At 39.8% G+C, this 72,089-nt stretch overlaps 1 protein-coding gene across 1 annotated transcript; it reads right to left on the bottom strand.

Annotated features, from left to right (window-relative positions):
* Positions 1–43,929: 43,929 nt before the first annotated feature.
* On the bottom strand, positions 43,930–70,354 carry GNAT3 (G protein subunit alpha transducin 3). Its single transcript, XM_059472253.1, has 8 exons — positions 70,237–70,354; positions 62,597–62,639; positions 58,402–58,543; positions 53,700–53,857; positions 49,807–49,935; positions 45,157–45,286; positions 44,807–44,960; positions 43,930–44,120 (listed from the first exon to the last, which is right to left on the bottom strand). The coding sequence occupies exons 1-8, from the start codon at positions 70,352–70,354 to the stop codon at positions 43,930–43,932; spliced, it is 1,065 nt and encodes a 354-aa protein (XP_059328236.1).
* Between the last annotated feature and the right edge of the window lie 1,735 nt (positions 70,355–72,089).

Raw genomic sequence — 72,089 nt, 5'->3', positions numbered from 1 at the left:
CTTGTATATCTCTCCTTTTCAGCCAGCTGTGAGTTTCTCAGCTGATTGAACTCTCACTGAGAGATAACTGCACATTGTTCCCATGATCAGCAAGGTCTCTCATCGACCAGCTTGTCTTACCAGAAAAGAAATCTGCAAATATTCACAGTAGATTTAGCTGAAGACACAGATCAGGCTTGAGCATAAAAAACAAATGAAAAGAGCGAACTTTTCTCTGTCTGTTGTCCCTGGACTGTCTGTGATGCCAGCCAGCTCTGCTGAATGAAAGCATGGCTTCAGAGCTTCCAGTAGTGATGAGCATTTCTGCTTTTACAATGCAACCATGAAATTCTTCACATACAGAGTCAAATGTGTCTGTCCTCTCACAGCCTGAGCTGGCTCTGTCAGCTGGCATCCTCTTGTGCAGGCCTGAGGAAGCAGAGTGTTTCTCTGTATCTGAACTGATAATTTTCTGTGGCTATTTTTAGAGACCCGAGGGTGGACTTTTGTTTTTTTTCCATTTCTTTCGCAAACGAAATTTCAGAGTGCCTCACTGAGTTTTGACTGCTTGTTTTATTCCTTATGTCTCTTCAGTTATCATTACTCCAGGGTGATTCACACAGCTTTCCAAATGCATATGTTTGGATGCCTATTGTGGGGAGCTTAGCAACTGCACCACGCTGAAAGCCCGGGCTGGCTGAGGCACGGCTGATGCTTAACCTTTACTTCTCTTTACAGGGAAAAGGTCACTGCTGTGAGCTCATGACTGAGCAATGTTCTGAAATGTTTGATTATCCTGCTTTGCACCTCTGCCTTCTTCCTCCCACATCTTCTCCTTTCCTGGCCATGGGGGACTTTTTTTTTGCTCTGTTACCTGTTGTCCTTTAAATGAGATTTTGCTGCACTGACGGTCATAGACCGAGACACCACAGGTGCATCAACAGAAGCCTTACTCTTGGACTAAAGTTCTTCATTTTAATTATGTGACAAGAAGTCACAGGCCAGACTTTCCTCTGTCACACCTCAAGTTACTCCATTATTTTAATTGAATTTTCAGGGGATAAACTGAATGGACAGTCTTGAAAACTCAGGACCTAAATTCCAAGTCACTTTGACAGAGTTTTAGCTTAGATTCAATGCATTCTACATTACTTCAGTCATATCCTTTATTCATAATTTTTTTTCCTTTATTCATAAAATTTCAGATAGAATATTTTATTTCTGGTGACTGGCTGACTGATGATTTCTAGAAAATTAAAAAGAAAAAAAAGGAAAGAAAGGAAGAATTGAGCTTTTAAAAACTATGTCTGCCGTCAGTGCATGCTTGTCAGCCTGCTCAAAAGTAAATAGTAATAGAGAATGGAAAAGTGCTTGTTAGATTTTAAGGGCAAGGAAAATCATGGAATGACAAACTGCAAAAAGCTACTTGTTTTTGAGAAAAAAAAAGGTGTTTTAGAGAACAAATTTCTACCGCCGTTTATATAGAGATAGAATAAAAGCTGTGTAATGGACCAAATGGAGAAGTTAGGCTCTGTTAAATGGGTAGCAATCGAAACACAGCCTCTATGTTTCCCTTGAGTTGCATGGCAAACATGAAACTTATTCATTCATTTTCAAGGAAAGCTTCACTAGAAACTGAATTAACAGCATGTATTCTTCAAGCAATTATATTCAGACATTGTCTACAGCAAAGCCTGGAGGCTTTTAGGACAGCATGCTCTTAAATCACCCAGGTGCTGGTGCTGGACCCTCCCTTGCGGGGTGCTTGGAGCTCCAAGCATGATGCCAGAGCTCCCATCTACTCTCATTCACTCCACATGGAAAGCTGCTGCATTTTGTTCATCTTTCTGTCTTTATCTTTCTTTATCTATCCACCTTTATCATCTACCTTAGATTATTTATTTGGCTATAATATCAGTGTGGCTAGGTTTACCCTCTTTGCCCATTAGCAGCTTGGTGGGGTATGAAACACACCACAGTGATAACAAGCTCACCCTGCATGGTCTTCAGGCTGGGATTGCTGCAGCTCAGGCTCTACAGCCTGCATGGAGCAGTCTCAGTCCTTCAACCACTTGTGAGAGCCTGAATCCCAAATCCAAAAGCCTTCCTTTCAAACCCTTTGCTTTCCTAAGCTGTGAGTGTATAAATTCAAGGCTCCACATCTGCAAGCCCGAAGGTCAGCACTGAGCCTGGGAGATTTGCTTCTGTGAACCAGACCCTCAAAGCACCCACCTCAACAGGCAAAAATTCCCCTCATGGAAGACCTTTCACCCTGCTGAAAGCACAAATGGAAAAAAATTGTGACAAGGTAAAGGAGGGTAATGACTTTTGGAAGATAACTGGATAAGAACCAATATCAGCCTCAAATTTACTGAATTATGTGGAAAAACATATCTTCATTTATAAAAGGTAAAGGGGTCTTTACAAACCTACTGTAAACACAGAAGAGTAAATAAAAATTAGACACTAGATATTAAAAATATTATTGTGCTTATGATGAATACATACAAATTATCATGGATACCAAGAAGTATCTTTTCATTTATTTGCTGAATAGACCACTGTGAATGACAGCAACTAAAATTTAAGCAGTAAATCCAGCAATGGCACATTAAGAATATTTTGGAGTCTTCTGCTTGAAAATGGAATTGTTGATTTTTTTTCTAATGAAAGTAGAAATCACAGACCTGCTGTTCCTGCTCTTAATTGCAGCCTGGAAGTTAAGAGGTACACTTGTGTGATGAAGGTGAATCCTTGCAATTAACAGCATTAAGTTCATTTTTAAATGAATCTAGCAAAATAAATCTGCCATTTTGCATATGGTAGCACATGTGATTGTTCAGCATGAGTACTGCCCTCACAAATCTTGGTATAGTTAATTCAATTCTTAGTATAGTAAACCCAAATGCCAAAAACATTAAATTGCCTGGATTAAAATAGCGAGACTTTTACATGTAAAAAATCCTGTTCTTTTTTTTTCTTCCTCCCATTTTAAGATGTCTGATCTTGAGCTCATTTTGTAGAAAACAAAGACCAAATTTCAAGTAAATATGAGTATGTCTTCTAATTAGTGCTTGATGGGAAAGGAGTTTTGATTTTGGATTTTGGGTTTTTTTTAGCTTCTGAATGAAGCAGACTCCTCATTTTTAGCTCCTGAATGAGTCTGCAGGCTCCACTTCCCAGTCCAGGTGTCCTGATGGCTGGATTGCCCATTGCACAGGAATAAAATTCTGCCTCTCTTCTTGCTGTCTCCCTCATTCTTCCTTTCCACTCATACTTGTTTTGTTCTATCCCTAATCACATGTTTCTGCAAACTATTCTTTCTACATGTATTGGGTGTCACAAGATTATTTCGTTTAACGTCATGAGACTTCAAGTTCTGCTTTTTTTTCCTACTCTTAATGGGCCTCTTAGAATTCACCCTGTTAAGTTGAACTCTGCTGAGTAAAATAGAAGGGTTCAGTATTGGTCAGACCTCAAATCTCAAGTGAAACTGGTGATGAAATGCAGCATTAAAAAAACAATTGCTCCTGTGAGGCTCTAGAACACCAGTGCTTGCAACCCCACACTGCTCCATCCCAGAAGAGTTTGAGACATGACTCCTTTCTTCTCCTGATCTGAGCCACTCATTTGAGCGGAATTGTTTGAATTAGATGAAGGATGGAGCTGAAGGCTTGTGCCTTCAGCATTCTGGTTTTTGTGCTGAACTGCAGCAACTAAGTCTCAGGTGCTAAATTTATTTATGTCCTGGAATGAGATGACAGTCCATCATGGTAAGACCCCCATGAAACTTTTGCTGTTTTGGGAAATGTTGGTTATTTATTAACTCATGTAATAGCCTTGTAAGGAGGAGTTAGCCAGTACAACTGGAAATAGCAGGAATTTTAGCACTCAGGGTTTGTCTGTATCAGAGAGTGATTTCTGAGAGCATCCCCATGCTTCCTGTGGCTCCATTGGCTCTGGAGCTAGGTGTCAGTCTCATCATTCCCTCTGGCCCTGCTGCCAGCTCCAGGGCACCTCCTCCCCAAGGGGACAGAGCTGCTGCTGTGGCCTCTGCAGCTCTGGGCTCTGTGGGCTGCCCCAGGCTGCCCAAACAGAGCAACTGTGGCCTTATTTACAACTATAGTGGAATTCCAGACTTGAGTTGGTGGTTTTAGTCAGGATTTTTTTCATTAGTAAAAGAACAATACCTCTCCTTTCTTCTGTAAATCCATTTGTGCAGCTCTGCTCCTGTTAGTGGATGTAAGCTGCTCTGTGTTACTCCTAGGCAGGGTCTGTTGAGGGCTTGAAAGGAAGTGGGATGTTTGCAAGACAGTGCCTCCACCTGGGTTTGAAATTACATCTTCCAATCTTTTAATTGATTTTCTGATTTTTCTTTTTGATTTTTAGTACTAGTATTTCCAAAATGTGGGAATAAACTCTCCTGCAGCAGGCTATAGAAAGTTTACTAATGGAAATATAGATGATACTGAAAAGATGATTCAGGATTTCCATTGGCAAATCTGATTACTTTTAGTTTGTCAGTATAAATCACACACCTTTTGATGTTGTAGTGTAAATAATTGTATTTATAAAATACAGTTGCAGGATGTGTTAAAAACCACACCAAACATGACAACAGCCCTTTTCCCCCATATAGTGCTACATGGCCCTGGTGGTGGATGGCTCAGTCATTAACCCAGAAAGCAGCTATTGATTAGATGTCACTATGTTTGTTACTGAAGGCCTCTGACATTAACTCAAGATTCCTTGCATGGCATTTGCTTAGTGCCTCTGTTTAGAATTTAGGACCACACATGGTTTGGTTGTTTGGAGTTTTTAAAATTGAGATCACTGCTAATAAAACCCCGTATTTGTCCTTGCTAAAATTTATTACCTTGTCTTTCCTTCATTTTGTTCTCTTATCTTGTATATTTGAGTTCCTCACTTCCAAAGTTTAGCCTTCAGTGTGAACAGTTCTGTTTATCTACATAACAGAATTAGTAACCAGATATATCAACAAAATAAACTTGTCTCGCAGGAGAAAAAAATCTCCCACTTTTTTAACCATCCAGGGAAGTATTTGCTGGATCCTGCATATATTCTGGATGAGATCTTATCCCAAAATGTTTTTGTACTACCCTGATGCTCCAAGAGCTCATTTAGAGCAAACATGCCATCCAGGAAACAACGGGAGAGCACTGTATTCTTGCCAAGCCTCAAATATTTGCTCTGAAACAGCTCTCATCAGCTGCTTGCAAAGCTGCAGAGGGACCAGGCACCAAAATGCTGCCCTGCAGGCTTGGCAACCAGATTAGGGGACTGCCATGCATTTTTCAGACACAGCCACAAATATTTGTTTTCTTGCTAGGGCAGTGGCTTGAGAGTAAATTCTTTCTGAATTCTTTAAAACCTCTTTTTTTACCTTTTGTGGTTAGATGATTTTTAAGGAAATAGATAAAAAAAAAAAAAAAAGGTGGCTTGAAATGTCCCAGAGTTGAGCAAGTGCAATAAATCTGGTGGAGTAAGGATTACCACCCCGAGACATGCAGCTGCCCCACAACCCCTGTGTGGGAGAGGAGATGCTGGACATAAATCTCCCTGAAAGGGAGGTGGAAATCTCTTTTCTACCACAGCATCCATCCTGCAGGGCACCCCAGAAGCAGCCACAAAAGGGCTCCTCATTCTTGGCATGTCTGGCAAATGGTGAGGTCAGCTCTTGGTAAGAATGTCCCAGCTCTGAGCTAAGCAATTTCTGTGTGGGGTGGTGTTTTTGTTACCATCAGCACAGCAAGCACAAACACTGGTTTCATGGAAATTTGATGATCCTGATAAAATTATTCAGTCCAGAAGATAAACAGCAGCACATTTGTGTTCATTTAATCTACCATTTTCTTTTCTTTTGACTATAAAAAATGTGACTTGAGGAAACCTCCACATAATGTTACAACTGATCTTGCAGCCTAACAACATATTTTGATCAAAAAATGAAAAATTTTGATTAGAAAAAGCCACATGATGCTCTGAGAGGCGGAGGCAGCTCATGACCGTGCTTTGTCTAAGGGATTAAACCCTCTCCACCATGGCTGCAGATCCTGGCACCTTGCTCTTCTGCAGCAGAAGAGGTCTGAACCTGTGGCACCAGAAATGTGAGTGGGCTGCACTGCCATCCCCACAAAGCACCACACCAGCATTTCTGAACTCTGAGAGTTTATAGCTTTTATTTGATTTTAAATTTAATGGAAAGCAGTTGCTTTTTAAAGAGAAATATTTTATTTAAAGAGCATATTTTGTATTTATTTTCACTGGTAGATTTTGGATGGGCAACAGTCTTAGTTACCCATAGATACTGAACTGCCAGTGGAGCTTTGTGGGAGTGAAGATATTGATGTTGCAATTCAGGTTATGCTCCAATGCTGGTAATCACACAGTGGGTATCAACACTCCTCGGCTATCTTATCTTTGAAGATTCCTCTGCAGCTGGTTTCAATGCGTGTGTGCTGGTGAAGAGCACAGTACCACATCTCTTAGCAAAAGGAGTTTGTTTTCTGGCAAAACAGCTATTCAATAAAGCATATTTTGAATGTAAAACACTTACATAATAATCAGGTTTCACTTTATTGTGGGATATTAAAGTTTTCTTGGACTGAGATAAAGTGGTCAATCTAGATGTAAGAATTTCGTTTAACCTGGTAGCTAAACAGAGAAAATTTCAAGTGCCAAATCCAGTTTGGACCTCCTGTTTTGCAAAGCCTCTGTCCTGAAGCTGTATTTCAAAGTAGATTTTGGCTGAGAGATGGTGGGTTTGTTGTTTTATTTTGTGGGGAAGGTGATGTTTCAGGCTATTTCTTTTTGCTGAAAGACTCTCAAGGTGAAATTCTACAGTAATAAGCAAATTAATAAAATCTATTTTTTTTCTCCTGTGAAATTTACTGATTGATTCAGCTCTCCTTTCAGTCCCATGACACATGAGGTAAATTGGAGGAGGCAGTAACTCTATTAGCAAATAAAAGATAGAGGGGATGGCCCCTTTAAATAAAGGATGGTTTACTACCTTAATAAGAGCCATGGTGTGATGCTTCTGCCCTTGAGCACTCTTTTCCTTCTTTGATGTCTTCTATCTATTTATAAAGTGCTCTGAGATTACAAGGATGAACCACTCCATATAAAGTACAAGGTCATTGTCTGTCTGCATTAAAAAAAAAGGCAAGACAATTTATGATTTAAGAAGAGGGAGAAAGAATTTTGCAAAGAAATCAGCTTGCCACATTTTGTTATAAGATCCAAGAAAAATTGATAAAGCTGACACACTTTTCCATTAAAGCCCAAACTACGTACATAGCTTCAGAAAGATTCATCTGGTTTTCTACTCAGAGCAAAAAAACCTGAAAAAATAAAAACCAAATCTTAACAATAAAAAAAATGCTGAAAGCTGAAATGGATGCAGAATTGTGGGTTCTGGGCTGTAATTACAGTCTAATTCAGGCAAACTGCAATTATACATAAATAATAAGTTGAAGTTACTCTGCCCTGTGGAGATGAAGTACTGAAACCAATCTCTGTTTAAGGGAAACTTGCTATGCCAATGTGGAATAAAACATGCTGAAACAACCATAAAAATTGCTTGGTCTGTGCAGCAGACTTTATTTTATTAAACATGTTGAAAGTGATACACCTACAAATATCTAACATAATGGTTCTTTTGGCTGGCATCATGGATTTTTAGTTTTAAGGAGCAAATCAAAACACAGAAGATAACTCCAGGATCTGTTCAATGCCATGTGACTTTTTGATGCTGTTTCCAAGGTTTGTGAATCCACACATGCAGGTAACCAGGGTGACCACCAAACCGCAGCTGAAATGCAAGGAGTAGATTTATTTCATTACATTATTAACAACATCAGGTGGCAGAGACACCTGGGGACACAGGCTGCTGGAGGCTCAGCTCATCCCTGTGCCCACAGGCACAAGGGGACACAGGATCCATCAGGTTCAGTTCACCTTAGCAATGTGTGGGTGTGAGTCCCTGCCTGCCCCACTGTACCACAGGGCTTCATGAATGTGCAGCTTATCACAAGGCTGTGCTTTTCTGCTTCTGAGCTTTTGATTTCTCTGTCTCTCTCTCCATCAGGAGGCCCAAGTGTGCCTGTTGACAGTGTGTTATCTCTACACAGGAATTCTACTTCTGAAAACATGGAGAGGATGAACAACTCTAGGCATAATAACTGGGGTTTCCCTACTCTGGTATTTTTAGCATTCTCAGCTGCAAGGTCACTTGGGTGAATTTAGCTCTTTCATATCCTTGTTCTTTCAACCCTTTCCTCCCAGCACAAGGGTTTGATTTGTGTTTCTAGGCTAGATATACCACTTCTTTGGTGCCCAGGTCCTCTTTGGCTGAGGAAAGCAGAGAGAGGATGAACAACTCTAAGCATAAAGACTGGGGTTTCCCCACTCTGGTATTTTCAGTATTCTCAGCTGCAAGGTCATTTGGGTGAATTTACCTCTTTGATATCCCTGTGCTTTCAACCCTTTCCTCCCAGCACAAGGGTTTGATTTGTGTTTCTAGGCTAGCACCTATGGTGCCCAGGTCCTCTTTGGCTGAGGAAATCTTTGGAGTTTAGGAATCCTGCTAGGGCTGGCAGGAGTCTTGACTTGGCTGAGTTTATGCAATGAGGCTCTTAATCCCTGTCCTGTGTCACTGAGCTTGCCAGGCTGGGTGCTCTGCAGTCCTCAAGGAGGGTCCCATGCTGAGGACCATCCCAGGCTGGGTTCCATCTGCCGGGAGGTCCATGGAGCTCCTCCTCCTCAGCTCAGTGGATCCACCAAGGCAAGTCCTTTGGAGCCCTTCAAAAGGGCTTCAAGCACATTGAACTGCACAGCCCCAGCTCAGCAGAGCTGCCAAGCCCATCCTTCTCTGCCCTGCTGAACCACAAGTGAGTTCAGCTGTCGTGTTCATTTGTACACAGAGCCCAGTGAGACTGTCACACTGCCTGCTGTGCCGGGTTAGAAGGAGAAGATTAAAAATGACACTCTTTTTTCTTGTGTCCCACAGATAAGAGGTTTTCCAGTTCCTCTATGCTCAGGAGTTTAGGAGCTGTTTGAGGCTGGCTGTTACGAACAAATCCAGTTAGCTGATTATCTGCTGAAACACCAACCTAACAAATACCAAAGATTTTGGGGGAAAAAAACCCCAGCTCCAAGCCCTTGTGTTGTCTTTCTTTGTATTTGAATTTAGCCATCACTCCTCTGGCTGACATATATATTACACCAAGTAGTAGAAATGAGTGAATTATATTGGACACGGGGTTAATTCATTCTTGCCTGACTCTGGGCCCTGCATGAGGGCAGCAGTTGCTCTGTACATGGCATATATTTGATATAGTGTGTGTCCTGCTATTGTGACTCTGTAAAGCTTCTGAGGATTAACAAAGAAAGGATGTAGAAATATACTGCCTGAAATGTCAAACACAAAAGTGAAATAAAAAGAAATATATAGAAAAAATGGGCACATTAGTACCTAAGCCTTTTGGGGAACCAGATAATGTAGGTTCAATTTCTGATTTCACTATCAGTTTTTTATGTGACCTTGGGCAAATCATTTAACTTCCCTCTCACTATTTCTCTTCTGTAAAACTGAAACCAACCTTTGTCAAAGGAAGGGGAAAGGGATAAGTATGATTTCAGCACAGAGATCATCTCATGTGGACAATGAGAATATGAATAAATTTCTTTGAAGATAATAATTTATATGTTCCTCCTGATCCAGTCATACAATATGCAGTGCTTAAATTTTCTCTCTTTTCTGTTGTCGATTTCTTATCTGAATAAAATAGATTGTACTGAAAATTAACTGCCCACACCTCCCCAAAGCCATTCACTCAAATGAAAGCAGGTATTTGACCTCTTGAAGCATAAAAAATAAACATTCTACTCAATTTCTTCCCCCACTGAACTGATAGAGATTTTCTTCGAAGAAATACTTTGGCAAAACATTCATTTGTTGTAAATCTTCAGAAACTGTGGCAGAAATTGGATCAGAACAGTGTCTTACACATTTCAACAGCAGCTATAAAGATATGTAGAAGATTAAGGTATATCTCTTGTTACCAGCAGACTTTTGCTAGACCTCCCTTGGGCTGACAGCACTTTTAAATATTTGCATGGCCTAGGATTTATATCCTAACTGTGTGCAAGTAAAAAATTACCCTAATTGGTATCAAAAAGTCTTAGTGAATGTATTATTTTGGAAATAATTTATTTTGTTTCATGCTGAACTGAAATAACACGTTCTGCCTTGAAGAGCTGCTTCTGTTCCACAGTTTACACCCTGTGAATAAATATTTAAATCACTCTTTCCTGTGAGCAAAGCTCAAAGGGGAAAGCTTGGCCACTCTTCACCGAAGCCAGGCGAGATGTGGTGCTGCATTCCAGCTCCTGAGGGCTCCCAAAGGGCTGAGCTTCATCCTGGCCCCACCACGCTGTGGTCAGGGGAAGGTTTTGTGCTTGGATTGCTCTGTAACCTCCTCGCTGTGTATTTCAGAAATACCAGGCATCTGACCTGCAAAACAAAGTGCCTTGAGGCAGAATCAAATTTATGATTAAAAAATAGGTGTTTTTGATGTCTTATAATGTGAGAGGAAAAAAGGCATGGGATTATATAAATAAAACTATCTAATATTGCACATACATAACGACATTGAACAGGGTTATTTACCTATTTCTGTCACTTCCCAACTTTTCTGTGCCTGACTTGGCATCTTTGGTTGTATCCTTTACTGGTCGTGAGTAATCTGGGCAGCACATGCTCGCTGAAAGAACAGATTTTAAAAACGCCATTATTCATGTTTTTATGAGCAAAACCTCCTCCTCAAACATCAGTATGCACAAAAATCACAGTCATCTGAGTGCTCATGGGAAAGGGGCTGGAGTGGTATGAAATGCAGAAGTTATGCTTTATCTCACCTTTCATAAACTCACCTATTCTATCTACAGCTTTTTATTTGTGAGTTTTAGATTTGTCTAAATACCTGCTAATTCAGAGAAACTACAGATCCACTGTTTTCCCAACACTAATAAAAAGATATTTTTGTGTGTTCATCACAATAAAAATGTACTCCAATATTTTTTTTAAACAATGGTTTGACAGCTCCTTTCTTTACAAGAGTTCTTTCTATTAAAAGTTGTCTTTCAATATGTCCCTGAATTTTTTAGCATTATGCACTGATGGGGTACAGGAATAAGGCTGAATTGAAGGACTTTATTCCAGGAAAATACAGAAGGTATTGTCTCCTTTCTGTCCTGGAACAGCTTTTTAAAATCCTTTCACTTTTAAGGGTCAAGCCCTGAGGAATACTTCAGGTAATATGCATTATGAATTGCACATGACATGCTGACCTATTTTTCAATACACTCTATTTATTAATAGACAAATCCCTTTTTTTTCTTTTTTCATGTAAAATTTGCATCCAGGCAAAGGATACACTCGGTGATCCAGGCCAATGAGTTATTCTGCCAGGTTCTGCCTTGTTAAATTTACACACACCACATCATCTTCTTGACCTCATCTACCTCTCAAGAACCAAGTGCCTGAAGCAAAGGATATTTAGTTTTAAAGTAGTTGGTTTTGCTTCATATGCTTAAGCCTTTTGAATAAATGTCTCTCTGTAAAAGGCTTGTGTCCCTGCAGTGACTCTTTGGTACATAGAAAACACCAGAAATTATTATACTCTGCTGGAACAGCAAGTGGGCAACCTTTGACAAACACATGAGGAGACAACAGATATATTAGTTACAAACATTCCTGTTCTTAACCTTTTGTTTCATTGCTCATAAAGAATAAATCAGCAACATTTTAAAGGAGTTAATGTGCATGAATGGCATAGACACAATGGTTTCCTGAAGGCCGTGAGTCTAAATATAGAGGTGGGTGCTGGCAGAGGTCTGTTCCCCGTGGAATGCAGATGATCCACTAAATTCCTTGGAGAAATGCATTGAACCTTTTGGTCAGAGAGGGTTTGGTTACCTGGACAAGGTGCTCAACACTGTTTCTGCTTGAAAAGGGACTGGTACAAATAAAGAGATAGGTGTGGAGCACTAAAATGCAAAATAAACGGCATACTTCAAAATAGTTCAGATAACACACAGCTTATGTCCCTATCTCAAAATATTACTTCAGTTTCTGCAGCAGCTGGAGGGCTAAAGGCTTCTAACTCCATCAGAAGGATTTAATCAGTCCAAGACAGGTGGGCATATGTATTAAAAAATAGGTACAGAAAAGGTGGTGTCTACAAATGTGGAATTTATCTCTATGAGAACACATGATGCTGATTCTGTGTGATACCAGTGCTACTGCTCAGCTCAAGGCAGAGACTGAGGCGTGATCCTCCCTACAGAACTGCTTACTAGATGTGTACAAAATCATGCAGATTCCTTCCTTCCTTCCTTCCTTCCTTCCTTCCTTCCTTCCTTCCTTCCTTCCTTCCTTCCTTCCTTCCTTCCTTCCTTCCTTCCTTCCTTCCTTCCTTCCTTCCTTCCTTCCTTCCTTCCTTCCTTCCTTCCTTCCTTCCTTCCTTCCTTCCTTCCTTCCTTCCTTCCTTCCTTCCTTCCTTCCTTCCTTCCTTCCTTCCTTCCTTCCTTCCTTCCTTCCTTCCTTCCTTCCTTCCTTCCTTCCTTCCTTCCTTCCTTCCTTCCTTCCTTCCTTCCTTCCTTCCTTCCTTCCTTCCTTCCTTCCTTCCTTCCTTCCTTCCTTCCTTCCTTCCTTCCTTCCTTCCTTCCTTCCTTCCTTCCTTCCTTCCTTCCTTCCTTCCTTCCTTCCTTCCTTCCTTCCTTCCTTCCTTCCTTCCTTCCTTCCTTCCTTCCTTCCTTCCTTCCTTCCTTCCTTCCTTCCTTCCTTCCTTCCTTCCTTCCTTCCTTCCTTCCTTCCTTCCTTCCTTCCTTCCTTCCTTCCTTCCTTCCTTCCTTCCTTCCTTCCTTCCTTCCTTCCTTCCTTCCTTCCTCCCTTCCTCCCTCCCTCCCTCCCTCCCTCCCTCCCTCCCTCCCTCCCTCCCTCCCTCCCTCCCTCCCTCCCTTTCTCTCTTTCTCTCTTCCTCTCTTTTTTTTATTTCCCTCTGCCCCTCTCTCTAACTCTTTTTTCTCCCTGACCACACATTTTGATTTATATTCTGAGTGTCTAAGCCTTTCTCTACATTACTGAAAGCCAGTGAATTTCATTATTATAAAAGGAAAAATTAAATTACATAGAAAAACGAAGTTATACACCCTCCAATGTGAGTCACAGGAACCGAGGCTAAAAAACCAGTGTACCAGTTTGTCCCGTTTAAAGGAGAAATCTGGAACTGAAAGTGTGTGTGACTTTCTTCAGTGATTCCAATTTATATACATGGCTGACATTAGTTGTGGAACTAGAATTAAATTGTGTCACATTTTTGATAAGGTCTTTGAGGGCGAAAGAAAATTCCAGAATTTACTCATATTATTTTTTACTTAACCTTTTTTTTTTTAACTTCCTTAAGTATTAATACCTCTCTACTATTACTCCACGTTAATTATTCTAGTTTATTGCTGTTGCTCTTTCTGGTTCTTGTTGTCTGATGCTTATACATATTTTTTGTGGTTGAAATCTCATGGGTATGCCCTGCTTGCCTGAAATCAATAATAGAGAACCACTGGCTCAAGGCTTTTCTATTCCTACTCAGTCTGTGCATCATGTGGTTCTGCTGTGAAGAAGTTTCACTCAACAGTTGAGCTGGAGACACATTTCTGTAACAAAATACACCTTGACCACCTCCACACCCATCAGACAGCTATGGGAATAATCTGGGAGTAAGGTTTCTGTGGCTAAGAATTTTTGGGAAACATCAGGTTCTGCCACTGAGAGATGAGTGGATATGTTCAATGTGCTGCCAAAACCTCAGGGATGGATTTCACCAAAGGACACTTTGAGGGAATGTTGGGATCTCTGATCACTATTAGAAGCATGGCACTCATGCAAACAGCCTGGCTTTGGCCTCAGGCAGCATTGAGAGCGTTTGCCCTCAGGAGCTGTGTGCCTTTGGCAGTGCTCCTGCTCCATGCACACAAACACACTTTGCCAAGTCCCTGCCTTGCTGGCTGCCACCACCCACACACAGAGCAGCAGAGGTTGCCTCCTCTCTGGGCTGAGATGCTGAGTCAGGAGCAGGTTTCCCTCTCCTGCCCCCAAACCCATCCATGGTGCTGTGAACCATTGCTGGGACTTGCTTTCTATGGATGTTGGAGCACAGGAAACTCTTCTGAGAAAAGCGATGGTAAAAGTAACTCGACCTTTGTCCCTCCATCTGAGATGTTTGTCATCCACACTGTGATCCCTCAGGGGGACACACAAAAGTCATATTCCCCTCAGCCAGTCTCTGGAATGTCCTTATCCAGTTTGGTGGCCCTTCTTTGCTCCCTGTGTCTTCTCACACCAAGATATTTTTCTCTGAGAAATTACTGGGTCCAGGTAAAGTGGGAAGGTAGGTGTTGAGTGTCCCACTCATCAGCTTTGGGTTTCTTTAAGTCTGCTGTATTCTCAAACTCCACCTGCATTCTAGCACAAAATACTGGCTATATACTCTGGCATTTCTCAGCTGCACCCTCATCTAGTGCAGGCTAATTCACAGATTTGAGGAGAAGAGCAAACCACATGCACTCAAATCTAATTCAGTCTTTTTGCTATTTTCATAAAACCAGTGTGTGATTCATGGAATAGTAACTACATATTTTCTTTTGCAGCCACTCATTCTATGCTCACTTATGGAACTAATTTCCACCTAAGACTTGCTTCCATGGCAGTGAATTTTCTGGTTTCCCTGTCTGACCCTTCGTTTGTGGTCTCCCAACACCCACCCATTACAAAAAACAGCTTTACAAGCTCAAACACAAGCTCTCCATGAGCCAGCATCCACTCTTCCACAATGGAACAAAGAAATGGATATATGTTTATTACTGCATTGATGATCTGTCTTCAAGATTCTTTTACATTTAATTCTGCACAATTTAGTCTTTTATTGAAGCTCAGCTTCATTACATTTATCGCATTTCTTCTAAATATTATTTCTGTTGAAAGAAGGAAGAAAGTGATGAGATCATCTGTGTAAAAGTATGACACTCTGGGAGTGTCATTATTGCTTTGAGATTAAAAAATAACACAAAGAGAACCCACATGTTTCATATCCCTACAGGTATTTCATCATAGTTTCATTCCATGGGTCTCACAGTTCCCAACATCTGCCCTCCCAGGGATGACCAATTATGAACTTGTCAGTAATATAATGAATTTACTGCATTTCAAGAGCATGTCCAGAGACAAAAAATTTCTTGTTCCTTATGTAATTTTTAATTTTTCTAGAATAGCTTTTTCATGGGTTTTTTTCCAAATTTTTGACCTAAAGTTGGTTATTTTAATAGATGGGTGCCTTTATGAAGACATGACATTGTTAATTATGTAGTAAATATATTAAAAAGCAAGGTTGTTGAAAATGATAATGAGAAAATACTATTTATGTATTCTAAAGGCACAAAAGTTTGAATTAAATCTTACTTGAAAGTATTAATTAATGATTCTGCTGTTGCTAATATCTAGCCTACAAAGAGATATAATTTTATGCAGTGCACAGGAAGTGATTAAATTAAAGGTATAAAATATCGATGTCTCCAGGCCCTGAGCTGGTACAGTAGGTTAGAAATTAAACATGAAATGTTGAGACTGATAATTGTAACCCAGATAATTTTACAGAGAGTTTTTTGTCCTTCTCTACAGCATCTGTTTTTCATCCTGTTTTCTGGTGGCTGCCTCAAGAATGTAAACACAAGGTGAAGGTGGTCATGAGTCACTATGAGAGTGGGCTCTTGTCTTTTACAGAAAGACACTTCCCAAAAGGCAAACACCAGCAAGATCTCACAGCCTTGAATTCGTGAACTTTTAAGTAAATAGCAGGTAGTGACCAATTCAGCACTGACATGATACAGCAGTGGTGCTCTGGGGGATGTGACTGAAAAACACTCATGATGCAGAAGGTGTGTGGAGTAGGTTATGGTAATCACATTGACCTATCCTGTATAGCACACTGAGATGAAACTGTCACAATTCAAGGAAATCTGATTTCTTTCCCAGAACAGGGATCAGCTCTGCCCCCAGCACTCTCCCAAGCAGTGGCTGCTTTGGCTGGCATCGACTGAAATGAGGCTGGGAAGAAAAGGATGAGAGGGTTATTCTATCCACAGACATGTAACAGTAGACATTTAAATTACTAGGACTCTTCAGCTCCCTTCCAGAGTCCTTTTTTGGGTATTGGGAGGGTCTTTGTGGATGCAGAGGGAGTCAAGATATGATGTGAGGAACCAGGTTAATCAAGACTTACAGCTCATCTGTATTTCAAAGGCATCTATTGCCACTTTCATATTTAATGGAGTCCAGATTCTTGAAGATCAAGGTATTAGTGTTTTCCAGAATACAGGTTAAAGATTAGGTCTAATCTTGACTTGTAAAAGAACATATGGATAACACAAACTTCACATGCGCACTTGGCCTCTTTCAAAATAGGACATTTTAGGTGTTTACCTGCAATGTAGATGTGGTGTGTTTATGAAAACCAGATGTGGTATATGTGTATGTGATAAAACCTTCAGTTATGCATTTGTAGGCACCAGTGAAGGGTGAACACTTAGTCACTGACATCAACTGTATACTTTTGTAGCTTACTTGAGATTCAGAATTTCATGCTTGTGAGTCTCCACCAACTGAGAATCTTCCATGTTTCTATGATTCCATGACTTAGTAATGCCTGTGAGTAATGCTGAGCCTGTTGCACTGTATGTGCAAAAATATAGATGCTTGTACACACAAAATATCTGTTCCTTTACATGCTTTTTCAGTCTCATTTTCAAATTATGTCATATTGAAGAGTGCTGAGAAAGATGGCCAAAATTCTGTAATTACTGTTTGCACCTCATAGTTTTGTTACTGCGGCAACTGAGGACTTTTGCTATGGAAATGCTGTTTTCAGACTTTGAGATATTGGCAGTGCTGCACAGACTTATTTTGATTCTGAAATAATTTTAAGATGAAACTGGAATTAATGGGTATGCTTTGAGAGAGGCCTGAAATACCTTGATGTAAAAAGCTAGACTAACTAAAGCAGCAAATTAACAAAATGACAGTAAAATGAACTTCCAAACATTTCAACATAAATAAGTCTAACTGTCAGAAGGGAGAAAATCTGCATTGGTAATTTGCTGGACCAAGATTTCAAATGCAAATTGATGTCTTGAGACTGATGGCTCCTGAAGGACAATGTGGACATTGGAAGAAAATGCAGAGTACCTCCTACACCAAGACCTGCACTAATCTTTCATGATCCTCTGTTTTATGCTTCCTTCCCCCTTTTTTTTCCTTTGGTCTGATACTGATTTCTTATACATCACGATGTGTTAAGAACCAAATCTCAAAGCTCAGCTTCTCTCTGATGTGCTTTGATTGTGTGACGGAACAGGAGCAGCAGCTTCAGAGCATCAAACTGGAGCCCTGACCTGCTGGTATCACTGAGGTCCAGGCAGACCTCCTGCTGTCCCCCAGCTGCTGTTAGAGGCCTGACAGAGCAGAGCTGTGTGTGATCCTCCTGGGTCTTACTGCACTGCCAAACTCTTCCCCAGGATGCTGACTTTGGACCCACAGTGCGGCTCTCTGCTGATATTTGCCATTACTCCAATTGCTGTCTACAGTGGCTTCTCCCTCTCCTTTGGAGGAATGAAATATCCAGTACAGAGGAATGAACAGAGGTGAGGGCTTTCACATGTTTTCCCACATCCTTTTTTTATTATGTTCCCACAAAAAAATGTGTCTTGACTTTAAATGCAGATCAGTTCCTAAGCTCAAACTGAGCTAAGTCATAGGTATTTGAGGGGATAGGAGAAAATAAGGATCAATTTAATCTCAAATTGCTATGAAAAACAATATGATTAGTATCCTCTTACCTTGTTGTCTTCAGTACAGCTGCTTCCATCCCACCCTTGGAGTTCCTGCAAAACCCAAACCAGGAAAACAGGCACCTTTATGTCTGCCACCTGGCCTCTTTTATCTTTATTAGTCTGCTTCAAAAGTGATTCTTTCTCTCCATGAACTAAGCAGCCTTAATGACTGGCTCTATGCCTGGGATGCCTGCATTTAATGAGATGAGTTCCAGTGTTTCTGACATTTTTTGCCACGTAATGAAGACTCTCCTGATGGAACAGAGACACCACGTAATGAAGACTCTCCTGATGGAACAGAGACACCAGTACCTGTTTGTCACCCACACTGCTGTGAAGCATTGTGAGCAGGCAGTGGGAGGAAGCGATCACTCTCCATGCTATTTCTGGACCAAAAAGGCATGCCTTACTAGGAAAAGTGCACTGGGATTTTTATCTTTGTAAGGATGGATAGGGAGGGGGGAAAGTCAGCCAGAAATGCATAAACAGAGGATTTGTATCTCTGTCAGCAGCTCACCTTCTATGCTCATCAGAAAAACACACATGCAGAGAAGTCAAAATTGTAGAAGATTTAAAACACAGCATGAAAATAAACTGAATGGTAATTAGAATTTCTCAGAAACATGGTTTTCTTGTTGCCTCTTCTTCCCAATACCTGATGCTGTTCTCTGAAATACCAAATTACACAGTTTCTCACTAGGTTTTCTCTCATATTTGCTTGTTACTCATCAACAAAAATCCTGTTTCTGAGTGTAAGTAACAAGGCAAAACCAGGTTTCCTTGAGGCTTTTGTTTCACAGCTCACAAGCTGGTCCCAGCTGTGTGTGAATCATTTCCTCCTGGCTGGACACAACCCATCCATGGCTTTTTGAGGAAGGTTCTGAATTTGTCTGGGGAGGCAGATGGGAGAGAGCCTGCCACATACTTGCAGGCAGGGATTTTCCTGGGATTTAGTCAACCTGCCAAAAGGTTTTGTTTTGTCCAATGTAAAATTGCCTGAGAGACTGCAGAGAACTGCTGCATTATCTAACTGACATTAAGAGGAGTATTTTTCATGGAAGGCCAGAGAAGAATAACTCTCATGGTTTGTTTGATGGGGCAAATCCTTAATGTTAGTGGTCTTGGTTCCCAGCAGGCTCTGACCTGGTTGCCACAGCCAAAGGGAATGCTCCTGGCATACTGATGTGGTATTTTTAGGATCCCCTGTTGGAGGAGGAAAGAAATGATGAATCTGACTCCATGTTCTTAGAAGGCTGATTTATTATTTTGTGATCTATATTATATTAAAGAATGCTATATTAATATATACAAAGAATATAGAAAGGATGCAGACAGAAGGCTAAAAAGATAATAATGAAAAACTCGTGACTCCTTCCAGAGTCCTGACACTGCCTGACTGTCATTGGTCATTAAGTTAAAACAATTCACATGTTGGATAAACAATCTCCAACCACATTCCAAAGCAGCAAAACACAGAAGAGGCAAATCAGATAATTATTGTTTTCATTTTTCTCTGAGGTTTCTCAGCTTCCCAGGAGCAAAATCCTGGGCAAATGAATTTCTCCAAAAAATATGATGGTGACATAATGATATCAGTATGTTTTAATAATATTGCAATTTTCAGAGACTTTTCTTATTCCCAACATTTTTCAATCAGCCCCACATTCCAGTGGGCCCCACATTTCACTCGTGGGCCATTGTGAATCAAGTGAAGTTTTCATTCAGTGGAGAATGCCTCCTGGATTTCAAATAAGGGTTTCAAAAGCAAGAAGGTGAAATAGAAGATTGGAAAAGATGACATTTTACAAAAACCTTCACAATCTTTAGTGTCCAGAAAGCTGCACCAAAATCTAACTTGACAGAGAAATACATGACAGGCTGATTGATCAATAGCCTGAACATGCTTTTCCTGAAATTAATTCATCCAGACAGATTCTTCAGGGAATTCTCACTCTATGAAAGTTCCTGGGAGGTAAATTGGATTGATCAATCTTCAAATGCTAGTCTCATTAAAATGAGCTAGTTAAATTTGTCCTCTGTCTTGTAGTTGCTCTAATTGCCTAGAGACAGTGAATTGAATGCCATATCTGAGCATTGGTATGGTGCATGTCTGTGATGTAGATAATACAGAACAGATAGCATGGAAAACTCAGGGATTGGCACCCACATGCCAAGGCTAGAAGTACAGGGCTTAATTTAATAGGAATTGTGGCAGTAAATTAGTGACAGCAGGGATATTGTTCTGTTTCACATGCAGCAATTCCTGGCCTGCTACCAAAGGACAAATTATTATTCAGGAAGAAGCAACTGTTGTATTTCGTTATTCCTGATTCCCTCGGTGTGTAAATGCAAAAGAGGAGAATCCTGCAGCTCCCCCTGCTCTGACTCTTGCTCCAGGCTGGAGTCATTAACATGAGAAGGCAAGGGGAGCCATGAGGGAGCTCAGACACAGCCCCAAGATGTGCTCAGTGTGGAGACAGGCAGGAGGAGCTGTCTGAGCCAAAAGGTTTCTCAGATCAGAAGAACCAGACCACTAAAAGTGAAATCTAACCAGAACTGTGACTGCTTCTCCTAATCACAGGAAAACATGAGCTGAAGCAAGACAGATATTTATTTTCACTTCTGTGTATAAACCAGCCATAGGTAACCAGTCATGATGAAAGGAACTCGAGTCTCTGAATCTCAGAGGTAGTCCCCCACTTTAAATATTGTTTGGCTCTGGCTCTTAAGCTTTCCTGATGCACCAGTGAAGAATGAAGAATAAAACCTTGTCACATTCAAGTGCAAGCCTCAAGGAATGCCAAGATGAGCTTTCCCAAACCAGAAGAGCAGCATGAGGTGAGGGACTTGGCAGGGATTAGTGGCTGAAAATAAAACCACGAAAAGTGAGCTGTGATCAGCTCCTGTTGTACTTCAATTAGGCTTTTAATGGGAGAGAGTTGCTGGCTCTGTGTTGTTTTAGAACCTGGGAGTGCTAATCCTAGTGCTTTGTTCAGGGAACTCAAGTCACTCACAAAGGACTTAAAATATTGGGTTAGAAGATCTGTGGAGAATATTATTGTGTGGTGCATGTAAATTTGAAAGGGATGTTGTAATTTCAGGTAAATTCCCACTTTGCATTTCCCTAATGACTGAGCATAACCTGTGGATGAGAACTGAGCTGGAGAGCTTTAAACTGAGTGACTTCAAGCAAACTGGGATCCTCTCCCTCCTCTGGACAACCCTCTGGGGCTCACTCAAAAATGAGTATCCCACTGGATATTTTATTTCAGTGTTCCTTTGCAGGCTTTTCCTCAGTGTCTAGACTTGGCAGCCTGGAATTAAAGTTGAGGGATGGGAAGGACTCAGTGAGTGGAGCAGAGGAACCAAATTTAAACCATTAAGTCTTAAATTTACTTCCTGACAGCCATGGCCACATCAGAGGGCAGAAAGCAATGACTTCAGTCCTTTAACTTCCATGTGTTCTCACAGGGTGAGATCTGGTTATATACACGTTTCAGTGAGGGTGCAGTGAGCAAAGGTGAAGTGTTTGGTGTGATATCCAGACAGCAAACTTTGCAGACAGATGTGCAGTGGGGACAGCTGGCTTTAAAAATAATTGTGTCAACACCTGCTGTCATTTCTGTACCACTGCATGTGTAAGGCTTAGACCTACACTTGCCCCTTTTTTAAGCAGTGCCCCAAAGAGGAGACTGATGTGCACAAAGTGTTCACAGTGCCTACTTGCCAAAAGATATAGTCAAATCCTTTGTTATAATTTTTGTCTAATTTTTCTAAGAAAAAAAGAAGCCAAATTTAGTAATTATAATTCTTTTTGAGATTCTACTATGTTTGGACCCTGAATTTCAAAATGGGTAGGAAAGCAGTCATTGTTAGCCATATGAAGTGATATAAAAGGGAAATAAATAAAGATTTTCAGAAGCCTGAAGTTGAGCTTTATCACAAATTGAATTCCTTTGCAATTCATGTAAACCACACTCCTGACAAGGAAGAGCTATTTCCTCTCTGTTTTTACATATCAGTAACATTCAAACATCAAGCATTTTTCATTTTTCTTGTTCAGCTAACCACTAGAATGGAATATGCTGCTCAAGGAATTTGAAAGGATTCACAAAACCACCTGTAGATGTGCAGGAATACAGTCCCAAAATCCAAATGAACCGTTCCCACAGCAACCCCTGTTTGTATCATCTGTCACAACCCATTCAGGGATGCCTGAATCAAATCCTGGTAACAATTTTGGCGTTTTATATTACAGTGATTTAAAATCCTGATACTTTCTCACCAAGGTTAAAATCACACACTAAGTGGACTATTACCAGCCTGTTGCTGTGCTGAGGTGCATTTAAAAGATTGTATCTGTCTGTAGCAAGAATGTTGACAATTCCTTCTAATAGCATTTGCCTATTTATAACTGCTATGTTCTTTCTGAATACCTTCTGTCATGTTCATGTAATCAGAGATTTCCAAACAAAATGACTCATAAAGAGCCATAATTAATTGGAAGAAAGCCAGCTATCTAAAACAAACACTACCATTAGCATCTCTGGCAAGCCCAAAAATAGTCTCTAGAGATGTTACTGTCACAATGAAAAAACTTTCAAAATGGTATGAAAATGTATGCTACAAGTTAAAGGAATTATTCTGCCCAGTGCAAGACATTGAGACCTCATATTAATGAAATTTAAGATGGACATGAAGCTCTGGAGCAAGTCCAGAGGAAGCCATGAAGATGAGCAGAAGGCTGGAGCACCTGTTCAAGAAGAAAGGCTGAGACAATTGGGGCTGTTCAGCCTGGAGAAGAGAAGGCTCCAGGGAGACTTTAGAGAAGCTTCCAGTAACTAAAGGGGTCTATGAGGGAGCTGGAGCATCACAGGACAGGGGGGAATGGCTTTAAACTGGAAGAGAGGAGGTTTAGATTGGATATTAGAAGGAAATTCTTTACTATGAGATCGGCAAAGCACTGGAATGGGTTGCCCAGAGAAATTGTGTGTGCCCCATCCCTGGAATCTTCAATGCCAGGTTAGAAGGGGTTTGAGCAACCTGGTCCAGGGAAAGATGTTTCTGCCTGTGGCAGGGGTGTGGAATGAGATTATCTGTGGGGTCCCTTCCAACCCAAACCATTCAATAATTTTATGACTTTATCATTAGAATGCCATTTTGTGAAGCTCAGAGGGCTACAACACTGCTGTTAGCTGTGTCACAGCTGTCTCTGATTTAAGGACCAGATCACAGGCTACAATGCCCAAAGTTCAAATGGAACTCAAAATGCCACCTTAGCTCAGCTGGAAGCTTCAGCTTTGGAGTACAGCAAGAAGAAATGAGTTTTCACTTATCTACCATTTGCCATCATTTCTATGCATGTGGGAAGATGTGCAAACTCAGTACTCAATATTAGGGTGCAATGCAGAGCCTCTAATCAAGCCTTACCATATTTTCCTGTGGTCCATCTGAATTATGGGAAAGGGCATGCACCTTAGATAAGCATGTGAGTGTGTTAGTGGTATTAATTCAGGAAGAAAAAAAACCTTTCAGCAATCAAGAGAATATTTCATAGAAGAAACCCACAGGAAAACAGTACAGATCAATGAGATGGAGGGTGCTATTCAAGACTCCTTCAACTGAATCAAACATGATTCATCAGTAAATTCTCTAATCAATGATGATACCAAAAATGTACATAGTTCATTTTTTATTATAATGGGCCAAATTTCTACTTCATCAGCAAAAGCCATAAGCAGAAAGTTGTGGCTTCCTGGTCCTTTGCCCAGCTCTGGCTTGACACTGCTCCTAAGTGCATCTGCTGGCCAGAGGCTCCACTGGGAAATTCAGAGCTGTGGGTTAGCTAAGTGCAGTTTTCTGACCACATTTCCTCTCTGCCCCTCCTTGTGCCCAACAGTGACCCTGCCTTTAGAGGAGATAAGAGGGAGTGGCAAAACCTAGCTTAACCTATTATACACAGAAGTGAAAAAGTCATCTTCATGTGTTTCACTTGTAATTGCCTAAGGGCAAAAGACTTTCAGTCTTTTTTATAGTGTATTTTGTCAGTTTTGTAATAGAAACAATTAAATTTATATATAGTTAACAATTAAGTTAATATAAACAATTACTGTAACCCAATTTTGTAATATAAACAATTAAGACCCTTCCTATAACCCAGTCTCATAAAGAGATGTTTCATGACATGTTTTTTCTTTTCTAAAACTTTAACACTATTTTCTATATTGAATGCAATGCAGTGAAAGGAGAAGGAGCTTTATTTGCAGTGTGTATGATACTTATTAGAAATTTGAATTAAATTGATACTTTCTACTCTGCATGGTTGAGTCTAAAATTCCTCCCAAACTGTGTGCAGCGGAATTGAAGGCATGTTTAAGATACTGATGGAAAATCTATTACTTCTCTCCAGTTTTCTGGTATTCCAAAACAAATCAAGTTTTGTGGAAGATATGTAATGTCACTTAGCATGATGCAGAAAGAATGGGATATAACAGATTGGCTGAAGAAGAAAGGTAGCTGATTATGGGAAGACTGTGAAGTGAAACATCCTGTCCTCAGTGAATTAAAATTGCACAGGTCTGTGTTGCCCTATAGGTGTGCACATTCCTCCTCAAATACCAAAAGGAAGTGCTAGCAGCAGTCCAGGGTGATGCTGGAGGAGATTCACTAGAAAATCTGATTTTACCATTGCTGCCATTTTTTTACTGGGAAATGCAACCCAGCACCATGCATTTGAAGAAGATGCTGGTCTGAAATGTAAGCATGGCAACCATCAAGGGGTAAGACTGCTGGGGGAATGGGTTTGTAGATGAGTTGTGCTGATTAGCAGCCCTGTAAACAAAGGTTCATTAAAAGTCTGTTTTGTCTCTGAGTTACTGTGAAGCTCTCCTATAGAACTAAGGAATGGAGTAAAAATCAAAGGGGATTTTAAAATTTGCAGGACCTGTGTTTCATCTATTTCTGTACAGCTTTGAAGATACACTGTTTTGATAATACTGGCAATAAAAGCAACACAGCTTTACCTCTGTGAACTGCTCCAAGGGAAGAGCTATTCACTATATGCTCACTTTCTCTGCATGCAATAATTCATCAGCTGCAGACTCCTTGTTTTCCCAGTCAGCTTTAACCATTTCCTTGCCTGCCCCTGCATGCAATAACACCAAACCCCCTCAGTAAAACTGATGCTTGCTCTGCAGGCCCAAATAGGGTGTGTATGAATAATCTGTACACCGTGGCCCAATCCTTTCCAATAAAAAAAAAAAAAAAGCATTTCAGAGTAGGTAGGCAAGATTCCTGCGGCAGCTTCAAGAGTGTTTGACTAGCTAACCTGGGTGGATGTGAAAGTGTCAGTGTCCAGTAGAGCACACTAACTGCACCTACCTGACCTCCAAACTCCTCATTGCAATCCTGCACCATTGTCCCCCTCATATGATGGCATGAAAAGCCACATGAAGGTGACTGATTTGCTGAGATCCATTCCCAGCCTATACTGTGCTTCCTTCCTGGCAGGAAATTAAAAGTGGCTGAAATCACTGTTGGTTTCTATGAGAAGCTCTTAACTTCCATGTTGCAGAAGTTAGAAGAAGTACATTCCATTCACTTCCTGATTTTATCCTGGGTGATAATTCTGTCCTTTTTACCCTGTTCTGCTTTGGAAACCACATATTTAGTGGCAGTGCCATGTCTAGTTCACTGATATGATGGCATTGGAGCTCCCTCCCAGTGAACATAGCTCAATTAGTTTTGCACTGAGCAGGGACCCTCTGGAGGAGTTACTACTAGGATGTTGTCAGATGAAAGCGGAGGGATCTGTCAATTTTCCTTGTGTTAGCACAGAGAGACGGGCACATGGAGACTGAGAACTCATTATCTTGCTTATCATAAATCTAAGATGCATCTCTCTCTCTCTCTTTTTCTCTTTCCTGAAACCTAAGAAGACAAACTGCAACTCACCCAAAAGCATAACTTATTTTAATTTTTAGAAATTTGGGATGTATCTTTGTAAGGAATCTTTCAGAGGGAACTGCAGGTCAACATCTCTGTCCAAGGGGTACATGATATTGCTGGGAAATGTAATAGAATGAGGACACATCTGTGGACTGAGCAATATTTCCCACTAGCACAAACAATGAAACTCCTGTGATGTATTTTACAGTTACTATCCATCTTCATTACCTTGTGTTGTTTAGGGATGCTCAGGATGACTCTCTTGCAACTCTTGCAACTCACTGGTATCTCCTGCCAGGGTGAAAAACCTCACTGTGTCTGAAAAGATTCCTTTTCCAGTGAGAAATTGTGCTGAAGTGAGTTGTCTTGCCAACACAAGAAATGTTACAGGACATGTGATGAGTTAATTTTGCTCTGCTCTAGAGGGTTTTGCTCAGTCAATGAAAACATTTAGACTGTGACCTTCCTCTGTAGCATATCTTGGTGTTTTGATTTCAGCCTACTGATAAGAATAAAGGGTCTCCATACTTCTATAAGGAGATGGGAAGTAAGAAACTGTTTAAACCCTGCTCTTACCAATAGGAATCGTAAAGAGTGAGAATCTGATTCTTCTTATCTCAACTGAACCCCTTTGCATCTGGACTACAGCAAAGTGCAATAATCAGGATCTGATGTCATCTTTTCCCCTTGCTGAAACTGGTGAAGAATGATAAAGCAGCTGCATTCCTGCCCTGAATGAGGGATTCAGCTCTTCAGATGGCCCTTTACACACTGGTGCACCTTGCTCCTAAAAGTGCCTGTGCCACAGCTTGAAATTTTGGCTGTGACTGAAAACTACGCATTAATGAGCCTTTGATAAAAACTGTCACACAGATCCTGCTATTGGTATTCAAAGAGCCAAAACCATATCAGGAACTATTTAATGGCAGTAGCTCTTCAATTATTAGGAGAAAATGTTAAATACACTGGGTAAAACTCATGTGGTAGGAAGTCACAGTCATGAAAGGCTTTTTTCAAGAGTAGAATATAATAAAGATGTAAGACCTAAGTGAAATGTTGCTGGAACTATGATCTCTGATCTCTGTCTCCTGTGGCATCATTCACATCATTGTAGTTATTCTAGTCAAGTGTGCTTTGTTTCATTTTTTTCTTTTCATCTACAAAGGAAAAAAAAAAAAAAACCAAGCAAAAACCTCAGTCCTGTAATGAGAAATGAAGTATGCAAGCCCTTGTACTCTGAGATCCAAATGTATCAGACTGCAAAGTGAATTCACCTTTAGAAAACCAATTTAAATTCAAATTAAGGTTATATCTTATGAATTTAATATGCAATAGTAGTATTGTTTTCTATTGAAGTCTACTAATCACTCTGTGAAGAGTGAAAACAGAACTTTCCAAATGAAAGTGGTCATAAAAGAGAGAATGCTATTCCACTTTTTTTTTTTTTTAACAGAGATCTGTTTAGAACTTAGTTAAATATTTATATTAGCCTTACTTAAGTCTTTTATTCTCTTCTCCCTTTTCTTTTTTCCTTTTCTTCTTTTCTTTTTGTTGTTTAGAAATAATGAATAATGTGAACAGGCAGACATTCCCTTGTAGGTACTCTACAATTCACTCATGAACACTGGATTCTAATAAATGTTCCACAGCAGAAAACACAGTCCATAAAACTATTGTTTGTCTTATAAAATCATGCAACAAGCAGATATTTGCATATAAAAATACTTTTTTTCCATTTTTTCAGATACAGTAATTAGTTTGATGCATACACTAATGAAAAATTTAATTTATATATGTGTGTATGTGTGTGTGTGTGTGTGTGTATGGATATATATTTACACACACACACGTTAATGAGAAACATGATAGTCATAACCCATCAGACAGATATGGCAGGTATCAATTTGCATTAGACTTTGCTCCTAGTGCTTTCTTGACTCAGCATTAGATCAATTCCTTGCCCAGAAACATTTTGTCTTGTCTCACTGAGCAGGGGAGTGGCACGAGGGATCAGCATCGCCATGGAGCAGCAGAGGTTTCACCAGCACAGCAGAGGAGCCTCAGGCACGGAACTTTTCAAACCTGAAATTAGCAGCTGAAGCCTCATTCGGTGATTTTTGGCCTGTCGGAAGGACAGCAGAGTCAGCGATTCCTGTGGGATATCTGCTCTGGGAAGGGCTGGACTCAGCAAGGCTGGCGCCATTGACTGGAGCAGGCTTCACGCTGGGAACAGAACGCTGCTCTGGGCCATACCAGCTCTCTCTAAATTAGAAGCTTGACTCCAATACTGATTTTAACCTTGAGAGAAGGTCAGAGAAGAGACATAAAGGACAACAGCAGGACTAGCATAGCCCATGGCATGCTTTCTTCCAGTCTTTCATATTTGGAGGTGTCCCTAATGAGGAAGATCACAAAGGAGATTGGATCCTCTCCCAGACTTTGATTGAGGTTATCCTTTAAAAATAATTTTAAAAAAATACTTAAGGATTTTTTTTTTTTCAGAAAAACACAGAAATATTTTGACTTGTAAGGTATATTCTTCTATGCAGTTTCAGTTGACAGAGTTTCCTCAACCATAAAACAGGCAGAAGCCAGTTTCAAATCTGGAAAGTGTGAATAGAAAGAACTTGCTGAAGAGTGTGACCTAATTAGCCATGCTAGAGGGGAATTTCATTAGGTGAAGGGTATTCATCATAACAGCCCAGAATACAGCTGACCTCCTTCTCCCTTGTGTCCCTCCCACACGACCTCAGGGATGTCTGTGTGACTTTTGTGTGACTTTTGATCTCTGAAACACCTGTGGGCAGTGGGCAGTGTGTGCCGACGTTTTTTACATCATTGAAATGCTCCACTGTTTATTTTCAATTAAAGTTTTGCCACTTTTGAGAGTGCTTCTGAGGACGCAAGCTCTCTTTTTTCCATTCTTATAAAACAGGCAGAGCAGCAGTTTTCACTTTGCTGTCTGTGACCTGTACTTTTGTGTGTGAATGTGTTTGCTTGTGCAGTTTGGAGCTCATGGAAAATACAAATGTGAAAAAATTCTATTATTATGTACTTTCTCTAGTTCACTCTGTTCCATTGGTAGTGAGTATCACACTCTATACAAAAGTTGCTTTGGAAATAATACTTCCAAAGAATTCTGACACAGAATTATGACACTTCTACATGCTAAAGATAACAATAATCACCTAACAGAGGATTTATGTTTTTAAGTGCCCTAAAATGAAGTAAGGCCAGTTCACTTTTTCTGTTTCCATTGTTAATTTCTGAAGCTCCAAATAGACTAAGAAAAAACAAACATACAAAAAATCCCTTTACTCACAAAAGAGCTTTCAAAGTTTTTGAGGAAAGCAAATAATAATTCATAGGAAGTTCTTGATGTTTACAGAAACCATTGAAACTTCAGGATGACTGAAACTCTGATAGCTGATAGCTCTGATAGAAATGGAAAAACAGAGGTTAAACCTTGAGTTCTGCAGAAGTTTGGAAAGCATTTGGTTGCTAGGATATCACATATTTTTTAATTTACTGTAGAAAAATTCTTAGAAAGATTTCAGATAATTTTGTATTAATTTTTTTTAATTTACAAAGTAGTTTTTATTATTTGCCTGCTTTTGTTGATTTGTAATTATAGTGTCAGCTGCTTTCTGTCTTGCAAATAGAAAGTTAAGCCTTTTAACTATGCTTCTAACACATCAGAGATTATGTCTGCAAATGCATGTTCATCTATGTGGGCCATCCCATGAAAACCAGTGGGAAATATATAAATATTATTCAAAGTTTGTCACTCATTTCAGCTTTCCTTAGAAATTTATTTCTCTCACCCCCTTTTTATACTAAGGGCTAAGAACAATCTATCAGCAAATTCAGTGCAAATCCAAAATAAATCTCCCAAATCCACTGGAATCATGTGGGATTTACACCAGAGTGCTCAGGAAATGGCAGCACTCTGCCAATGCCCATGGGGTATTGCAGGGCTGCAGAGAGCTCAGGGAAAATCCAGGAGAGAAGGTGGGCAGTCAGGTCCTGGGATGGGTGTGTGCCTCCAGCACAGCCCTGGGGCTGCTCCTGGTGAGAAAAGGCAGCAGGCTGTGCTCACAGCATCCTCTGACCAAGGAAAATACTGCAGCAGCAAATTTCCCTGCTAAACTGCATGAAAATAGAACCATCAATAAACTTGAAATATTACGATGCAACATCGGCTTCACATTCTTTCTCCAGTCTGGCTGTAAAGTGACATCAGCAATGAACTCAGACTTTATGGCTGTTCCTTTGTCACCATGCCCAGATACCCCTCCCAGGCACTGCTTTATGCAGCACAAACTGGATCCCCAGCATGATGGGTGACAGCTCATGATGGGTGACTATCTGACAAGTGATTCAGATAGCAGCGTGAGATTGAGGAGAGGAAAAACAGGATCACAGCCTAAACATTTCTGCCCCAAGAAAGAATCCAGCAAATAGTAACAGAGAGAAAAAAATTGCAGTGATCTAATATTCCTATTATGTTATGATTATCTGCAGAGCTCGAGCTCTGCAGTCTTTCCCTCTTTCTCTTGCTCTAATCTATGTGGGCATTTCTATTATGCCTGTCAGCACAGAGTCGGAATGTCTTCTAAGCAAGAAGTAACTCTTTTCCCTCCCATCAACAAAACATGGGCTTTATCTCAGCTAGCATGAAGTCTTCTAAAAATGTCAGTGTGCCAAGAAGGAAAGCATGGGAATTTATCGTGGATGCAACACCTCATTCTCCAGTCTGCTTTCTGCTCTATTTATGCTTTGCTCTGAGTCTCTGTGTGACGATGGGAGCGAGCTGATGTCTGTGGTATTTATAGGGTATTTATATAAGGAATGGTTCTTTAAGTATAGCAGCAAGGTTAAGTGTGATGTAGCAACTCAAGAAGTGCTTTTGACAGCTGAGTGCCCCCTCCCAGAAAAGCGCTGTCTGCTTAATTTTTATTGCCAGTGTTGCTTAAATGAGATACTTAGCAATACTGCTTGCAGCACTAGGTCTGTCATGCACAGAAAGACAGACACTGACCAGAAGTAACAAAATAATCACAAGTCCTTGTGCAACAGATGCTTTAGTCACATTTTATATGACATAAAACTCATTTTAAAAACCTTCACAAGAAGTTGTGCTGCCTTGACAGTGCTTTAATTTCAGTTTTACCTCAGTCAGCCCCTGCTCTGCTGCTGGCCAGAGTAACAGGGCCCTCTTACCTCCATTCACATTTCAAAATGAATGAAGCTACCAACGATGTTTTGTTTGCATCTTCACTGAATGGAGAGAGAGACAGAGAAGTAACATGTAAAGGCCCTTATAATTCCAAGAAAATATATTTTATGCCCATACTTCATATTAGTAATTCAAACTGTCATACTGTATACTTTAAGAACAAGACAGGAAGGAGCTTGTTCACTTTGTGAGTTTTTCTTTTTCTCAGAATAGTCCTTTGAAACCTTATTTGCATTGAAAATAGTTATTGAAAAGCTGAGTGTCATGTCAGGGTTCCTATTCTACTCAGAGGATGTAATTTTGCTTTGAAAATCGGTCTCTCATCTTGAATGAGCAAATAAGCATCCTGGTGGATGCCAATTAGATGAACTTTTGTATCCCGAGTAGAACTGCTGAGAGCAATTTTGATGGACTGAATTTGCATCTGAATATGCTTTCAACTGGATCTAAAACACATTCTAAAATCAGATTGATCTCTCCAGAGCTCTTTCAATGGAAAAGATTCCAGTAATGTAATTTTATTTGGAAAAATTCAGAGAAAGACATTTGGATTTCTGTTTAGTTCCTAAGAGTTTTTCTTTTAACTACCCAAATAACATATCTTGAAAAGTCAGTATGAAAGTATTTCAGCTTTTCTGAAAGTAAACATTGAGAATACTTACAGCCTTTTGTTTCTGTGCTTTTGAGACTTATCTTCAAGGAAAAATCTGTAGCACTGATTCCTATCAGAAAAAACTCGAACACTGAAATCCTGAAATTCTTTTGAAAAACAACTTCCATTCTCAGACTTAATCTGTAGAGGGAGAAGCATTGATTGCTTAAAATGTTTCCAGCTGCAATAGTCTAAATCAGGAACTTAAAAATATTTTTGATAGATGCTGCCTTTGCTAATGGCAGCACTGGGTATAATCACTGACAGAAATAGCACTGATTACTGGTATCAGGGAAAAGCACTTCCAGCTCTGACTGTCTGTCTATCCTTCAAAACCAGTTTCCATAACATTATGATTTATGCTGTGATCCCAGGACTGCTGAGATTTGTACCAGGGTTTTTGGGCACTGGGGTGTCTGCTGACCTGGACTTTCATTGTCTCCCTACATCTGAGGCTGATGTTAAGAGAATTCTAAGCAGATTCAGGGAAACTATTTTTGGGAGAAGCTGTGCATCAGCATCCTGCCATGAGCAGGCAGGATTGGTGTTCACTTTTAAAATCTGTTCCTCTGCATCCTAAATACCCCAGGCTATAGTAAGAGTGCAGAATTACTTCATCTTGCCTTCAGACAAATGATATGCCAGTCTTTTGCAGTAAAAATACTTTTTTTCTCAGCTCCATGGAGCTACAGATTGGTGCTATTGATGTACTGCTGTCATTCTTGTTCATCTGGACTCACAAAAAAATCTCCAGCATTTTTTTCTGAAGCAGCTATCAGGGAAGATGAAAGGAGCTGTATTGCCTCTGAAACCTCTTGTGAATTGTTGATTCTGCTTGGATTTAAAAGATCAGCTTCAGCAGTGATGGGCATTGCAACATAAGGACAGGTAGTGACCAGTGCTCTGTGGAAAGGGATCACACCAATGGAACAAAGGTTATCCAAGACATCACTACTATGTTGTTCCTTAGGTCTAAAGTCCTGTGTCAGAGTGAGGCATTAATGACAGCAATTGCTAAAGGAAAAACATCTTAGTGAACATAGGGATAGCTTCCTGTTCTTAAAAGTAACAATGGTAAAATTGCTGTGCTTCACTGAAACAGGCAGAATGAGCAGGAGATGCTTCTCTTCCCTTCAGGAGTCTCCTCTGTGTCAAAGTAATTTTTCCAAGGAATTTCCAACATGACTAACCTTACCCCAGTGCTGGACCTGAGGGAAGCTCTGATATTTGGTGGCTACTTTTGTTTCGTGTGTCAAAATAAACACAACTGAGTCAGTCCTTTAAAATTAGCAGCCAGAGGCCAAGGTGGAGGAGTCATTGTGTGCAAGCCTTCTCCTGGGCTGCTGAGATCAGCTGAAGGGCTGCTCTGCAAGCTGCACCCTCCTGAGAGTGGCCAGCAGAGGAGGAAGGAGAAATGTCCTTCCTAGGTTTTTGCTTTTCCTTTTGAAGGGAGATATTTCTCCATTCACCACCTTTACCATTCCCCTGTGTTCTGTGCTGTGAGCTGTCTCTCTGCAGCCAAAAGAAGGCTGAATTTATCAGATGCTCTGTCTGGTACTCTGATTCAGCCACTAAGCCTGTACTGTGATGAATGCTGCTGTGGGCAGACAATGTAATGGCAGGGAGCTTTTGAAGAGCCTGCAAGGGAGGGAGGAGGGAGAACAGTGTCATCTTGACATCCCAAAAGCCCATCAGTTTCCAGGAATAAAGATCCCCACCCTTGCAGACAAAGCCCTGGCCTGTGCTGCTTTCTGAGAGCCCCACGTCCCTCACAGTGGTTACATAAAGGCCTGATGCACACAAAGGCAGGCCTGTGTTTATAGTGGCACACAGACAAACTCATAAACAATACCCCTCCCAACAGCACAAGTTCATACAGAATCCCAGTCTTGAGTGAGCTGGAAGATAAACATGAATCTGTGTTTTTCTTTGAAATAGAAAATTCTACAGCAAATGATGGCTTTATCACTTTAAATGCCTGCTTCACAATTTTGGGGGATAGAGTTTGAATCCTTATTATAGGCTACTAGAAGCACAAGAAACACTTTGCTACAGCTAAGAAAAGCTTTCAGATGATTATGAGTTTAAAGCTTCAAGTTGTATGTGCTGCTGGGTTAGCAGCCTCCTAACTGTGCTGTAATTTTTGTAGCTGCAGAAAATGGCATGTTGCACTTGAATTGTTTGGGAGAAAATATATATTGCATACAGATGGAGAGATTGGGAATTCTTACCCCCAGGAGAGTTCTGTGGAATTGAATATATCAAAAGCGACCTTTAAACTTTTCATATGCTCATATAAAGATGATGCATATGTGCACACGTGCACATTTTGGCACATTGCTGCTCTGACTTATGGCCAGTGACAGAGCTTCATCTTGTGGGCCAAGATTGCTTCTGCCATTTCTTTTACAGAGAGACCTGGCTGAACATCTTCACCTCCCTTGTAGTCAGCTGGCCTGAAGAGAGGTCAAAGTTGGGGCTACATAATTTCCAGGGACTATAATTAGTGCCAGGTATAGCCAACTATAATCAGATGATTCTAGTCAGCAAAATTATCCAGGTCATCTTGTCCCTGTGAAAAATGGGAAAAAAAGAAATCCTTTCCAGGAGGTCCAAAAGCCTTTGGGTTGTTTGTGACAAGGTGTGAGTGAAAATATTATCCCAGTGCTATACTTGAGCTTCTTTTTCTGGTGGTCAGCTGGTGTTGGTGACCCGGCCCTCTCCTCAGACAGCAAAAAGGGTTACTGGAAAATATTCACATAGATCCTTGGAAAAAAAATGAACTGGAGATGTGAATCAGTCTCACTGAGGGCTGCAAACTTCTCTGGGAGAAATTCTGTAGGTAAGTTCAGCCCTCAGTATGTGGAAATGTTTTCTTCTCATTGAACAAAATTGCCAAGGTACAAAAAGTTTCCCTGCAAATCATTTTCCTCAGAGGAAGAAAGTGAAGCTGAGGAACCTGGGGAGGAAAAACTCGATGTTAGCAATACAGAATCTGACCTATTTATGAGGAACCTTCTGTTTCAGCCTGCCAGATTGAACAGTCATTATTAATCCCATTTCACAGAGCTGATTAAATTAAAATTTTCTTTTGTATTGTACATTAATATATACCACTGAAAACTTGAGGAGGTAGAAGCTAAACAGGGAAACTAACAAGAAGAATCACATAGCTTACTCTATAAACTAGAAAAATCTGGCTTGTGGCAGCTTCAACCTGAGCAGGAAAGATCCACATGCTAATAAACAATCCAGAGAGAGGGAGAAGGAGAGAGAGAACAGGCTGAACCTTCTACAAGATTCCAGGTGGCAGCTTTTTCTTGGCTAACATTTTTTCACTCATGACAACTCTCTCTCAATTCCAGTTGCAAGCAGCTGCTTCCCTAGAATGGGCTGCAGCTTTCCCAACTTTCCTGTCTTGGCCTCACGTCTGTCAGAATCTGACATAAAAACTTGCACTGAAAATGTGAATGCAAGCCTTGTTTGTTTTTTGTTGTCTATGAAAATATTCCTGCAATAATCTTTAAAGATACCATACATTCTTTTGCCTCAGAAATGTGTTCTCTGTAATACCTTTTTTTCAATATAAAAAGTGTTTTCAACATTGTCTTATGACCACTCAGGGTTCAGCTTTTACACTTCTTTTTGATTGTATATATAAAATCCAAGATATGTTTCTCTGCCATTAGGTGGATGTTATTTGATTTTGGCATTCAGTTAATGGAGATGGAAACATTGAGGTACATTCAGACTCAGGAAATTTTGCCTATTTTCACAAAGTCTATCATATACCATTCTTTATGAAGAATGCAACATTTCAGATTCCAGTTCTATCAGGTGCTAAATACTCCCAGCAAAGTGCTCCAGTCCTTCCACAGAGGACCTACATAGCAAGGTCTTTTTTGGCATCAGATTCTCCTTCAAAGAGGTGTCTGGATTCCCACTTATGTTTAGAAAAGTTGATCTCTGCAGCAAAACCCTCTCTGCAGGATTTCCTATTGACTGCCCTGAGCTCCTTCTGCTGCATGCTGACTCTCGGTAGCTCATGCTCCCTTGCTGAACTTTCCCCTCTCACTTTGTAGGGAATTTTAACTCTCTATTCAGGGGAGTAATTTTTGCTTCAAAAGCTGCTTGTCTGTGTCTAAATCCCTTTGCTGTGTAAACTGCAGCATTCCCCAGCACCCAGATCTGGGTGTCTGCCTGAACTACTGGATATGAGAGCCCCCACCTTATTTAATGTTCCTAAAAACCAATTCATGGAAAAGCAAAGGCTAGCCCTGAATATGCCATACTTTAAAATCAATGAGTCTCTTTGCATTTTGCTTTCTACTTCTTACTTCTCCTCAATGCATCTGTTGGATCTGTACCAGCAGACAGAACCACGACTTGCACTACAGGATGAAATGGCTTTAAATGGCAACGTGGCACTAGTACAGCAATAACATCTCAGCAGCAGACAGTGTGAGATTAATGTCACCATTAGCCAGTGGATGTTTGATATCTTAACCTCAAGGATTCATTGGGCTTGTAAATCTGTAGGAGCTCAGCTGGGCTCTCGGTTGTTACAGATCACAGGAATAATGCAAACAGGCATCTGCTGGGGCCTCGTGGATCTGCAAAGTCTGTGTTTGCTTGAGCAGTCTTCATAAAAAGTAGAAATCTTGTTATAATATAAACATGAATGTATATGTATATAAACATTGTTTTATGCAAGAAAATTCAATAAACCTAAATTCAGTAAACAGAAGTTAAAAGCAACTGCATGTTAAATATTTAAAGGAGAAAGCAGCAGCTCCTTCATATTTGTGAGCTCAGGGATGGCAAGCAAATATTTTGGGCATAATTCCTCACTGTTCTTGTCAACCTAAACAAAAACATAAAGGAGAACAGCAAAATACCTCTACCTGTGCAGCTCCTGAGCTGGGGGAACTGAGGCATGGCAAGCAGACCTTATCCTGAGAGTTTTCTGGGTGCCATTTGTCACTGGTGCCCAGAGACCCCACTGTGTCCCCAGATCAAACACAACCCACACATCTGGCAGGGCTGAGCCCTTAACGATGGGGCTACTGCTGCTCTCTGCTGCTGCGGAGTCAGGCTTAGGAAAACTCTGCTGAACCAAACCAACTCTGAGAAAACAAATGCTGCTGCCTCGAGCTGTGCAAAGAGTGGGCATTCCCCATCAGGTAGGTCCTGACATTTTCAGCCTTTATTTTTCTTTCTGGTTTTAATAGATGCTGGTATATCTTCACACCTGACAAGGGAAATATTTGGGATCTATCACAATATTCTATTTCAAAAAACCAAGGGTTTAATTCTGAACTTTGAAACTTTTCTGTTATAATGTGCAAAACAAAACAAAACAAAATGAACAAACAAAGAAACAAACACCCAACCAAAAAACCCCCCAAAAATCCCAAAAAACAAAACAAAACCAAAACCAAAAACAAAGCCAAAGAAAAACCCCACAACTGTTTTGAAAGGGAGAAAATTATTTAGTCTGAAAACATATATGTCCTTAATTTAATCCCCTTTCCTCTAAGGGAAAAGGGCCTTTCCTCTGGCCACTTTCACCTTTTTCCCATAGCTACTATTCTCTGAAGCCCCAAAACTGTTTTGCAAGTATTTTCTCTACCTCATGTGCCTTTTCAGAGGGGCATTAATTTAGAAATTCAAATTACTTGTAGTATGAAAAACACCAGCTGAGAAAGAGCGCTGATAAACAAATGAGAGTTTGTTTATTACAAAGAAGACATCTAAAGTATGTTATAAACATCTAGATATCATTTTACTTTCATGAAAGTTCTACTTGCTGTCTCTATTTACCTAATGGCTTCCTTTTCTTTCTGATGGAAGTACATTAAAGTAATGATGTCTTAAGTTTCAGCTTTCATATTTTCCAGATTCTGTCCTGCATTAATATGTAACTCTGAACTTCATATAAAGTGTTAGCAAGTTCTCTTCACAGTTTAGTTAGACAAAACCATCTTTTTCCAGCCTGAGAACCAAGGACACCATTGTAGCTTTAGGCCCAAGAAGTATAAACAACAGCAAACTGGGGAGAGCAATCTGGGAGGATGTGACTTCATAACCTGAAACTGTAATTGGACAATTGACCCCAAAATGTAAGTGGACCAAAACTTACAAAAGTGCGAAAACTCATGAGTTGGGGCTCATCTTGGGTAAAGCCACAGCTGGGCTCTTGCATTGCCCAAGGTGTATCCACTGAAGGCCTTTTAATAAATATTTTATTCCTTTAACTCTGTCTAGCCTCTGTTGCAGAGTTCTGATGCTCTTTAGGCATCAGTCTCTTCCCTTGTTCAATTTACATGGGACCAATAATGACCCTGTTGAATAATGTGTCTGGTTGTTTACTGACGCCTTGAGAGGCTCCCTGGAACAGAGGCTAGCCAGAGTTAAAGGAATAAAGTAGGTGTTTATTGAAAGGCCTTCAAAGGATACACCTTGGGCAGTGCAAGAGCCCAGCCGTCTCTCTGCCCAAGAGGGACCCAAGATGGATGACTGGTCCCGAGTTTTCACACTTTTATAAGTTTTGGTCCATTTACATATTGGGGTTGATTGTCCAATTACAGCTTCAGCTTGTGAAGTCCCATCCTCCCAAATTACTCTCCTCAATTCCCTGCTGTTTATACTTCTTGAGCCTAAAGCTGCAATGGTGTTCTTGGTTCTCGGGCTGGAAATAGATGGTTTTGTCTGACTAAACTGTGAGGAGAACTTGCTAATGCTTTATATGAAGTTCAGAGTCACACCCTAAGGCAGTACAGAAACGAAAAAATATAAAAGCTAAAACTTAAGAAATCAAGACAAGAAAATAAACTTCGTCATTTCCACACTTGTATACATAAAAATACAGCAGGAATTCTCAAAGATCCAACATATAAACTAACTACTAATTGCTGTTTTATTACAAATACAACATACAATGAGAATCAATTTTAAGCAGAACTCCTAAACAAGGTTATATTGACTTCTTAGAGATAGCACAATAAGGTATAAAAAAAAAATTATAAAATCAAAGTAATAAGGAGGAAATGTATCAGTCATAGTACATCATGCTGTTGACATTATACAGAACAACCCAGTAACATTTCATTCATGGTGAGCTCTGACCAAAATGCAGTACCATGACATCTCTATGCTGGGTGCAGTTCACAAGCCAAATAACTGCCTATTTTACAGGAGAAAAAATACACTTAAAGAGACATTAAGTCTTCCTTTTTGCAAATCTCTACTTCTAACTGGAATGAACATGATATCCCCTTAAGCTGCAGCTCTTTACCACAGCTTTAATCAACACACACAACTTGCAAAAATATCCTCAGATCTGCTGTGTTCTTTCCCCTCATAAACTAAATAGAGTATCAGTCTATCTCACTGCTCTCTACACATCTTGCTATCACAAAACCACCCACTGAACAGTCCTGTGAGGTAGCAAATTGTAGCTTAGTATCTTTTGAGTAAGATCTCATTGTAGCTGAATAATTTCATTTTACAGTTCCCTGCTCCTGTGTGGACAGGATTTGCACTCGGGGGTAAACAGAGCTAACAGGTTTGATCAATGCCTGTTCAGCTTGTAAGTGCCCCTTGATCTCAGGTCTCAGAGGATCCTCATACGTGCTACTTCAGAATTTGTGATTTGCTCTTAATGGGTTGGGATAAGGAGCTTTCACAATGCTCATCCTCAGAGTCTCACTGTCCTGTGATTTATATGCCATTCCTATGCTTTTAAAATGTTACAGAAAAGGACTGTATTTATGGCAGGTTTTTATGATGTTACAGAAAGTGGTTTCAGAACTTGCAATGCATCGTATAGGTACACATTGTAAGAAGGATATGTTAGCTTTTCTGAGTGTCTTGCTACTTTCATTCACATTAATCAAATTTATATGTCCCAGTGGATGAAAGTATGAACTGCAGAGATGTTAATTCAATCTGTTAGGACAAGTGGCTGACTCAGAGTTGAAAAGGAGCATGACCTTTCCTCATCAGTTTTCTCTTAGCACCAATGTAGAAAATCTTCTTGCAATCCTCAGTGAGGAAAAATAAACCTCTGGTGTTTCTTGAGTGGCCATTTCGGGTCATTTTGTCCCCAGCACAGCTGGTGTGCATAGAGCAGGTTTCAGACTGTTGGAGAACACCTTTTCTTCATAATTTTCAGCTTATGGGTTCAACTTTGCTTCTAGCTAAGGCAAAAATTCAAGGTGTGTGCATAGAGAGGAAAGGATAAAAAGTCACCATGTACTAAACCTACATGGCAGATATCGGCCTTCACTCTTCTTCCTGTCCTCCACTACAGCTTGTTCTCCATAATTCTCCTCACCCCTCACTTTTTGGCCCTTCCAGGTAATTCAGGCCAAGCTCAGGTTGCTGCAGGGCTATGCAGGGTCAGGCTGGGTGTCAGTGCAGGTTTGGCACTGCTGACCACAGGTGGGTGTCTGGAGCCAGAAATTCAGCAACTCCACAAGGTGCATTCAGAAATGCTTAAGGACCTTAAGGGATTAGGCAGGACTGAGAAGAAAGTGATCCTGCTTTCTCTCTGGGGTAGCTCAGCCCAAGCAGGGGCAGGTGACCTGGATTCCACCCCAGCAGTAAGAGCTGCCAGCCTTGGGCCCTTTCCCTGCCTCCTTCTCTGTGTGTCTGTAGGAAGGAATTAGAGGCATCATGAGGCTGCACTCCTGGGCATGGCTTGGGTGCTGTTCCTGCCTGGTTTGGGGCTGTGGGTGGCAGCAGCAGCCCCTGGAACGGGATATTTGGGATATAGGCACAGGGTTACATGCAGCACTGCTGCACACAGCACTGGGCACAGGCACCCATCTCAGCTTGTCCCTGTGGTGTCACCAGGAGACGGAGCTGCACAATGGGCTGCAGGTGACACCCAGCACCCTGACCTCTGCTGTGTCCCCAGCTTGTCCCTGTGGTGTCACCAGCAGATGGAGCTGCAGGCTGGGCTGCAGGTGACACCGAGCACCCTGTCCTGTGCTGTGTCCCCAGCTCGTCCCTCAGTGCCCTGGGTCCTGGTGACACTGCCTGCAGCCTCTTCTCTTGGAGGAACACGAGCTGAGAGCTCACTCCTGTCCCTGGGCAGGCTTAGGGCTCCCAAACTTCTTCCACGTGAGCTGGAAACCTGTCGGGATATTTAGCTGGTCAGAGTGACCCTGAGATATATTAGAAAGTCTCTTTTCCCAGCCCGGTGCTTGAAGAAGGAGTCAGGGCTCTTCAGTTCTTGGTCTCAAGGTTGTTTATTGTATCTTATCTATAAAATTCTTTCTCTGGCCGGCCGAGGTCTGTCCAGCAGGACAGTTCCAGGCACTCTGCCTGCCCCCAGGGCTGTGTTGTGTCTTTATACTAAAAACTACGTGTACAATATTTACAATTACTTTCCAATATCTGTCACCTATGTTAGACAGTGAGCTTCTACTCTAAACCAATCTGAAAGTGCCAACAGCACAGCAGAAGATGAAGGCCAAGAAGAAGAAGAAGAAGAAGAAAAGCTGGACACACCTAGTTCCCTCCATCTTGTCTCCTGAGCCCGCACAATAAAAACCCCAAAATCTACTTTTCCATGCTGTGGTAACTTCACTATTATTCTGCTTAAACTGTTGTGGCTTGCTGATCTTCATATAAGGTTGGTAATTTTCTCCACGGGTCATAATCAAACCCACAGGTGTTTTGGCTCTGCGCCAGGGCTTCTGAGCCCCCTGGCAGGGGTCCTGGCCATCCTGGACAGCCAGAGGGATGCTCTGGATTCCCACTGAAACCCAATCCCAGCAGTCTTACCTGTATGAGCTTTGGGCCTGTGGTGTCAAGGCTGTTTGACTTCTCAGACATTTGCTTGAAGAATATGTTTGAGACTTGTTTATTCATGGATTTTTTTCTTAAAGATCTTGGCTTTTATTATGTAAACCCCTCATAAGGATGTAGCCATACTTTTAATGCACAGAGTTCAAATGGAGATGAATGACAAATACCCAGCTTTTCCAAATATTGGTCAGAAATTATTGTTGATGTCTCCATAGTTCAAATTATTCATTTCAAATTAGATTTATTGCTGGAAATGACTCCAGGATCCTTACCACTGGAAATCCATTACTTTCAATAAAAACAAGAAATTAATCAAGTGAAGCACTACAAATGAGGCAGCAGCAGAAATACAGGCAATGCAAAATGTTTTTTGGCTCTTCACTTCCCACTTCTTTTGGAGACCTACACACCCTGATGGCCCTGCCTATGTGGACAGCTTGCAGGATGCTGCTGTTCAATGGCCGAGTTCCCTGTTCTAATTAGATTAACCAGATCACAGGGAGTCTGTGGTGAATATTAACTTGAAATGTATTTAAAAAAAAAAAAGACAAAGGCAGAAAGAAACCCTTCATCAATGATTCTATTTTAAAAGTAAGTGTTGTTTCAAAGCCAAATTTCAAATTTCAGTTGAATATTTTTAGAACTCTGTCATGCTCTAACTTCTGCTGGCAAATAATTACCACACAACCACTTGCTCACACACACTTCAAAACCTGCAGTGAATAAGGAAAAGGTCAAGTCCATGTCTTGATATTAGAACAGTTTAATAACACAAAAAAAGTAAAATATAATAATAGTAGTAGTAGTAATAATAATAATAATAATAATAATAATAATAAGGAGAATGAAAAAGAGAGAGAGGAATACAACCTATAAAAAACAAGGGATGCTCAGTGCAGCTGCTCATTGCCTGCCAGGGACCCATTCCCAGTCCATCCCTGAGCAGTGATCAAGCCTTCCTGGCCAATCTCCCCCAGTTTCCTTACTGGGCATGATGTTCCATGTTATGGAATATCCCTTTGGCCAGTTCAGGCCAGCTGTCCTTGCCATGCATGCATCTTGTGGCATCTCTGAGTGGCAGAGCATGAGGTGCTGCAAAGTCCTTGATGTAGGATCAGCACCACTGAGCAACAGCTAAACCATCAATGTGCTATCATTATTCTTACACTAAATGCAAGACTCAGCACTGGGACAGCCACTAGGAAATAAATTAACTCTAACCCAGCTGAAACCAGGGAAAAGTCCCATTCTATTTAAAATAGTCAAATATTTCCTATAGTTAGTCACAACAAATCAACAGGACTTAAGGGAGATTAGTTCTGCATTAGCAAGATCTTTGTGTAGCGAAAAGTGCTCTGTGCCAAAGTCCCAAGGATGTGCTTTTGCCATGAGAACTGGTGGGTTTACATCTGCTCTGCAGTGGTAGAAGTTACTGCTGCCATTCCTGTTGAGTAGCAGGGCTATTAATTGCTTTTTAAGAAAGTCTCATGTTTAATTTCAAACCAAAAATGTTTCAACTTGCCTTTGTGCCTTATGCAGAAACCGACAGTCATTATAATTTTTTTTTCTCCTTAGGGATTTACAAAACTTGCCTCCATCTTACTGTGTTTAATTTTAATTTTTCTAAAACTGGGAATTTTGTCAATTTTGTATGTGTGCAGTTTTATGCATATGTCCCTCAGATCTTCCAACAAAACAATATCATTAAACATTCAGATTTGCACTGCTCTTCATCGTACACCATCTAAGTCTGGGGGTTTGCTTTTGCTGAATAAATGGCAGGTCACTTTCAGTTGTTTATGTAACATACAGAATACAAAACAGAACATAAATTATGTATTGATACTGTTTAAAGCTATAGTTTTCTTTAGGCCTCAATTATAAATTCTTTTTCATCCTGTATCACTAGAAGACACAGGATATTGAGGAGTCCCCAGTTTGCTAAGAAGTGCTGATTCCTGGTCTAGTGGAAGATGTTACTGCTTATGGCACAGGGGTTGGAACAAGATGATCTTTAAGGTCTCTTCCAGATCAAAGAATTCTATGATTCTATGATATTGATTTAAATAGGAATGTGACTTTGATTCCAGCAGGGTTTATCAGCAGCTGTCATCTTTGTAGAACAAGACATTTTTTTTAAAATCTCCTTATGATATCTGGAAGGTCTCTGTTGGTCTGCAGTGCTTAGGCTGTACCTACCACTCCACTGATACTAACAGGTGCCTAGCTGATATTGCTTCTTACCTAGAGGATTTCTTTTTCTATTTCAGTCATCACATCAGATGAAGAGAGGAAAGAGGACTGAAGCTCTGAGCGAGGGGATGAATGGTTAGAAAAGCCCACAGTCTTTCAGATTCTCTTTGATTATTATGTCTGTGACTGCATCAAAAACAAATTTGACATTCTGAGTGTCTGTGGCACAGGTCAAGTGACAATATACCTCCTTATCTTCTTTCCTTATGTTCAAGTCTAGAAATTGTTTCTTGATGTAGTTTGCAGCATCTTCAAATGTATTTTGTCCTAGTAGAAAGAAAAGTAAATGAATAAAAAGACAAATTTCAACTGGTATTTCCTCACAACTGCAAAAAGAGAAGAAATAATGTTTTCTGTGGTTTTTCCCCCTTTCTTTCTATTTGACTTAACTTCATACTTTAGGTTTGAAAATTCTGTATCTATACTGTTTTTTCTCTGGAAATTTCTGACACAGCCTTATATATTCTCTTGCATCAGCTGGGAACATCTGGTGTTTTTTAAATTTCCAGTAGACACTACTGTGACATACAAAAAGAGACAGACTTCCCGTATGGAATGAGTTCTTAAAATGGGAACAAAAATTTTGGATTCAGTTGTGACGTGTGTGCGAGTGATAAAATACTGACTTGTACTGAATTATTGGCTGAGTCCATCACAGCACCCTTCAGCCACCTGAAACTTTTAAACTCTTAGCTTCTTGTACCACCAATGGACAGAAATAAAGAACTCAAGGGAGAGAAATGAACCCACTCTAGGATAATCATGGTTGGTAGGTGAGATGAGTTGAATTCTAACTGTGTCTGTCTCATACCATTCTTTCATGAGAAGATTCTTAGGTAAGAGGTTTAGTATTTAAATGCTTATAAATAGGAGACATGAGTCAAAGTCAGTGTTTCATTCATGGCCTACACAAAACATCTGAATGTGTTTTCTTCTGAACACTCCAAACTTACCATCATACTCAGGAAAGCAGATATTCAGGTGAACTTTTGTTATTTTCTCTTGAAAGAGGTCTTTTTTGTTTAGGAACAGCACAATGGAAGTGGCTGCAAAGCACTTATGGTTGCAGATGCTGTTGAACAGATGAAGGCTTTCATGCATTCTGTTCTGTTGAGATGCAAAAGGTAAACATGAGACTGAAAAATCTCATCTCCATGCATAATTTTTACTGAGATGTTCTTTACTGGAAAGAACCAATAGAGTGTAATAGCCTTTAAATTGTTATCGGACAATGGGAATGTACCATCAGAGAGTACATTAAAACTTAGAAGCAAAAAGGGGTTGTTTGTGTGTTCTGACTCACCACTTCTTTATCTTCCACCAGAACCATGTCATAGGCACTGAGTGCAGCACAGAATATGATGCAAGTGACTCCTTCAAAGCAGTGAATCCACTTTTTCCTCTCTGATCGTTGTCCACCCACATCAAACATCCTTTGCAGAGAAAATAGCATATGTACAATGTAAAGCACTCGTAAGGATGTAGCCATGCTTTTAATGCACAGAGCTCAAATGGAGATGAATGACAAATACCCAGCTTTCCCAAATATTGGTCTGTTTCTACCCCAAAAGGTCAAGGAGTGCTGTATGTTGTTACTCATGGTTTTGTAGTGGGTATAAAATGAAATAAAAAGGCTTAAATACCTGCATGTAGGATTAATAGTCAGCACTTACGTGTGGCACTTTGTGTTCACAGAATTCACAGAATCACCAGGTTGGAAGTGACCTTAAAGATCATTGAGACCAAGTCATGCTCTAACACCTAAACTAAACCATGGCACCCAGTGCCACGTCCATCCAGGCTTTTTTAAACACATCCAGGGTTGGTGACTCCACCACCTCCCCAGGCAGACCATTCCAGAACTATTTCACTCTTTCTGTAAAAAACTTTTTCCTAATAGCCAACCTATATTTCCCTTGATGCAGCTTCAGACTGTGTCCTCTGGTTCTGTCAGTGCTGCCTGGAGAAAGAGACCCCACCTGAGCACAGGCACCTTTCAGGGAGTGTAGGGAGTGATAAGGTCACCTCTGGGTCTCCTCTTCTCCAGGCTGAACACCCCCAGCTCCCTCACAGGGTTTGTGTTCCAAGCCCCTCACCAGCCTCTGGACATGCTCCAGCATCTCAATGTCCTTCCCAAACTGAGGGGCCCAGAAAAGGAAGTGTTGAGGAAATGGGGCTCACTGCAGGACTAAGACTTGCAGGCTAGGATTTATTTAGGGCAGAGTTCTGAGACATTGATAGAAAACCCTCAAATACAGTCTCATTTATTACTTAATGGTTTTGCTTGCAGCGAACTGACATTGACCAATAAGACACAGGACTGAAGGCCAGTCACACTTTGCCCCCTGGCTGTGCATGAATAGATGTTGCCATCTGAGCTCACTGCATGACCTGCATCCCACTTTGGAGGGTCTCTCCACCTTCATTGGCTGCTCTTCAGCAGCAATTCCTGGAGAGCAGGAGCCCTTTCCTTTGTACAGAGGGAATTGTAGGGCTGTCCTTCCCTGCAATGATTTCCTTCCACCTTTGCCAGGAATTGCTACTACCTTTGGATAGAATCATATGAACTTTATATGGGCTCTCTATGGGATCCAAAGACATCTGGGCTCACCTGGCTGTGACTTAAGGCCCTTAGCCCTAACTTCCAAAACTCCCACTTACATTTGCAGTTTTTCAGTGATAAGGGCTAGGGCTTTCTTTTCACTGTTTTTCTGAAACAAAAGGTGCCAAACTTTAAGATTTTTCAAGTGTGTTAGAAAACAGGGAAAACATAAAAAATCAAATTTATCCTGCCCTTAGGTTTTCTGTTTCCTAGTGTGCATGATGACTTTTCCCTGTGCCTCCTGTTGTTGAACTTAATACTGTAAAGCCTAATCCCCCCTTGGATAACTCCTTCCTTCAAGAATGTGCATTAGATCTCTGGATCCTGCAGTATCTGAAAATTAAACAATTCTTACAGCAATGAATATAATGGAATTCAGTAAGGAGCAATCATGTCAATAGTAAACAGAGCAAAAATAATTTGTTACTGAAATGCTGGTTTTTGCAGTATCTTAATCCTTTGTTTCCTCCGCCATCAGCAATGCAGTTGATGTTAAAAAAGGTTATTTTTTGTATTTTTTCTTCCTTTTTAGGGAAAGAAAAACCCTTTCAGTGCTCATAATGAAATGTTTCTGCAGCTGAGGGGTAATCTTTTCTTTTTCTGGGACATTTCATCTTTTTTTTTTTTTAATTGGGTGTCAATAAAAGTGAATTATTTTGGAAATCAGGAAGGTTTTGTGGAGCAAGATTTTGATAATAGCAATGACATTCTTCCAAGCATATCTTCACTCAGTTCAGGAGGTCTACTGAACCATGGGATCAGCACAAATAAAATATCTTCACTTTTGTCTCTGATTAGTATTCAAAAGTCACCTATAATTACATGCCTTTCTTGATTTGTGGTGTATAACAGAAATCAGGGTTATGGCAGGAAAACAAATAATAAAAGCTACAAAATTTATTCTTCAGGAAAGTTTTGGTAATCATGTGAATCAGTATTCACTTCCTGTGAACTTTTAGCATATGGCCTTTGAATATTAAAGAGAACCCAGTTAAAAAGGACAAGACCAAGGCCAGAGGCAGTGCTTAAGGGGAGTTTTGGTTGAACTAACCTTAGTTTGCTTCTCTATTCTCAGCCCAGAACTTAACACACTCACATGTAAAACCAAAATCCCTCCATAAATGGTAGAAAATGAGATGAGTTTGTTTTACCAAGATAGTCAAAGTTAGTCTAGAAATCTCTATATTTTACCAGTACTGCTCTTGAAAAGCTTAGCTGCAGATGCAGAATTAGCTATCTACTCCTTCAGTGGTACACACAGAGAGGTCTGAAGATTAAAATAAAGCTTGCCTGATTTCAAACTGTTCCTAGCACACCAATAGAAAGGACACTAGAAGAAGAACTATGAAGATCAGATCTCCTTTGAAAAACATTTAAATATGTTCTAAGCTTTAAGTCAACATTAGTGAAATAAATTGAAGAGCACACAGAAGCTAAATTGCGCTAAACCAGCAAAGTAACTGCTAAGCAAGGAGCAAATAAAAATCAATGTTTTCTGTGCAACTGTAATTCAGTTCCTGGGAGCAGTGCTGGGATTTAGACTTTTACTGCACAGTTACAAAATGTTTTCTGTCTCATTCAGTTCAGTAAAGGGACAAGTGTTTAGTAAATGAGGCATCTGTTCATGGGTTTTTTGTTTCCATGCATGGCTTGTGACCTGAAGCCCCAACAGCACATCAGCCAAAACTCACTCTGAATGTGCAAGTGTTCCTCTCTTTAGAGATGTTTCCATGGTACTTATCAAACTTGGTGCAGAGACATCAGGATCCTCCAGCTGTTTTGCATTGCTATGGCAATGCAAAGCAGCAGTTCCTGGCTGGTTAACATGGATTTATAATTGTTCTGCACCCCTTTAGCAGCTCAAACCCCTCAGACTCCTTGGTAGTGATTTTTTTCTAATATTATCTAATATTACTCAACTCCCTGAAACCACCAATGAATTTACTCACATAACACCACTGTGATGCACAGCAGAGGGTAAAACCAGTGGGGCTTGTGTTTGTGGTGGCTTTAAGTGCCTTCCTCTTTTTTGCAGAATAAATTTTGCAAACTAAATTTTGCAGACTAAATTTTGTAAACTCAATTCCCAGTTGTGCTGCATTTCAGCTAGACCCAAACACTAATGCTGATATTCACATATCAGGGCTGACATCATCCTTGTCAATGAGGATTTCCCTCTGGTGGTTTCTTTCTCCACCCTGAGCTGATTTCATACATGAACTATGATTGTAACTGGTGGCATTCGAATTTCCAATGAACAAAGCTGGAAATACATTAATCAGAAAAAAGAAGATGATGTCCATGACATTGCACTGTAGCATTTTAGGGCAGATCATGAATTTTCATGAGTGACCAGAATATTGATAGATGATAATAATTTATTTGTAAGACATCTACTTCAGGATCTCATTTTGTATGTGCAATCTCTGTTGTGTTCAAGCATCTGTGTGGTAGCATAGATGGTTTGGGGAATGCTTAATTGGCACATGAGGAGAAAGAAAGAAGCCAAATGAAAAATGTAAAAGTTATAAACCTCATGCTTTTTAAATCTGTCTGTCTCTACAGGCAGTTTCTTGTCTAGACTGCATTCCTCAATATGTGCCCCAGCTTTTAAATTGAGAATTAAATGGATTTAAGTCCACAGAGAAAAGGATTATAGAATTCTGAAATTATAATAATTCATTCAAATCCATTTTCATGTGCAATTAGATGTTTTTAATTGGTTCACCAAGCATAGCTAGATCTTGAATATCTGAAAGTGTAAAACATTTCAGTCAAATTTCTCAGAGGCATTATTTTCAAAATTTTTTCTGAGCATTTTGGTTTTCTTCTTAAATGAGCATGAAGATATGTTTGATAATGCTGAAATTCCCCATGGGACAGATTGGTTTTTTCTTCTTTTTTTTTTTTTGGCCAACTGTAGTGCATTCCTGTGCTAAAAGCCGTTATTTCCATTCTCAAAAGAAGAGTGAAAGGTGGAGAGTATGTGCAAATTGGTAGGAATCAAATGCTTTTTGCATGCTCTTAAGGACATTTAAGTAGGCAAATTTTATAAATGGCACAATTATTCAAATGGCAGGATATAACTAAAGCTTTTTAGACATTTGCATATGTAAAAATGCCCTTTTAAAACCTAGTATTCTGTGACCTGTTTGTACTGGTCAATTATATGCTCAGAGTTGGAGTACTGATAATAAAATATCTCGCTTTTTCAGCTGTGTGAAAATGTTATATAAGACTGGATTCAATGATATCACAATGACATCACCTGTGTTATAATAAGTCAAGAGATTAAAGAAAATGCTTAAGAAAAATAAAACCCAAGAAAAGAGTAAAATGTGGCTTTCATACCTGAAGTTCAAATCCTTGAAAGAAAACTGAGTCTCTATGATCCCAGTTGTCTGCACTCGGGAGTGCAGGACGTCTTGCTCCGTGGGGACATAGTCTGGCATTGCCAACCTGTCCAAATCATTGAGGTAACTGGGGAGGGTGAGACAGAAATGGTGGTTGGTGAATTCAAAAAGTGAAATGTCCGTTGCATAATCACTCCATGTCGAGCCCCTTTTAAATATGTTATGCAATATACAAATTTAAATACAGTACTGTTGGTTTTATACAACTGAGTTGCACAATTCAGACTTTTTTTTATTTCTCCTTGTATATAGAAGTGTAATTCAATTGCACATAGCAAACATCTTTCTTAGATTTGCAGCTAAGGAAAATCCATATTTTCCCTAAGGATGGTTGAAAACCACCTTGTCAGCAAAGGGGTTTTGGCCATTTTCTCTCAGCAAGTGGGAATTGCTACCTCAGGGCAAGAACCACAAATATCCTGCAGCAGCAGATGCAAAAGGAATCGTCTCAGCTGTCAGACTGGTTGCAACAGTGTTTTCCTTCCTAAGTGAAAAGGAGGGCATAAAATTTTTGAGGAATTCACTTTAAAGGGCTGTGTTCTCTGTAGACCTCTCAATTTACAACAAGAAGGTAAATGGTGATTTTAAAAAAATATATTTTTTAGTCAAAACCAAAAGATTAAATGAAGCTGAGAATCCCCTTCTGAAGAGCCCTTGAAAAACTGTGGATTATCTGCTTTTATTTCTGGTATACACAAATAAAATCTACATTATATGAGAACCCAAACCAGATCTTTGAGGCATGTTTTTGCCCAACACTTTTCCTGTCTCTTATAGGGGCAGACACCTTTCTTTGAATGGCTGGGCAGAGCCTCTGAATCCTGCTGGCTGCTCTGGGAATCTGTGCAGAGGGGTTATGAGTTGGCAAAAGGAAAAGAAAAAGGTGATGCCTGAGTAACTTCCTGCAGTTTAGCTACCAATGTTCAAATAAAGAACAAAGCCAAAAGCAAGCAGCCACACAATAGCTGAAGCATTTTCAGTGTCCACTTGGTACCTTCCTATTTGAAGCCTCCTGTCTCTGACAAATAAACACGGTGTCTCTAATGGCTGTTAGGTTCCATGCTTTCTTTTTTCTTCTCTACACTAAGTCTACAGCCTCTACACTGAACCCAGAAGAAAGTTTTGCTGCTCAGTTTAACCAGAACCTTCCAAAAGAAACCTCACAGATCATCATCCTTGTGTGCAATATTTAATAGATCGGTAAGTTAAAAATAAAAGAAGAAGAAGAAAATGAAATTAAATAAAATAAAAAATTTAAAATGCTGTAATCTTTCATTAGGATATTTCCAAGTAATGCTTGGAAATGTGATTTTCCTATTTTAAGTTGAATAAACTGTATCCAGTCTGCAAGGGGTGTTGAACCTGATCTAAGTAATTCAATGTTTTCCCATTATTTGAGGCCAGGAAACAATCTGTTGGGGAAAGGAAAAAAAAGCAATATAGCTCTGTTTCTCTGAGTAGAGCCTGAGGCAAACTCAGCTCATTTTTGTGAAAGGCAGAAACAAAAGACATTTTGTTATTTATAAAACATGTAAGCACTAAAATAAACACTTGAATATAAAATAAAGTTCTGACAGTTCTTAGCCACAAATGCCTAAATTCAATTCAACACAGCCAATTGTAATTGCATAAAGAATTAGACCAAGTCAATTATGCAGTTAAAGGAGCAGGAGGCAATTTTAGGCTCCTCCAGAGCCTTAGGCAGCTCCAAGGGGAGACTGCAGATCATCTCCTCACTGGGCAAGGAGGGAATGGAAGCTGGGGGTCAGTAAATGCTGATTTTCCTTGGCTTGGATGAGGTGACAGGACTCCTACCCTGACAGGAAAATTACTGAGCTAGCAATATTCACCATGTACTACAATGACATGTAAAGCCACCATTTATAATCCCAATCTTGCCCCTTCCATGCCCATCATTCCATTTTAAAACAGAAATAGTTCCAGGTGAGTCTAAGGGAGAAATTCCAGCCAAATTTGACAAAGAGGGAATTTTTCTATTATTCAGAAGAAGTAATTTTTTTTAAATTAAAACACACAAAGGAAAAGCAGTGATCAGACTTCATTAGCATGAATTAATAATGAGAAATCTCAGAGGACATAAACTCAGAAAGTCAGAGTTTACTCAGTATTAATCAAGATTCTATGTAGGAGCTGGTTCACAGGCACTGAGAAACAGGGTTTGGGATTTAAAAGACATTGAACTGCAGCGTTAGATGGTTGATTGTAGCTGACTTTGAACTGATCATTAGAAGCCCAGCAGTAAGGGCAAACATTAAGTTGATTTTAATGATTCAGAGCCAAAGGCTAGAATTTTAGAAGCATCAGGTACCAAAAGATGAAGCCAGAGAAGCAGGATTTCCAAGAAATTAGCAGAAATGTTCCAGCAGATTGAAAACATCTCACTGTAGCTGTTTTTAATGTAAGTCTAGCAATAAATAATAACTACAGACACAACCTATATTAACCTCCCTAAATACTGAAACCTACTTCAGGACACAAACATTAACACTGAAAGGGAATTAATTTATGATCTTCTATCTTCTTTGTAGACAACAAACCTTATTTGCCTGGCAGAGGGTACACAGAAGAGTGTTAGCTGGTAAACAGGATTTAAATTTTGTTTTAAATTTAAGAGGCATTTTTCCTTTTACTTATTATGACTAGTTTGTTATGGGCTTTTAATGGGAATGGCAGCAGAACCTGTCAGAAGGGATTTTGTAGAAAAAAATTGCTTTGTACCATCCTTATAAAAATACAACACTGCTATAAAATGCTGTCAAATCAACAAATCAACATAGGCAATATTTTCTTTGTTTAGGACTCTTGCAAAAGATCTTCATTCTTGTTTGGAAGATATAAAGAGATGAAGAATTTTTAATATTTTTTTCTGCACATTCCCTGCACTATATCTACAATTTTTGAACTTTGGATCAATTCAGGTTGCCTCCTGAGGTCCAACACTCAATGATGCCTCTCTTTTCCTGCCTTGCAGGAGGGACACCTAACACCTTGGAATGCCCCACCCTGCAGGCGCCCTCAGCCTGCAGGAGGAGCTCCAGGAGTGGGGAAGTCTCCACCTGCGGGTCTCAGAAGATGGACCTCGGCTGGAACAAAGGTCTGGAGTCAGACTTGAGCACTCTCGAAAGACTCTGACCCATTGACACCTCCCTTCCCGGAGTGAATGAGCCCGGTGAGAAGGCAGCCAAGCAGGACTGGGGCCAAGCAGGACTGGGGCCAAGCCAGGGGCTCCTGAAAAGTCTGAAGTCACTGATTCATCTGAGGTGAGAGATGTGCCCCGGCTAGATGGTGATCCTGCATGGGGGTGAGGTTGAGCAGCCCTGGTCAGCCCCCTGCTCATCTGCCTGGTGCCTCCAGGGCTCAGAAAGGGACCTGGGGATGTCAGGCTTGGAGAGCACCTCTGGTTCAGCTCAGGTGGTAAAGGCCCAGGGAACACCTGTCCTTGCAGCTGGGTTAGTTTAGAGGAAAGGTTTTATTGTTTCCTCCTGACTTATATTTAGCATCTTGCAACATACACAAAATATCACTCTAGATAAAACCTAAGCTGTTTTCCAAAATTTTGTCAATCTTAGAAATACTCAGAAGGAGAATACTTCTTTTTTTTTAACCATTCAAACAAACCCACAGACACAAATTGTTTCTGAAACTTTGCTTTCACGTCTTTCTCCGCCTAAACATTTCTGACACATTATAAACCTCATCAACCCCCTCATTTTTCCCGGTTAGCCAGCAATGATTTCCAGAGGCCGTTCTGCGAGGGGGACAGTTACTGTAGCGCTGCAGAATCCAGCTGTGAGCAGCTGTGCCACCTACTATGCCGCCGAGTCGCTGAGCTGGTACTCCGCCGCCCTGGCGAAGCACGCCTGGGTGCCGCCGTCGCGCCACAGCCGCTTGATGAGCTCCACCAGCTCCGGGGACATGCTGCCATCCTCCAGAGCTGTTGCCATGGCACACAGCTTCCTTTCGTCTTCCTAAAGAGAAATTTCAGTAAATATTGTGCAAGCGCGCCGTGCCCCTTCACCTCCTTGAGGATGAGCTTGGTTTGTGATGAGTCGAAAGGGCAAAAATTTCTCGTTTTCGCTGGTTTTTGCAGGTTGCTACGCTCGCCTGTGCATGTAAACATCTTTTTACAGGCTCACTTCCCTTTAGGTCGTGCCAAAGTTAGGCTGAAATTGTGATACACAGAGTTTTCATCTTTTTTTGTTTTGTTTTGATATGAGGGCTCAGTTTCATCTTGCCATAGGCATTCACAAATAGTCCAGCTTGGATGGAAGGCTTTTTATATTAAGAGAGTAATAGGGTATTAAAAATTAAATTTAAAAGGACATTTAAATTTAAAACATATTATAACTATATCAATGCAGAAATCTATATCTAAAGTTGGTTTTAAATGTGTTTGTAAGAAAAAATTTCTAGCTTTTGACCCCAGTAAGAAAAGTGACAAAGTGAATATAGCTTGTGAATGCATTTCCCCTATGTGGGGAAGAAGAAGATACCCTATTATTTTATTAATATAAAAGCATTCCATCCAACTTGGATGGAAGGCTTTTATATTAATAAAGTAATAGGGTATCAAAAATTAAATTAAAAAGGACATTTAAATTTAAATGTATTATAATTACATTGATGCAGAAATCTATATCTAAAGTTGGTTTTGAATGTGTGTATAAGAAAAAAATTCTAGCTTTTGACCCCAATGAGAAAAGTGACAAAGTGAATAAAGCTTGTGAATGCATTTCCCCTATGTAAGGAAGAAGAAACCTGTACAGAGTAAAATCCCAAATATTTTAAATATATTATTCTCTAATTTCTTCCTTTTGTAGCCAAATGAAAATATTTTAAATAATCTAGTTCATTAAAAATATTTCTTTTCAGTAGTTAACAGCTTAGGAATTTACTGTAAATAAAGAGCATGATTAAAAGAGTCATTTGATACACTGCCACAGCAAGGGATAATTATAAAATATAGCTCCTTCTTAGTCATAGAAGTAGACAACTCAAGGGACTTGCAGTCAATAGTTGCAAAAGTATAAATGGATTCTGACAGACAGTTTTGGCAGGGAGTATGTTTTATTCAAAACCAAGAGGCATCTCCACAAAAATTTTTAACAAATTTATTTTAGGAATGTGTTATATCTTTATGTCTCAAGAGGAACTGCAGTTTATGGAAAATTTATAAAAAGTCAGAGACAGATCAAAAATTAAACACTGCATTTTTTTTATGAAAGAGAAATTGAGTAGGCATGGAGAAAAAAAAATAAAAAGAGAAATTGAGTAGGCATGGAGGAAAAAAACCAAAACTAGGAAATAACCACTAGAAAATTGCCTTCACTGGAAAGAGGGAGGACAGCAGCATAATTGCCCTTCTACATCAAGCAGCACCAGCTCCATTTACACCCCCATGCCCTCCTGCAGTGCTGGGATCAGCAGAAGCGAGTCACTCTCTCGTGTGTGCCTCACATTTGTCTCCAGGGTGCACACTTGTTCAGCAGAAAGATAAGAGTTGCAATGTTCTCTGCTTCAAGATATGACATATCACGGAATGATTACAGCTATCCACCTACCAGGCTGGATTTGTGTGTTGCATGGCCTACAATCTTGAGCTCAGAGACTCCAGGTGTAGAGGGTAAATGTTCATTGATTATTATGCAAAAGGGAACCTATGTGGATTTTTGTGCTTACATAATTGTCCTGGTAATAAGAATAATAATAAGTAGAGGCAGAATATCCTGGGATGGCTTTATGATGCTCATATCCCCATTTTTCTGTTTAGCCCAGAAATAAGTTTTGCACCTTTAAGGCTGGTTCTGGGAGAGAAGGGGGGAGCGAAGAAGTGCAGTTTGTTATCAGAAACTGCACTTGCTCCCCTGCATCCTCTCCTGGACTGTGCTCTCTGCAGCACAGCAGGACAGAGCTCTCCTTTGCTTGTAGTTAGTTTTTAGCTAGCTGAGGCAGAAAAGTTCCCTGGAGTGTGTTTTTTTCTTTTTCTTTGGACCTGTTTTAACCTGTTCTGCACTGAACACCCAGAAGAGCACCAGGAGCTCACACCTGTGGCCCACTCAGGTTTGGGATGCAGCATTTCCAATGCAGGAGGGATTGATAACACACTGGGTGAGCTGAGCTACTGAGCTACTGCCCACCAAGGGGACTTTCTGAGTCTGTCATCGCTTTTGGAGCAGCAAGAGCTTTTATTGTTTAATGTTGTTCATTTTTTGTGCTGGTGAATGCTTTGCCTGTTAAATAAACAGGTTTTTGCCCACTTTTCTCCAAGGAAATATTTTCCCGAACCATTTGGGGGAGGGGCTGCTCGAATCTGCTTTCCAGAGGAACTCCTTTGGACGTTCTCTCCCAAATTTGTCCTAAACCGGGACAATAATAAAGAAAGATAGCAGCAGATTGAACTTATCAATCGTCACCCTGATTTTTACTACTTTTTGTTCATCTCCGGTATTTGCAAAGACTTAGATGATTTTCACACAAAAATAGATGGGAATGATGTTTTAAAGAGAAAAAATTGCCTCACTCTTCAGAACAGATATTGTTTAAATTAAGTGTTAAGGCCTTTTCCATACCATTAAGATGTTTTGCAGGCAGACTTGGAACATGGATAAGCACACTGCTTTGGGGACCAAGATAATCCCAGTCCTTGAACTAGATGACTTTGAGCAGCTGAATCTGGACCAGATCACACAGCAAGAACAAAGTCCAGCTGAAATCACTGCTTATATCAAAACAACTAAAGCTTATCAATTTCTTATGATTTTATGGGAAATGTAAGATAAAGTTTTTGAGGTTTTTGGAAGAGAAGGCAATGTTTAGTGGCTATTCAAATAAATGTGACCAGAATTTCTATTTTCTCTAAAAATCATATGCAGGTTTCTCTTCTGTCATTCTGGGGGAAAAGAAGACAGGCACTGCAAACATTCTATACAGCTGGATTTACCTGTGGTCCTAGCAGCCTTTTCTGCAATGACAAGAGTCAGCTGTCTGTGCTATAAATGATAAACTTTAAAAAGCTGAGTTTTCTGCATTTGGTTATATATAATGCTAAGAAATTATATATATAAAAATATATATAATATATACATATAAAAATATATTTTTTATATTTTATTTTTACAATTTTATGTTTTAAAATAAGATTAATTAAAATTAATATTTTAAAATATTTTTATATTTTGTAATATTTTATATTATTTATATTTATATTTATATTTATATTTATATTTATATTTATATTTATATTATATAAAAATATATAAGAAACTGGGCTATTTAACAATTTCTCCGTGCTGTGAAGTCCCTTGAAAAGAGGAAATCTGTGAAACTGGCATAGAGTGAGCCTGTACAGATATCTCAGAAAGTTTGTCAGGGTTGAGAAAAGAGACTGAATATTGGGGCACAGGGAGAACATATCTCAGCAAGAGGAGGCAGAGTCTGCCCCACATGGAGGAGATGATGGGCTGAGCCAGGCAGGGCTTGTGGCCAGCACTGCAAGGCCCAGCTGGAGCCCTGGCTTGGGCCAAGCAGGGTGGTTGGTGGCTCCTTATGCAGTACAGCACATTTACATTGCCCTGTTTTCTGTGTGCTGCTTTTGGGCCTCGTTACATTTGTTTGAATGTCTTGCATTTGTGGAAAATATTTAATTTCCATTTTTTCAAACGCCTGTATGAGCTTTAGTGACCCCTGAAGATTTTGTTTATCATTTTTTAGGTCAAAGTACCACATGTCATTATAACGAAATGTACTTCTGGAGCAAGTACAGCTCTTTCAGATAAGCAGATGTTACTCCCTCCAAGATAAACCTCTAGGGATTAGGCAGAATTTGCCAAAACTGGAATCAACTGATATTCTGACAGGCATTTGAGAAATTCTCAGCAAGATCTGAATTACAGGCTAAAAGACTAAATCATTGCATGGAGAAGAAAAGTTTTCCCTTTATTTCTGTCCTTGAAAATTCAGTGTGACTGACAGAAGAAAACAGGTCTTCCTCCTGTGGCTTTGCCTCCATCTGCCTGTGCAGAGGATTTTTGGCTCTGTCAGGAATGTTGGGCGCCACTTCCCTGTGGTGCCAGTAGTGCATCCACACCACAGGGAGGTCTCTGTTCCAGCAGCAATGGCTGAAACACTCCCAGCACGTCTACACAACCTGTCCTCACAAACCCCAACGTTTGGTCATAAAAGGAAAATATTTTTTACATTTCCCAATAGCAATAAATAAGTGGCTAAGCAGCTAAGAAAAGGTTCTGTTGTTTTTTATTTTTAATGTCTTTGCAACTTGAAAATTTCTTTTGTAGCAATCAAAATAGGAGTTTATGCAAAAGTTAGGCATCAGTTTTGAGAATATAAAAATAAGTGAGGACATTTTGTCACATATAACTCAAATGGAACTCAGTTTCCACTGTCATAAAGAAAATACCAGATCCTCCTTGTTCTACTAATCTCTACTATTACATTACAAAAAAAAAATAAAGTGTTCCAATACCTATTTCAAGAGAAAGGGTGTCATACTCACAATTCTACCAGGGTTTTCATAACTGATTCCTAACTTAGTCATTGCTTTGACAATGGCCAGGATAGACTGCACTGCGTTGCTGTAAACGATTGGTCTGAACTCCATGCGCTCCTCGAAGGTGAAACCGTCCTTATGGATGATTCTGGTGACAAAATAAACAACAGAAAAAGGCTTATGGGATACATTAAAAAAAAAAAAGTAATGAAAAGTTAGATCAGGCACTTTTGTAGTCAGTGTGAGAAAGAACTGAATCCATCTGGCCCTTGGAAAAGCATTTTTCAATGGTGGATCTGCCTACTCTGCTAGAACAGGAAAGCAGCAGTTTCTGTCTTTGTGAGGTTAGTTGTCTGCAGCCAGTCTGAGAGAATAGATGCTGTTTTTTCTGCTTGGGGGTTAATCTAAAACAAAGTACGAGTCTAGGACAAGAGCCAGGCCCATCGCTGGAGAAATAAGGCAAGACACATTTCTGTACTTAGATCCCAAATGTTTTACTGTTGGAAACTGCAATATTAGTCATGGGCTGTCGCTGCTTGTTCAGCCATTCTGATTTTTATCCAGAATCTTACCTAGATAGAAAAATTATTGTCAAAAATGTTTCAGCACTGGGAGGCAATTATCAAAAAAACAAGAAAAAAAAAAGAGTATTTCTTTCTGCATCAGATATAGTTTCTACAGTAATAACAAGGTCTTATTATCTCCAGGCTTTAGAGACTTACATTTTACTCCATAGGGTAAAGAGCCTTAGTAATCAGCTTCAGTAATCTTTCTGACAGAGGAATTAGAATGTCATAATCCTCCTTGACTGGGGAATGGCATGTGGTTGAAGTTCTCCAAATCAGTGTGCAGATTATATCACAGCTCAGAGACATCTTTTTTCCATGAGTTGGGGAAAAGGATGAAATCTTCACCCACTTTGGCCTGGTATGCTCTCAGTGAACAGACTTGGAACTGCTTTGGCTGCTGGAACCAAGGCTCTATTCTCCCTCACCTCAGCTGGTCAGAGATGAAGGCTGTTAAATACAGAATTTCTGGGCTTTGGGGTTTGGTGTTTTGCCCCATCTTGCCTGAGATACACTCTGGAGAGAGACACCTGAGTAGCCAAGTCAGCCCTGTCAGAAAACAATTCACTTGAATAAACACACACAAAACCCAGATGACAACTGATGTGTCTTAACATCTCTCTGATTTGTGGATGTCAGAAAACTCAAAAGTTGCATTCCTGTTCCTGTAGGAATGGCATCTGTAGGGAAAAAAAATCTCTCTAAAATGTTTTCCCAATCTCTTCTTGATCAGGAAACTTTATTAACTCTCTTTTGAAGCCTTGCCTTTTTTTTTTTTTTTGAATGCTGTTTTCATCATGAATTCAGATGAATTCTGCAAGATTCAAAGGAGTCCTATTGAATTTGGGAGAAAGAAAAAAGAGGAGCTCATGGAGCAGAGACCATCCCCATCTTATGTATGAGGATTCTGAGGCTTTTATTCACAAAAGCAGGGCTTCCCATCAGATAGGTGGCTTTGATTCAGTCTCAACAGGCATAATGAGTTACCAAATATTTTGTTTTCTGCTTTTCATTCACTGAAATATTTGTAGAAGGTTCAAACTGCTATATAAGAGCACAGCATAAAGATATGCAACTTGGTTTTAGAAAAGCTAGATTGCACATTGGAAATTATGCAGTTAGAAGCACAGAGCTCCAGAAATGTTTTTTTTTCTTTTTAGTAGCTCTCATAACCATCCTCATCTTTTTATGCTGCAAGGGCTTTGCAGCATTTCTGTATTTTGAATATCAGAAGATATTTTTTAATGTTTAGTGGATGGATATAACGTTGATTAAGACTGAAAAAAATGTGATTTATTAATTAGAAAATTATGTTATAAACTATACCATTATAGTTATAGTTTTTATATGTTGTAAAATATATAGTTATAAAATTACCATGATTTTGCTGGAAACTGTATTTTCAGCAAAATTATTTCTTTTGTAAACATCTATCAGTGTTCTTTAGAAAACTTTATGCTTCACTGAAAAAAATTTACTAATATTGGGGGTTTTACCTGAAAAAAAATCCCTTGAAAAGTCCTTGGTTGTGACCAAAAAACGACATTTTATATGAAAAAATACAATTTTTGTGAACAGTTTTCCTGTAAAATAATTTATATTTGTGATCAATTTGACAGGTCATAAATGCACAAGTCTTTAACTCTCAGCTTTGCAGTGTTCTCCCCTTCCTCCATGCTGTTAAAACTTATCAGCCTTCTTAAAGTGCTCAGTTCAGAGGAAAATCTTTAATTTGCCCCTGCTTGGGGAAGATTTGAACACAACACACCTCAATGGTTTGCTGAACAGGGAAGGTCTCCTGCATGGAACTCAAACCAGTAATAAATTTATTTACTGTTTAACTGGACAAAAAGGGTTAGCAAAGTATTTGGTGGATGGTTCTGAATCTGCTTTATTACAAAATGAGTTGCTTAAATAGTAGAAAATTGTTCTTATGACATAATATTTTTTACTTAACTCTCTAAAATGCATTGGTGAAGATAATAAATAGGTAGGGGAACTTAAGTCCAGAATGGTATTACTGATTTCATAAACAGGTTGCTTGATTTTTACACAGGAAGAGATTGGTGCTTACAGTGTGGGATCAAGTCTTAACAGCTGCAATTCTGTGTAATTTTTTCTGTATTTGGACAGGTTTAGGAATCAGACCTGGACCTCTCTGTGAAAATAAGACTAGACACACCAGCAATATTTTATCAGGTTGTGCAGTAAAGGAGGATTTGCCATCAGTGTAAATATGGTCCCTTGAACTTTGGTGGATTGTTAATTTAAACCAGATACATAATTAGCATTTTCACTGCCCTTAAAAAACATGTATGAATTTAGTTGTAACCTGTTTTATATGAAAATATTGTCAAACTAAATTGTAAATCAGCACACGTGTAGAGAGATTCAACCTTCTTCTGAAGCCAAGGAAAGTGAAGTTCCTGACTTCAATGTGTGAGGGAATTTGTGCACTTTGAACAAACAGCTACAAATATTCTTGCAGTACATTTATGATGCACTCACAATATCTCTGTAACCAGATAGTCAGTCCAAATTTCGAGCAGGAATTTCTGCACATGAGCTTGTACAGCCTGTTTTGGTTTTTTTTTCCCAGATTGATTAATGTATGAAAACTTTTTGTGTTGATAATTTTCTTACTAAAAGCAGTTCTTACATTAATCCCTACCCATGGTATTGTGGGTAGCAGCTGCTCACATTTAGCAGGTTAGTGGCTAAATGTGTTCTCTCCTGGCCTGTGGGAGACCTTTTTAACCTCAGCAGGAGCTCTGGAGACCAAGAATGATCTATAGAGGCCATTTTGGGGGGAACCCAATGAAACAACAACAACAACAACAACAACAACAACAACAACAACAACAACAACAAACCAAAACAAAAAGAAAACCCCCAAAAAACCAAAACAAAACAAAAAAATACCACCAAAACAAATAAAAAATAACTTCACCCCCCCAAAAAAACAGGAAGAAAGCACTCTGTGTTCTATGGTACAATGCAAATATTTTGATATTTACTCTTGAAATACAATGAAATTAAATTAATAGGAGAGATGATTCACACCAACGTAATGAAACTGTGGAACTACTTGCTGTAGAGTGCTGTGGATGCTGTTAGTTTACATTGGTTCAGCAGGAGATTCAGGGGTGGACATGAATGAGCTGAGGGCTGCTATAGGGACAGAGTGGTCCAGGATGGTTTCAAGGCACAGATCATCAGATACTGTAGGGCATCCAGCACAAATGTGTTGTCTTGGCTGGTCTGATGATTTGCAAACATCAGATCCTTCACTGGCATCTGCTGGAGACAGGTTCTGCCTCAGCTATCACTGCTTGTCTCTCACAGTCATATTTCCACCACAGTAATTCCCACCAAAGCCAAGGAAGCAGATTCCCTGCTCTCCATGCATGGGCCCCCAGTGCATGATTTGGTCATTCAGATTTGACTACCAATCCACCTGTGTGTCTCAGACACTTGGTGATTTTGTTTATAGTGTGTTTGAATAGAAACCTGATTTGAATGATGTTTCTTTGCATTTTATTCAAATAAGCATAAATATTGTAATAGGATTTTAGCTAGACAGCTTATACCACAAATACCAAATTCGAAGCTGATATGCATATTCAGATACTTACTTCATTTGCTTTACAATAGTGCTCTTTCCTGACTCTCCAGCACCTGCAGAAGGGGAATGTGGAGAAGATATGATTGATAGATGAATAAGAAGCAAGTATTAAAAATAACTCTCTGGAACACAGAATTTTCTGTCTATGAAGAGAGGTACAGATGTCTTAGTTTCTCATTGTACCAAGCATAAACCCTCCCTAATGTCCATTTGGATTTAAAAAGAACAAGGTCAAGGGTTAAAGTATTAATAATGAAAAGCAAAGGAACACTTGAAAATAAGTGAATATTCAGTCAATTAAAGAAAATTACAGAATTTTTAGTTACCAAGTAAATAAAATATGGATAATATTTTGATTTCATCTCTGGCAGATGGGCAGGAAAACATGAACAACATACAGCCTCTTTTAGTGTCCCATTATTACCTGATTTGTATTTAATTTGTATTATGACCTTTTGTAGCCAAGTGAGCCAGGTCCATGCCCTTTAAGGCAACTTCTGTAAGCAACTGGAAAACCAGAGTGTAAAAATTTGTATGTGGTCTAGGTCATGATGCAGAGGCAGCACATGAGCAAAAGTCTTGATGCCGTTTTTTGTTCCTCTGCCATGGAGCTCTGTGGCTGGAAGTGGGAAACCTGCAGAGCAGTGCACCAGTTCCACCTTGGGAATGATTCTGCAGGAAAACCCCACAGCTGCTGAGGAGGTGCAGGCATTTGCTTACACAGCCAGTTCAAGAACTGGGGCACAGGTTTAGCCAGATTATGCACCGCTAATTTGCCCTCTTATCTCATGGAAAGGGAGTAATCAATGCAAAGTGTGTCCATGGCAAATCAACACGCGTGACTGACTATCATCTTTGGTCAGTCAGGGTGATAAGGGTTGGCAAGAGCTGCCAAAAAAGAGATGGGTTTTGAAAACACCTGGAGAGAGAATTTAATTCTGTGAATCCATGGGATAGGATTCATAGAATCAGAGAATAAGACCCCTCAAGAATCACACCCTGAGAGCATTGTCCAAACACTTCTTGAACTCTACAGGTTGGTGCTGAGACCACTGCCCTGGGCAGCCTGTTCCAGTGCCCAGCCACCCTCTGGATGAGGATATCCAACCTAAATCTCCCCTGACACAACTTCATGCTCTACTTTGAGTCCTGCCACTGATCTTGAAGTGATCAGTGCTTGACTGTCTGTTTTCCCTCAGGAAGATGTTGAAGACTGCAGTGAGATCTCCCCTCAGACTCCTTTTCTGAGGCTGAACAGATCTCAGCTGCTCCTCATAATGATTCCCCTCCTGACCTTTCACCATCCATCCTCATGGCCCTCCTTTGGATGCTCTCTGATAATTCACTGGCTTTTTATATTGTGCTTCCCAAAACTGCACACAGGGCTCAAGGTGACAAATATTCTTCATATTTTAAAGAAACTGAAATATTCACCACCAGAATTTGTGCTCTTTTCTTGGTTGCTGATGCTGTGCCTGAATTCCCCAGGACAGATCTGTCCCTCCTGGCTGCCAGGGCACTGCTGGCTCATGTCCAACTCGCCACTGACCAGCACCCCCAGGTCTCTTTTCCCAGCACTGCTCTCCAGCCTCTCATTCCCCAGCCTGTCTGTACATCCAGGGCTGCCCCAGCCCAGGAGCAGAACCCAGCATTTTCCCTGGTTGAGCTCCATGTGGTTGGTGGTTGCCCATCCCTCTGATTTGTTGAGATCTCTCTGCAGGGCCTCTCTGCCCAGGAGGGAATTGACAGCTCATCCAAATTTAGTTTTGTTGAGAAACTTTCTCAGTATTCCTTTATGTTCTGCACCCAAGTCATTGGAGATGATGCTGAAGAGAAGCAGGGTGAGGATGGAGCCCAGTGGGACCCCAGCAGTGACAGTCCCCAGCCTCATGTCCCCATTCCCTGTCACCTTTGTGCCTGGCACAGGAGCCCATTGCTCTCCCATTGTGTAACTCGCTTTTCCAGCTGTGAGATGGACGTTTTATCCCTTGTGAGAGACAGTATCAAAAGCTCTGCTAAAGTACAACAAGATTCATCACAGCTTTTCTCTTGGCAGATTACCTTTTCCCTCATGGTATGGTGTCCAATACTTCTGACTGAACCAAAATCCGAGGCCTAGGCTTTTTAACCAAGGACTTCTCAGTAAATAGAACCAACTGATTACTGACTTTTCAAACACATTCTGTAGAGGTAACAGTATTCAAATGACAGGGATTAATTTACTCAAATGAACCACAAGAGACAGCAAACCACACTCAAAGCATTTTCTGAAACTCATGATGTGAACGGTAGAAAGTGCAAGAGAAAAACAGGCCCATGCAAAATGGGCTGATGCTGCCATCTGCCACAGTTTGGAAAAAATGCAAATTTTTGGTAGATCATTTATTATCCTCTCAGTGACCTCCTGAAGAACTTGGTAAAGCCCTGTCTACGAGGTAGTGTTTGCTACACTTTTTGTAGGGAAGAGAGGAAACTGTACTGAGAATTTGTGCATTCATCTCATGGAAAGATGATAGGAAACATAATAGAGAAATTAACTTCTCTTCCAGATCTGAAAGACACTGTTAAAAAAGAGATGTAATTTATAACTTTTGGATGCAATTTTCTATCTCTGCTCATCTTTAATTTATTATCCAATAATACTTTTATCCAAACAACATGTGACTTTCAGACTTTGGCTTCGCCATGGAGTATCATCTTAGTTGTAGCTGTATTTTCACCCCAGGAAGTAGGTCAGGAATAATTTTATTTGCACTTGCTTTTTTAATTCCTCCCCTTCACCATGTAGCCTCCTTCTTTGGACAGTCCCTGGTATGGAAAACCAGAGTTAGGACTGCATTCCCACCTTCTGTAGTGGATATCTGCTTTGCAGAAATAGTGGCAAAAGTGCATCACAAAAGACCTAGAGTGATTACACAGGGAGCTGAAGGCATCTTCTTCAAGCCTAGATTTTCTGAATAATAGAAAAGAACTTAGGACAAACAGTCTTGTCCTGAAGCTCAGAAAGAACTTAATTAGGGTTTTGAGAAGCTCAGTCAGCTCTGAAGATTTATACCTCTACCTGACAGGTATCACCCTATTTTAGTCATCACCGTATTCTATATTTTGCATATTTAAGATCTAGCTGAAATTTACTCCTCATTTCTGTCTCTATTCCTTTGACAGGGATGACTGCACAGAGAACACTGGCACAAAAGTCCCAGTCACTGCCTGGAAGTCTGGCTGTCACTGCTGGGGTCCCACTGGGCTCCATCCTCAGCCTGGCCCTCTTCAGCATCATCTTAAATGACCTGGGTGCAGGACTTGAAGGGATATTAAGGAAGTTTCTCAACTTCCTGGGAGCTGCAAGATGTCCCCACTGCTGGTGACATCAACACTTCTTCCCAGAGATCAGCTCCACCATGCCCCAGGGCACGCCACATTCACCTTCTGCGGGTGCTGAACTCTGGCTGGCTGCAACCTGCGTCTCCTCTTGCTTTGGGTGCTCCAGATCTGCATCCCACCATGTCCCAAGCCTTCCATGTTTCTGGGCATCCTGGGGCTGAAGAGCAGGCTCAGGAAGAGCAGCCATGCAGCAAGGCTGCAAAGGAGCTGCCCCCCCGCAATCTGACACAAATCCTCTCCTGATCTGGAGTGGTCCGCCTGCTCCCTGCAGGACACTACAGCATGTAGGCAGAGCAAAAATTGAGAAAAAAAACTAGAGGTGTCTGAAACCCAGCGAGAATCTCACAAATTCAAGGGGAAACAGAACCCAGGCCCTCAGCTGTGATTTGACATTTTTGTTTTTCTATGCAGAATTTGTTTGAATAGCTGTGGAGAGTACAAGCTTTCAAGATTAGCATCTGCTGACACATTGAGGAAGGTTCTTCCATATTAAGGTGCTTTTGTGTCTCAGATAAAGAATTATTATCTCTTTACAGTTGTTATTCCTGTGGAAGGAAAGGTTTCATTTAGAAAATTTTCCAGAATTAAACACAGGGAAATAAAAAACCCCTGCTGAATATTTTGTTTAAAACCTGTCATAAAACTCACCGACAATTACATAAATCTGCAAAAAGCAGGCAAAGAAAATATTCAAATAAAAAAAGAAAATATTCAAATAAAAAAGGAAAATATTCAAAATAAAATCAGAAAATGTTTCACACCCCTGTCTGATCTTTGTCTGTGCCATTCAGAAGTCTTGATATTATGAACTAGAATGGAAATCATATCTTCCTGGTCCTCTTATGAGATTCAACTTAGTGTATGAGAGAAAGAAACTCGAGAAAAAGAAATCTAAGATCTAACACTCTTGAGAGAGAATAACATCCTTAAATACTGCCCCACTCTCCAAAAAAGAAAATCAGTATATTCCCATCAGTGAGATTTTTGGGCTTTGTGCCCAAACTCCATGTTTTCAGGCCAGGTGTTAGTAACAGGAATTTAAGGTTCAATACTACAGTAACTGTTTCATTTAACTGGTGTAAAGTATCTGTACTATAAATTTCTACATTCAGACTATTTACCAGAGACTTCTAGTCAGTGGAGAGAAATATTTGCTACAAAAACTAAACTGCAATTTCTGTTCCCCTGAAGCAGATGTTTAAGTTAAATTGTGTGAGTTGTGCCCCAACAGGTGAGGATGACCATTTCTGCTGAGGGTGGCTTTTCTCCTGACACTGAAGACTGTAGACAATGAGACATGGAGTAGTGCTTTGAAAATAAATAAGTTAAAATTTTAGTGATTGTTTAAACTGAAGCTAAGTTCTTATTCTGTGGAACATCACTGTGAGCATCAGCTATTTTGGCCATGTTTGGAACGTGCACTGCACTTTGCACACCTATAAAATGAAAGTTGGCATCCTACAAGAAAATACAAATTACAGGTGATGTGGCAGCCAGATAGAGCCCTGATACACAGGATATAAAACTTTCACCTTGGAGTTTGTTCCAGACTCAAAAAACAACCTGATCTTTTTGAAGTATGAATACACAGAGACCAGACGGAAATGCTGGGGGAAGGGATGGCTTTGGCAGCATGGGAGCACTGAGAACAGAGGATTTAACGCTCCTGGCTCCTGGCCAGCTTGTGAGGAACGTCAGATCCTCACATAATTTCCCCCTTCCCCAGTTTATAGGCACATAAAAACATGCCATAAAACTGTAAATCACCTCAACCCAGTTAGTGTGTTTGTCTGGGTCATAGAACTTGACATAAACAAACATAGTGCCTTTTCTTCTGAATAGAAGTTCTATTTTTTGTAAAGGGATCTGCTGGAGGCTGTAGAGACACCACACTAGATTTTAAATAATACTCTCAGAAAGAAGTCAGAATACATGGGGGTTTTTTTACATTTTAGGTGTAAGTGATTACACTGAAAAGCCTATGATATTAATCTCATTTTTTCTGAATATTTTCTACCAACCTGCCTATTGCAAAAAGAAACTATGACATCTGGTCTGAAGTACAAAGGCAACATTAAGTCTGACTGAGCAGAAAGCTAGGACTAGGCTGGCTTGAATAAAACTGCCCTTTATTTATGAACTCTAAAATTTCTATAATTTTTGATATCCCTTCAGAGGTATAGAAAGATAACAGATACAAATCTGATCATGGTAGATTTAATCCTTTCCTACCTGGCCATTTTCACAGCCCTTGTGGAAGGATGTGGTGCCCATTCTGCACATTGCTTCAGCATCTCTGGCTCCAGATGTTCATGAGACTCTCTCACTCTGGTGGAGCAATACTCCCCTGATACACAGTTTATTCACTTCTCATTTTTTTAAGAAAAGAAAATTTAAGTTCTTGAACATTTTTTTTTTCTGTCTCTTCAATATATTTTTAACGAAGACTTTCTCATCTGTTGTTCAGGAGAACAAAAGCCTTGCAAAACATTACCCACTGAAAAATTTGAATTTTTATCATGTGTGATATTAGTAAAGGAAGATATTGTAAAAATTTATAAAGAAGTATTTCAGATCCAAACGATCATCTTGTCTTGTGAAAAGAGTGCTTGTGTAGCTAATGAAACTGAACTATGTTCAGGTTGGAAATGAACATAATAGAAGTTTATTTCATGTAGCTTGCATTGAATTTCAAAGTATTTTACTAAAAGTATCTCAAGGCTGCTCTTAATAGTGTCAGAAGAAGACTGATTATATACATTAGGAAACATTTAAAACTTAAGTCCTTAATACTAAATGCATACATATGTTCAGTGGGGGGGTAATTTACTTGGTGTCCTGCTGTAAAGCAGCCTTCAGTAATACTGTAAGGGCACAAAAGCTTGAAGATAACACTGCTTAACTTTTAAATTCCTCTTTATCTGGAAAATTCCTCTTTATCCTATACATTCCTCTTAAAGGATTTCTTACTTTTTCCTCATGGATAAGGTTGGATAAGGTCAAAGGCAGGATGCAGAATTAGATGGATCTTGGTTCTAACTCAGTGTCCCAATTTCTTTTTGTAACAATAAATTTAAATTACTTTAAATTTATGGAATTTTAAATGAAAATATTGTTCTGGGATTTTTTGACTGACTTAAGCTTTCCTCATTAGGAGCAATATTTTATGTTACTGTGGTACAGAAACTCTTACTATCCTTAACTGGACTGAAAAGCTTTGTAAGCCACAATCCAAATACTGATTTTACATCTAGAGTATCAAACTTCTGCTTTCCTATTATTATTTGAGAAACCTGCATGTTCTTCTCCTATTTATTTTTGAATAATTGTTCTTTGATTTTAACAGGTATAAATAGACCTTTTCATAAGATACAAAACAGAGTTGTTTACTTTATCTAATCTAGTTTTGTCTGAATAAATGTCAGTTTAAAACCATTTGCAAGAACTGCAATTACAAGAAAGGCAAAAAGAGAAACACTCCAATGATCAAAGACTCTTTTTCTATTCATTGGGAGAAACCACTGCTAACTTTTACAGGAGGCTGTTAGAAAAAAATATTGTGGTGGTGTTAATGTGCTCTCAGATATTTCTTGTAAGCTGCACATCACCATGGGAAAAAAATAAAGCAAGAATACAGCTGTATTAAGAAAAGGAATGTCTTTTCTTTTGCCATTACAGCCTCTGTCTGCTAATAAATTGATCATAGTGGGGATTAAAAGCAGTAGTTTGTGAGAATATTTATCTGTGTACTTTTCATTGCACTCTACATTATACATCCAAAAAAGCCATTCTAAATAACTTTCTGCTTCTTTAAAAAATGGAATGAAACACTTTGGAAGATAAACAATATCAATATCTTGTGACACGTGGATTTTTATGTAACCTTTTATCTAACTTAATCCTCCTGCAAAGGAATGCATGTAGATCCATGAAAAAAACAGATAAGTGTGCTGTGTGTTCTCTGTACGTTTGTATCATAGTATTTATTCAAACAGCAAATTTTCATTTCTCAGAAGTATTCAAAGTCAAGGATCTATAACATTTAAAATTGAATACTTGCAGTGACACAGCCATTTCCAGCCTATTCCTTGTGACTTCATGAGTGACCACAACCACAACCAAGAGAATATTTTAAACATATATTACAGAATTGTCTTCTTCAAATAAAATAGTGAGAGGTGAGAAATTCACAGTACTAAAATGTAATTCCAGAGAAAAACAACCCCTCAATGGAAAAGCATTATGAGCAATTTTTACTCTATTTACCCAGCAGCAGTAGTTTGACTGTCCTGGCTTCCCTGGCTGCATCTTCCTGGAGTTTCTTTTCCAGTTCTCTGGATCTCCTGGCTGAGTCCCTGCTCTCTGAGCTGGCTCCACTGCCCATCTTGAGATGTTAACAATTCTCTTTATGCAGCTGATTTACTTCTTATCAGACCAGTAGCTTTGATTCAGAAGGACAACCATCAGGGCCCAAGGAAAATTTTGAAATCCCATTGGGCCTCTCTGGCCAGCCTTCAAATCAAATGCTCCTTCTCACCTGTCACATGACCTGGAGATGCTGTAGTCAAGCATTTGCATAGCAACACAAAAATGAAGTGTTATGATGTCTGAGAATTAAAGTTATCCATTCAAAATCAAACCAAGGACCTCCCTTCTTGTTCGGGGAGGTTTTGTTTGACATACTCCAAAAAATGTGCAAAATGTCTTGAAACAGGATTGGAAGTAACTACAGAGTAGTTTTCAGCTTCTGAAGCAGTATGCATGCCCTGAAGCAAAAAAACCTAGCATTTACAATTTTTTGTTTTTCATCTTTCTCAGTGGTCATAGCTCTAAATATATGTATCCTAGTTTTTAAATGACAGAATTTAAATTTACATAGTAAGGACATTTTTGATTATTTTTGATTTATTAACTAGCATGTGGAACGTTTGCTGCATTTTCATATTATGGCAAGTCCATTTGTTTTCTTGGAGGGGTAAAAGACACCCTACAGTAATTTGTAATATCTTTTTAATATTTTTTTGCAAAAGTTCCTTGAGTAATTTCTTGAGTAATGTCAGAGTCTTTGCCATTGTTAATGCTAATAAATTATGCTAATAAGTGCTAATAAAAATATGTTATTAGTAGTTTTGAGTCTTGGCTGAAACACTGCACCTTTTCTCATGAAGAAAGGACATTGGTCAGATTCTCCTCACAGATATAATATTTTCATGTTAGTTTCTTCACAGTGCAGTAATATTATAGAAATGTTTTATGTGATATGATGGAAATATTACTTGGCATGTGGAGTCAACAGTATATTGAGAAAATATACCTACTGTAATAGTGTGGCAGTGAAAAAGTGTAGAATTACTGTCAGAACTAAAAGATAAAAAATACTTTTTTTTGCCCTTTATCTTCAGATGAAGGATTTAAATTAAATAATTCTCACGAGTGTGAAAGACTAGAATTCATTCTAGACTTATTCACTTTATAAAGTATTTTGGTTATATAAAAAGCATAAACGTGAAATGATATTACAATTCTCCAATTATCCACTAATACTAGTTAATAATGTTCTAACTTCACAGTATGTAAATATATAAGATTCAGCATGAAAATAATGTTTAAGGGCAAAATAAGCCTGCAGGTTGTTTCGATTTATGTTGGAAGTATTTTTAGGTCAGAAGATAGATGAGGAAGAGAGCCAGAGGCAAACTCATCCCTTCCAAGAGAAAAGAAACTTCCCCACAGCCGAGCTGTGTGGCCCCCAGAGGCAACAGGAGGGCAAATCTGCTGGGTGGGGAAGAGGAGAGTGAGCAGAATAAATATCAACAATGCACTCTGAATTCTGAGTGATATTTATTCTATTAGTGCTGCAGAGAGCTGCCTTCTCAAAAGAGAAGGTGCTGGGCTGTGCTCATCCCGTTCAGCTCTGACTGACTTCTCAGGCTCAACGCTCAGACCAAAACCTGCAGTAAAGACACAAAGCTGGGGTTTGTCAGTATATTAATCTTGTATATTTTGTCATTATATTCTTCTTTTATAATTTTGTCAGTATGTCCTTCAGTCAACAGCCCACAAAGCCATGCAGTTTTCAGTCTCCTTGCACTGAGTTGCCTGAAGTGAACAATCCGTGC

The sequence above is a fragment of the Ammospiza nelsoni genome, chromosome 5 (genome assembly GCF_027579445.1).
Source record: "Ammospiza nelsoni isolate bAmmNel1 chromosome 5, bAmmNel1.pri, whole genome shotgun sequence".
Lineage (NCBI taxonomy): Eukaryota > Metazoa > Chordata > Aves > Passeriformes > Passerellidae > Ammospiza > Ammospiza nelsoni.
Note: the sequence above shows the minus strand (reverse complement) of the source record. Positions and strands in the feature narration are given on the sequence as shown.

Excerpts from the sequence above, each read along its gene's own strand:
- GNAT3 (XM_059472253.1), bottom strand. The coding sequence starts at position 70,354 with ATGGGCAGTGGAGCCAGCTCAGAGAGCAGGGACTCAGCCAGGAGATCC. Across the intron at positions 45,287-49,806 it reads TTCAAGGATTTGAACTTCAG|GATGTTTGATGTGGGTGGAC; the intron begins GTATGAAAGCCA and ends TTCTCTGCAAAG. Across the intron at positions 44,961-45,156 it reads TGGTGGAAGATAAAGAAGTG|AACAGAATGCATGAAAGCCT; the intron begins GTGAGTCAGAAC and ends GCATCTCAACAG.